The sequence below is a fragment of the Lissotriton vulgaris genome, chromosome 6 (genome assembly GCF_964263255.1).
Source record: "Lissotriton vulgaris chromosome 6, aLisVul1.2, whole genome shotgun sequence".
NCBI lineage: Eukaryota > Metazoa > Chordata > Amphibia > Caudata > Salamandridae > Lissotriton > Lissotriton vulgaris.
In genome coordinates, this window is record NC_141694.1 from 26692185 (window position 1) to 26764273 (window position 72089).

Here is a 72089-nt window from a genome sequence, read left to right on the forward strand (position 1 = left end):
TAATTTCTATACATCCAGCACAAAGATGTGGACGTATTGCGCGCTACCAGGTGCTCTCTCTACATTTTAAGGTAAAATTACTTTACCAGACCAAGTCACTATACCGACTTCGTCATTTTGCACTAGTATTAATGTACCACCTTGATATTTTTCACAGTCAACGCCCTCCACGTATTGACAACATCAAGCCCTAGGATAATTCTTGACCACTACAGTGGTGAGTACGGTGCCTACCTTCCGGAGTTAATATGAGTGTCATAATGAGTAAACCTGCTTCTTAATCTATCTCTTAATTTTCTCTACATATGACAACAGTACCCGGCTGGGCTACCTGTAAGTCATTTACAATTTTTATCACACTTGGTGAGAATACAAGTAACTATTCAGGTACCTCATTCATTGGCCCACATACATTAGATATATGTATAATCTATGTCACACATCATACTCACTCCCACTTCGCCTTCTTTAATTGTAGATGTCCCCCATTGTCTTGTCCTGATGAGACCCACATCCCTAAGGGTCGAAGCGCCGTCGACGCCATAAGGAATTGAACCAACAACTAGTGCCTACGATCATTTAGAGACACTAATATCCATTCACTATTAATATTTTGGTCATTTTCCTTCTTCCTTGTTATTGTATGAGAAACCGATTTGTATGTAATTTATATATGTTGTCTATTTAATGTTTTTGGTTTCACATGTACACTTGGGACACTGTGCACAATTTTTCTCTTTGTGTTCACATGATTACGTGACAAGCTGCATAGAATTGTACAATCCTGTGATCTGTGATTTGGTTTATAAACAGTTTTTGAGTACTCTCTCAAATTGATGGTGCGGCCTTTTTTGACATCCCTGCTAGCCCTTGTCCATTTGAATTGCTATTTAGCCATAGTTAAAGATATATTTGAAGTACTAGTCCACAGGAGCCGTTGTTTTTTGATATAAATTTATGCCCTGGTTCCTATGTGAGTAGGGTTCTCCTTGTTCTCTTCTGAGAATACTGAGGACACAGCTGAAAAACGGGGAGTGGGCACAGACAATGCTAGATAGTGCAGCAGAAATCACCATAGCTCGCAAGATCCTGATGAGTCATCTGGAGACAGTGGACACGAATTAATACATTCAAGTAGAAACTGCCGACACCAGAGTTAGCGAACCTCATAAGATATACAAAATAACACTACGTATAGAGGGAGATAAGACAAGGAAAATAAGGGGTCTGTTTTGGGATAACCTCTCAAAAGTCTATGACATCCTGTTAGCTGAAAAAGATTGGCCCCCGGAGTTTGTCAGGGAGTGCCCTCGTGGTGAAGAAATAATTATGCCTGCCTTCTCGAATCACATTCCGATTCACACTAAATATATATATGCAAGGAAATGGGCAGTAGCCCAGGTACCAGCATTATATAAGAATCATGTAGGATGGGATGAGGACTCTCCTCCTCACAAAATCCAGTTAAAAAGTCAACCGACTGCACAAAGGCAGTATCCAATTAAGCAAGAAGCTATAAAACAGGTCAAGGAAGGAGATTTTAGATCAACTTGAATACCAGGGGGTGATTGAAACACCTCTCAAATGAACAATACTTTGTTTCCTGTCTCCAAACCGGACGACTCATATCGTCTAGTTTTGGACTACAGACACCTTAACTCATGTTGCAAAACATGTGCAGTACAAAATTTGCATAGTGCTGCACTAATGAATAACATAGTTCGCAAAAATAAAAACAACATTAGACATATCTAATGGGTTCTTTTGTCAAAATATTGCACCAGAAAGCAGATACTTGACCGCTTTCTCAGAAATGGGGTCACAGAAAAATTTCTGTAGGCTGCCACAGGGATTCAAGAACAGCCCAGGACTATTCTCAGCCAGAGTAACGGAGTTACTACAAATATATGATGATGAGGCATTATCTTACGTCGATAACATCTATCTAACAGATTGCGACTCAGAGACTTACTTGAAAAGGGTGAACACCATAATACTTGGGTTCGCTGCAGAGGGTTACAAATTCAACTTTAAAAAGTCAAGAATTGCCCATCTGACAGTCTTATTTTTAGGATACGAACTATCAAATGAAGGAAAAAGCCTAGCGGACAACTTCTTAGAGAAGTGCGCAGTACTACAAGCACCAAAAACGCTGAAGAACTTACAATCGATTCTAGGCTTCCTGAATTTCGGAAGAACTTACATTCTAAATTATGCGGAGAGGGTTAAACCTCTCTACGAATTAATTAAACCTGATTTTAAACCAATCAATTGGACTCAAAAACACACAGAAATTTTGAGGTCACTGCAAACAGACATGTTAGCAAAAACAAAATTAGATACACGTGACAATACACGCTATCTTGTAATCTGAGTCATCTCTGGAAGATGCGGATTCACGTACCTGACCTCTAATGAGGGAGAAATGGTACCAATAGCTTACAAATCTCACTTGTACACACAAGCAGAAAAAACATTCAGTCTCACAGAAAACACTGTGAAAGCAGTGCAAACTGCAATAGCGAATGAACGAGAACTAGCACACGGCAAAAGGATCACTGTTCTCACAGCAGAATCCGCCTTCGAGGCACTATTCAGCCCAGTAAACCTGCCTACAGTGTCACTGGATCCGAAATGGATACAGTGGGAAAATTCTCTTGCTGCAGAAGACGTGAAATACTATTTCGCCCCGCACATGAAAAAACTGAATGATTTAACTTATGAAAAAGAATATCCTCTGCCAATCAAAATTCTTCCTCTCCAACAGTACTCCTGTAAAATCTACACAGACATATTTATACAGCATTACAATGTAGAAGATAAATCCTACGGTGCAGCCTGCGCTATTGTTAAAGGTCGCTGGCTCTGCGGTAAATTCAGACCGAAAATAACAAAAACTGATTCACTTAGAAAATGTTCGGCTCAGTGAGCTGAAATCAGATCTTTAAAGATGGCGCTTGAAAATGCAGAACATGAATTCCCGACACTAATCGTGTGCGATTCGCATTTTTGCGTCAACTCTTACAATAATGAGTTGCAGAGCTGGGTTCAAAATGATTACAAAGATGACACAGGTGCCACAATCAAGCATAAAATGCTTTGGAAACAGGTAGTTCTTTTACAGAAAGAACTACAAAAGACTCACGTGATACACACTCTGAGTCATCAACGTGATGGCATTCACGTTGCAGGGAATTCATTGGCTATTACAGCCACAGTGGAAGCAACTAAAGCGGTTTCCGTAGCCACAAAAAAGCGTTCAGAAAAATACATAGACGGGGAAACCATGCTGGCAGTAAAAACGTCCTTAAAAAGCGACTGTGCAGCACTACCCGTGAACTATCCACTCAATTATGCATATGCAATTGATGCAAACTCCGTTCCTTTTGCTCGAATCCCTGGAGTGGGGGATAGGGTAATTCCAAACACGAATCAGAGAAAGTTATTAATAGCAGGCGCACACATGGGTGAAGGTCCATGGCACAAAAAGATCAAAGAATCTCTGACTGAATTACAATCAGAGTACTGGTGGCCGGGGATGAGCGTGCAACATCAAACATTTGCAAAAAACTGTCAAGACTGCAGCAGAGATCGCAGTAATGAACCGGTCCAGTCTGTTGCCCAGTTACCGTTTGTGGACAGGGTAATGCTGTCTATATGCAATCCAGCGTCCTAATAATTGTTTAAGACTACATTCACTTAAAAAATGTGGCCCCAGCCTCGGCTGACGCCAAAACTGTTATAAAAGATCTGCAAGTCTTTATTGGCACATACGCAATTGCCATGTTCCATTCTGACCAGGGTCCTGCTTTCAGCTCTCGAGCTTATAAGGAGGCCATGGCCAGTATGGGCGTTGGGTTGCGATTCTCTTGTCCATTTCACCCTGAGGGGAACAGTGTAGTGGAAAGAAAAAACCGAGACATAAAGCAATCTATAACGGCGAAGGTATTAGGTTCGGGTGATGGGTGGGTCAAACATTTAATAAGTGTCCAACTTAGTCTAAATAATTTGCCAAGAAATTCTCTAAAAGGTTTCAGCCCGTACGAACTATTGTTCGGAACTAGAATGCATATTCAGGATCTTGATAGTCAGGCTTCAGTGGTAAAAGATAAGAATAAAGACTTTGACATCAAAGATCGTTTGGCTGTTTTACAGGACTTGAATGAAACAAGAAAATCCTTAAGTAAAATAAAAATAAAGCAACAGCCAACTACCACTGGAGACACACCACCAGCCCCAGCAAGACCTGTCTGGATTCCAAAGATTGGGGATCTGGTCAGAGAGAAAATAGCGGTGAAGAAGGAATTTGGGCCTTCTTACAGAAAAGCAGTGTGAGAAGTTGGCCCGATATGCATTGTTCACTATTCTAGCGATCACTATGCATCGATCCAAACGACCCTTATGGTGATTGGTTGTAAGTCAACCTTAGACCAGCTATCCTAGTAGCGTGGATACGAGCAGTCTTCGGGCTAAACTCTAGAGGGCGTGTTAAGCCAGCTGTTATACCATCACATACCCCTTGAACACCAAGTGAAAAGACACCACACAAGTGTTATGAAAATAAACAGTGTATTTATTAGAATCACAACAGCCCTGGACTCTTTATGAGGATAGGGTACTAAGCACAGAACAAAACTCTTAGGAAAATACTTCAAGTGCACAATCAATACAAGTGCCCGAGGGCACGGAAAGTTCTAGTGGTCTCGGGTGGACCCGATAAGGCAAGTCGGAAGCGAGGGACTCAGGACCCTTAAGTAAGGGGGCTATGCGGGCACCGGAATGCCGGAGTTACCTAGCCACAAGGACTGCGGCTGCACAAGTCTTACAGGCGTCGGGGGTCTTCGCTGACGGGCCAGGAGCCGGAAGGAAGGAGTTGCTGGCCGGCGACCAGTGAAGAATAGTTCGTAGAGATCCAAGCCTGGATCAGAGATCGATGATACCTGAAAGCAGAGGGGACCAAGTTCGTACTACTAGCCAGTAGTCAGAGGGTACCAGGAGGGCACCGGATGGCCGTCACCTCGACTAGGTGAGTGGGCGACGCTAGGCTCTGCAGTCTCACGGACCGGGAGGCGTTGTCGGCGACCAGGATGGAGGTGCGAGCTGTCCCACGAAGGATGATGCTGTCGGTGTCGCTGGGCCCAGGATTGGGGCAACAAGCCTTGGCAGATTTCAGGACCACGTAGTGGGCCTAGAATGGCGTCTTGAGTGGACCAGGAGGGTCCGGGGTGCTCCTCTCGTAAAAAGGAGCAAAAGGCTAGTCTGGAGCAACCAGACCAGCAACGTTGGTTGTCGTTCGTCGTCAAAGGGTCACAAGCCAGCGGCTAGTGATCGGACAACGGGCTGAACAGCGAAGCAGAAGGGCCCCACGCAGATCGTGGAGATGCTGGGAGGCTGCACTTCGGTGCTGGAGCTGCTCAGGGTCGGGGCTTCTCGGACCCCAGAGCACTCACCAGAGGATACCTTCGGTGGTCATGCTGATTAAGAAAGCGTGCAGGTTTTGATGATGGCCGGTCCCTCGAGGTCTCGTTGCACCCACAGATCTCAGCTGAGCTGACGATGTGGGTAGAGGTCAGAGGTGCCAGGGAAGCCGGTTCTCGTTGAGCTGGGTCGTCGGATTCCTGAGGAAGGACTTGCAGCAAACCGCAGAGTTCTTAGATGGTGCCTGCGGATGCAGGGTGACTACTCCTTAGCCACAAGGGAGAAATCTTAAGAAGAGTCGAGAGTTCCTTTCGTAGAAAGTATTCTTGATTCAAAGATGATCTAATTTGGAAGGGTCCCCGCTCCGGCCTTTATCCTAAAGAAAGGGGTGGGTACATGAATAGGTCCTGCCCTAGGGGTGGGACCAGGAAGGGGGGTAGTTACACCCCTCTCCCCTACCGGACTTTTCCCAGGTCAGGGGCTGCGCGCCCCTGGAACTGGTTCTGACCGGCAGATGCGTAGTGAGCACCGGGGTGCCACTCCGCAGTCACCTTCCTGCAAAGCCCTACCTACCCAGGATACACAAAACCCTGTCTGGGGTGGTGCGAACACCGCCCCGGACAGGAAACCCTTTGTCCGAGCTCTCCTCGCTGGAAGGACTCCCAGCAGCAGGAGGTCAGACTCGTGTCTGTGGTGGCAGCGTCCATTTTGTGGAGCTGAGGCTTCAGTTAACTTTTAACTGGGGTTCACAGTTACGTACATGTCGTGTCCCTCTAGAAGGGCGGAATGCTAACCTCGTCGCCAGCATTGGTGAGGGGGCCGCATCCCGATTCGTATGACACCTTACTCGACATGTCTTGATAACGCGATACCGAAGTTACCAATATGGTACGCGTTATCATGGAACAGCCATTGGGTTTTGGTTCCGCAAGCTGCAACCGGGCTCGGCTCGTGCCAGAGCCCAATTCACACGATTCCACGCACTCTGCCTTCAGGATTGTCAAGGCCTGCCATAGGAGTGACTGATAGGAACTCGGGTGTCCATTTTAGGGTTAGATATAGGAATACTATACCTATAGCAACGGGCGAGTACGCCACGTTGCCCCAGCTGTCGTGCAGCCAGTTGTGTCAGATTTAGATGGCCATCCAGGGGTGGCATAATACATGCTCCCGCCCCTGGTAGGCCCTGGGTACACCGATGCCCTGAGTTACAGGGTCTGATAAGGTGGCCCAGTCCCAATTGGAAATGTACCTAAGGTACATGGAATCCATTTTAGAGAGAGAGCAGTAGGCCTGGGGTCCTGATTGGCAGGGCCCCAGGTCAACTAAGTCGGAAAACCAGCAAAACACCAGGCAAAAAGTCGGGGGTAACCATAGTCAGGTATCTACCTTCCTACACAACCCCCCCCCCCAAACGAAAGGAGATAAGGCTATCCTTGTCCAGGTAAGCCTATATTGCCTGAGTGGCCATATGAGGTGGTACATGCACTGGCATGGTTACCCCCTGTATCATGGTCCACTAAGCAACCCCTCACCCTAAGGGTATCTGAGGGTCTCCACCATAGGGAATCACTACCTGTGGCGTGCTTTGGCAAAGTAAAAAGGCTGGTGTGGGAATGGAGTACTGAAGTGAGACTCAACTACTGTTGGGCTCAACTTCCTCCAATCACTATCCACCATATGGGCCTTTCTTTCCAGTACTGAGTTGTTATGAGCTCTCAGGGTCAACCTCTGGCTACCTAAAGCTGGAGGCTGAGATCCTCTGTTTGGCTTACTGGAGGGACGAGTCAGGTTTGGGGTTTTTAGGCCCCAGGTTTGGCTGTGCCCAGCAGTGTCCAGCTGTGGGAGTTCCCTAACTAAGTTTAAGGGGGATCCCTCAGGAGTTTGTTTTATTTTCACTTGGCTAGGGGTACTAGCTTCAGTGATCCTAATCTGCTGATTGGGAATTTCTTTTGGACAGGGGGCCCTTTGGGGTCCACCACTGGCCTCCCTGACCTCGACAGCCCTGGGCTGATGGAGGCAGGGTAGAGAGGGGCAGGTTACCTGCTCCAGACTGGGTCCCGCCTGGGAAGGTTCCACTGTCATCAGGGGCTCTGCCAGGCTAGGCCTGACTACCTCTGGGGCAGTTCCTTCACCAGGGGTAGAGTCAGTTCCCTGAGGAGGCTGGCTCTCACCTAGTGTCTGGGAGGGGGAAGACTTTTCTTCCTCCTCAACGCTCTCTGTCTGAGTGGAGTGATCCATAGTTTCAGGCTTCACAACACTGTTATCGGTCTGAATTTGAGCTGTGGCCATCACAACTCCACCAACCTTTTCAGGAAGGGACTCAGTTTGGGTTTGGGCTGTGACAATCACAGCCTTGCCAACCTGTTCAGGAAAGGCATCTTTCTGGGATAGGGCTGTGCCTGGCACAGCCCTCCTGACCTGTTCAGGGAGGACTTCTGGGACTGGGGCTGTGGCTATCACTGCCCCACTACCCTTACCATGGAGGTTTACCATTCTAAAATGGGTTTCTTGTTCTACCTCAGCCCAGGCTGAGGTCTCTAAATCATTCCCCAGTAGGCAATCTACAGGCAAGTTTGGGGACACTGCCACTCTCTTGTGGCCAGTGACACCTCCCCAGCTGAGATTTACCACTGCTATGGGATGATCTCTCTGCACTCCATCAATGTTCACTACCTGGTATGTGGCACCAGGCATAAGTTGCCTTGAGGGGACTAGGCTCTCAGCCACCATGGTGATGCTAGCCCCTGTGTCTCGGTAGGCCTCAACTTTTGAACCATTGATGAGGGGCTCCTGTCTGTACCTGCCCAAAGTGTTGGGACAGGCTGTGAAGTTGGCAAACCCCATGCCAGTCTCACAGACAAGAGTATCTAAGTCCGGGGACCTGGTTAGGCCAGAGTCCCCAGGCACTCCCAAAGAAAATGCACCCAGATTCTTGGGGGCACTCCCCCCACCTGGGGGATTACTACTAGTAGTAACAGGAGGCTGGGAAGCTTTATTTGGGGGTATGTTCTCCTTATTGTTGTTGGCCTTGGGACAACTGCTGTCAGTTTTGTAATGGCCCACCTGTTTGCAGGTGTGACAATAAGGTTTCTTTTGGGTTTTGGGAGAAGTTGGGGACCCACCCTTTTCAGAGGAATTTTGGGGCCCTGTGGTTTGATCAGAAGATTTATTCCCACCCTTCTCTTGAGGCTTGGTCGATTCCTTCTTTTGGTCACCACCCTGGTTCTTAGGCCTGACCCTGGTTCTGACCCATTTGTCCGCCCTCTTACCCAATTCTTGTGGAGAGGTCAGATCAGAGTGTGGTAAATATTTTACTGTATCATTTTTCCATATAATTACAAGTTCAAGAATAGCTCAATAAAATGAAAGGCAGAGTCCGGGCTGTCTGAGTCTTAAAGGGCTTTAATTCAGGAATGACTCGAGTCAATGGAGATCTATTCCATCAATACAAGGGTTCGGGCATGCAAGGGAAGATGTCAGGAAAGATGTCAACGATTTATTCACAGTACATGACATATATAGTAAAATGACACAATAGCATCGCATTACAGTAGGCGTGACTAGTGAAATGTATATGATAAGAACATATGTGCGTAGCAAAAGGGCGTGAACATGGGTGTGCACAGAGGCGTGAACTAGAAACGTCACGGAATAGTGTCATAAGTGGGTGGATGCTTAGTGAATTCTTGCAGAGTCAGCTGAAACCTATGGCCAGGATGCGCACGCAGCTAATATGACGTGTGATTGACATGCGTCTGGAGGAAGCTAAGAGTCTGACTTTTAACACTAGTAGAAGAGACATAAGTCTGGCATGTCAGATCGACTTGTTCCTAAAACATATCTGATATCTTGTGTTTGGAGGATGTTTATACTGGAGGAAAAGGTCTTTCGGGCAGAGGCTATGCTACACTGAATGTATGCATGTCTAGGTGCAGATGTGCGGAGCCAGGGCCTACCATGGTAACGGGAGCAATGAATAACATGAGGAGGACAGGAAGGCTTTACCCTTTACTCTGCAGCCGGGGTGCTGTTTACTTATTTTACTAGACAGGAATGTGTTTTCGAGGAGGCTGAGCTGGCTACGCTGATAACTTGAAGGCAAAATACTGTTTTTGGCAGGCAGAGCAGGCCGAGCCGGGCACCGCTCGCTTGGCAGGAAGTAAGGCAGAGGTCAGGGATGCATGTCATCTCCACGTTGCAGCTTTCGGAGACAGAGACGGGAAAAGTGGTTCAATGGCAGGAATCAGGGCCTAACTCGGCAGTGCCAGGAAAACGTGAAAGTGCACCATGTAAAGACGGTGGCACGGCATACGTAGGAACTGAATTATCAATCCATTCATGGTGGATCTGATAGAAGACATGTTAACGTTGGACGCAAATGTATTTGCGTCATCAAATTCGGTTGCGGAGGGAAGTTACATGCACTTTAACTCGTACATGGAGACGATGGGGTACTCGTTAGGGGACATAACTGACCATAAAAATTCCAATTACCTCATTCCCTCCTTGTCCCCTACGGACCCATTAGGATATATCTATTTTCATGAGACCATCTATTTGTTCGTATAACATCATTTGTTCTTCTTTCTTTAATCTGGCATGGGAACGTGAACTCGAGCGGGGAACACAAGCTGTGGCGCACAAGCCGCAAATCGCTGGCCCACATTGAAGACATAAACAGCAACTGAATACAATGGCCAATATAATCCCTAGGAATGACAATAGCTTCCATCCCCAGGCTGTTACTACACTCCAGAGCCAACCTGACCAAGTCCAGGAGCCTGGGTTCTGGTGTATCTGATGGGCAATTTCGTGAAGTCTGGTAATGGCCTTATAGACCGAAGGCGCGTTATTAGGAATAAACACGCAACAACTGGATCCGATGACTCTACAAGCCCCGCCCCTATCGGCCAGGATGACGTCAAGGACAAGGCGGTTCTGAAGAACAACAAGTCTTATAGCAGACTGCTCTTCTGTTAAGTTGCCCAAAGCTGAAGTAGTCTCATTCACTACTGCTTCGAGAATCCTGGTTAATTTGCGTATCAATTTACTGTTGGACACCGTGCCTAAATAGGGAAAGAATCCTTTATTGAAATCTGTATATTGTTCCTATGCGGTTTCAGTATAATCAACTAATGGAAGGTCTCTATTGTGCCTAACTAGATTGAGGCGGGAATTCCTGTGATAATCAGATGGGGCTAGAAAAACAGGTGGCAGTAGGAATGCAATATAACACGTACCATCCCAGTCTAGAGGTAGACGTACATAAGCTGTATGACCACAAATGAAATAGGAATGTCGGGAAGCTTTGAATGTAGACTTGCCTTTATCACTGAATTCGATCACAGTAGTACATTCACTATGACCTAGGTGTACTGAACCATTCTTTCTGACGCATAATACACCTTTAGTTGGTAAAACTGATATGGATGGCAAGTCTGGACTAGTTTCTGACTGAACATTTAAAATCATGAGGTCGAGTGTAAAATTGCCTAATCCATACACTCATTTTTTAGGTCGGTCCCTGTCCTTTGGGGAAGACCCTCCTTGTCTGGGAAACATGCCTTATTCATAACTGTGTTCAGATTTCCCCATACCCAATTGCCCTGGAAAACTATGGAATGAGCATCTACAGAATTAATTAAACTAAACCATGCACCATAGGAACCATTGTGTGTAAACGGATAAGGAAAGAGGGGCAGAGCTCCCTTGTGGTTCTGATAGGGTGGGAGTCGGCCACATATCCAACAGTTAGTAGCATTGTTGATCTGGTGAGAATGGTGTAACATACGAATGAATGTATTGTTGCGCAGCGCAAGTCGAAGACAGTTCGTGTGGAGGTAGTTCACTAAACGTGTGTTCTGCAGTGTCATTAGAAAAAGAATGTGCAATCGGAAAATACATGTACAACATCAAGCTGATGCCAATTAACGTAAGACTCAGAAAAAACATAATAATCAGGGTGCAGATGCACCTACTAGGGAGATTCTTACAGTAACGATTTCTTTTCATGATCTCCTGTCTAACTCTCTCTCTATTTGGATCTAGCTTGTACATTGTCAGAAACTGCCTAACCGCTTCACCCAGGAGGGGACTTAAACAATTAAACTGTCTGACTTACTAGACCTCAGTTTTTGTCTGTACTCCTCTTGGGGAGTTTTCTCTCGAAAAGGGAGTTTAGTGTCTGTCTTTGGTACGTGAGAGTTCTGGGAGTCAGGGTTTGGCGGAAGTCAATGAAATTTCTTCACGTGACTGGAATGCACCCAGCCCTTCCTCCCCTCTAGCTTTACTGCAGTCCTGGTTGTTAACAAAACAATCTTCGGCTCCTTCCAGCGGGGCTCCAAAGGACTCGTCCTATCGAAGTTCCGAACAACAACAGTATCCCCCGGGACCAGTGCATGTGGCTTCACCTCGGTGTTGTCTGGGAAGGCTGCAGCAACCTGTGAACGACAAGATTGTAGTGCAGACATCAAGGAAGCAAGGTAATCTGTCAGCATAGTACTTTCGACATCGGTGATCTTTCTCGGCAGAGGTGTCCCCCACATATTAGGAGGTCTACCGAAGACCACCTCATACGGAGATAGCCCTGTTCTAGAATGGGCTACCATCCTCATATAAAACAGTGCAACTGGTAATGCTACTATCCAATCTACGCCTTTCTCTTTACACACTTTAGCAAGGCGAGTTTTCAGAGTCTGATTGTGGCGCTCCACGAGACCTGCTGCCTCTGGATGCCGGACACAGTGAAACTTCCACTGGTACCCCAATAGAAGCGAGACCTGCTTCATCAGTTCAGACGAGAATGGCTGACCGTTGTCTGAATGCACAACACGGGGCAAACCGTATCGAGGGAAAAATTCACGAACCAGCTGCCTGGCAGTGGTCGGGGCAGTGTAATCTGGAACAGGATATGCTTCTGTCCATCGGGATAGGGCACATACAACTACGAGGACATACTTGGATCCTCGGCATCTGTCCATCTGGATGTAATCCATCTGGAGGACTTCAAAAGGATAGTCAGGAGGATGAAATCCACCTTGCTCTACGGGAATCCCTTTTCCTGGATTGAACTGACAACAGATCATGCAGGTACGCACTTTCTGTTTTGCTGCTGCTCGTAAATGCTTGTTGAACCAGAGATTATGTAAACTGTCTAACATGGCTTTTTCACCTAAATGTGCTGGGCTATGTGCAGTGTTGATGATAACTTGAACCATAGAGTCGGGGAGGAACCATGTGGTTTTTCCCCTCGTCATCCAACCTTGATCTGTCTGGACCCCTCCTTGTTCAGCCCATTTCTTGATTTCGTCTGGAGTAGCATGTGTCTGTATGTCAATGACATCTAGTGTGGGGTCCCTTACTGTCATGCAGTGTGTCAGTGGTACATCAGTCTTTGTCATATCAGTCGTCTGTGTATGAGTCTGTGCTGTATATTTCGCTGTCTGATCTGCAAAGTCGTTACCCTGGGAAATCTTGTCTGTTACTTTCGTATGTGCCTTGCACTTCATGATGGCCATGGTTGTAGGCAAATGTATTGCTTCTAACAGTGCTTGAATGAGGGGACCGTGCTGGATTTTGGCTCCGTGAGAGGTCAGAAAACCTCTCTCTTGCCAGAGAACACCGAAGTCGTGTACGACTCCGAATGCATAACGCGAATCTGTGTATATGTTTACTTTCTTGTTCTTGGCTAGTATACAGGCTTGGGTCAGAGCAATGAGCTCTGCTGCTTGGGCTGACAGGGTGTCAATGCGATGTGTTTCCATGACTTCAGTTTCAGTGGTCACTGCATATGCGGCCACTAGCTCTCCTGTACTTGTTCTCATGCATGAACCATCCACATAAAGTGTCAGGTCTGGATCGGGTAATGCGACATCTGTCAAGTCTTGTCTGGGTTTTGTAACTGTGTCAACTACATCTACGCAGTCATGTGGAGTAGGATCTGTTGTGCTTGACGGTAAAAGTGTAGCAGGATTCAGTGTATTACAACGTCGGATCTCTATATGGGGTTGGAATAATGTCAGTTCATAACCTGTCAGTCGTGCTATAGTCAAGTGTTGGGTCTGTGTTCTGTTTAGAAGAACTTCCACAGAATGTGGAACCTGTACTGTCATTTGGTGTCCCAATACAATGGAATCACTTTGTCTGATTGCTAGAGCTGTTGCTGCAACTGATTTCAAGCACGCAGGCAAGGCCTGGGCTACTGGGTCTAATGTGCTCGAAAAATAAGCACACGGTCTGTGTTTGTCTGCTTGAAGCTGAGTGAGAACCGACAATGCTGTGCCATTGCGTTCTGTGACAAAAAGTGTAAAAGGTTTATTGTAACATGGTGTCGCTAGAACAGGTGCTTGACATAGGGCTTTCTTCAATTCATCAAAAGCTTGTGATGTTCCTGAGTCCATGGGAGGACAGCCGAAGACGCTGCCTCCTGTGTTGTTAACTGTATGAGTGGTTTGGCTAGAAATGCATATTGTGGAATCCATTGTCTGCAATAAGAAGTGAGTCCAATAAAGGCTCGTACTTCTTTCTGTGTCTTGGGTTGTGGAAGATGTGCAATTAACTGTATACGATCTGGTGTCAGCTGTCTCCCCTCTTTGGACAGCAAGTGCCCAAGGTACACAACTTGCTGGGCACAGAATTGCAGCTTCGAAGGAGACACCTTGTGTCCCTTGTCCGCCAGGAAAAACAATACTGTCAGTGAGGCTTGTTCACATTCTGGTTCACTTCGGGCGGTGATCAAGAGATCATCAACGTACTGTAATAGGGCAGTAGTGGGAGGCATGTGAATATCGTCGAGTTGTCGTTTCAGTGCTTGGCTGTAGATGCTGGGGCTTTCTGTGAATCCTTGAGGTGCGCGTGCAAATTTGAAGCTTCGGCCATTTAAACAGAATCCGAAAAGATACTGGCTTTCCGGATCAATAGGAACACTAAAGAAGGCGTTCTTCAGATCGATTACAGTAAAGAACGTTGCCTCTGAATCAATAGCTGTCAATAAGGAAGAGATATCCGGGACCACGGGATACTGGGGTACCACGCATTTATTCAATTCGCGTAAATCAATAATCAGTCGATAAACTGGAGGTGCATTTGGATCAGTACGTTTAAGATTCGGAATGATAGGAGAATTACAAACATTTGAGTCGGTTTCTACAACCACTCCTTGTGCAATGAGCTTGTCAATGATTTTCAGTAAAGCCACTACAGCATCTGGTGGTAACTTGTATTGTCGGATACGTGGTAGTATAACTCCTGGCTTGAGTGTAACACGGTACGGTGTAATGTGCATACAACCTACATCAGTGGGGCCTTTCGCCCATAAATGTGCAGGAACGTTCTGTAACCTGGGATCAAAATCTCTCAACACATAATGGCCCTTGAAGTCACGAAGGAACAGCCTGACTCCTTCCGGAGAACAACAAATTACAGCTCCTAGAGCTTTCAGAGTTTTTATACCAAGCAAGTTTTCTGGACATGATTTCGTGAGCAATAAATCTGTGGTTCGGGACAATGGACCAACTGCAAGGGGTACTGGTTTCGATACTTCATTAACAATAGGCTTTCCGGAAAATCCAAGGGAAACATTCTGCGAGCCTGAGAGGGGTGCCCCTGGAACCTCTTCATGACTGATGGTTGTCCTGCTTGCCCCTGTGTCAATCAAAAACTTTCTATCCTTCCCTAATACCTGACTATGTACATAAGGACCCTCTTGATCTACAGGAACCTCTATAAGGGGCAAGCCAACCTCCCTCTCTAGGCTGTTTCATGTGTATTGCTGATAATCGGGGTAATCAGATTGGGCATACTGGTACATCTGCTGTGTGACATGCTGAGTCGCGGCAATGGGTTGGGGCTGTGGTACCGCTACGGCCTGCTGTGGAACATGCATAGGTTGTACATTTTGTGGAACATGTTGTTGGACCTGATCCTGTCTGGGCGGACGTGGTCTCTCTTTGGTTTTGCCTGTGGCGATATTGTGTTTCAAAACTGCGCAATCGTTTACATAGTGACCTGGCTGTTTACAATAGTTGCATGTCCCTTTAACGGGAGCCGCTGAATTATTAGAATGTGTCGCGCCTTTCTTCTGACCATCTGCTGGAACTGACTGAGCAACTAACATTTTCATTTTTGTGTCTTTTATACGTCTCTGTTCGTGATCATGTTCCTCTCTAATTCTGTTCTGGTGATATTGTAACATTTGTAACATTTGGGAAGGCGAATTGGCTTGCCATGTGCTCTCAACTTTCAGTACACGGTTCTTAACCTGGGGCTGAGAATTCTCGACTAATTTTGACACAAAAAGATGTGGGTATGGCTCACTACTTGTTTTCAGGCCACTGTTAATAGTAAAACATTTCTCGAATCTGGAATAAAAATCACTAGTGTCTTCATCGGGTTTCTGTTTGCAGGCTGAGATTGCATCCCAATCCTCTTTTTTAGTTGCTAACAATCTTGGCAAAACCTGTACTAACAATCCTGGTAATGCTTTAGTTTTATCCCCAAGACCTACACCTGGGGTTCGACCAGTTTCTTCGTTTTCTAATGCAGCCCAATCAATCTTTTTGTCTCCCACCTCCCATTCCTTTTCTTTGAGTTTCTCGTAGATACCGGCAGGCAGTAACACTTTCAATATTTTCATAATGTCGGGATAGGTGTAGTCACCCATGAGTAACATGTCTTTTATTTCACGGTGGAAACCTGCAGGGTCTTTATCGTGACTGGGCACTATTTTCTTCATTTCCAATAATTCCATTTTAGTTATGGGCGTGTAAACGAACACACGTTCAAGGGTATTATCGTCTTTCCTGACTGGATGTACTTCACGTAAAGGATTCTGTTTGTCTAAGTGATATGGCTGCCTGACTGGGGGTGGAACGGAAACAAGATGTGGAGTCAAGAAAGTTCTATATTTGTGACGTTGATCTAAAATCGTTTCAATTAAATCGGTACCTAGACCTCTCCATCTCCTCAGGAGTAAGTCTTGCAATAAACTGTATAACGGACCTGGATCAGAAGCTTGGTTTTCATACTGTACAATAAGGTGTTGTGTCATGTATATACCAGCTAGTCGCTGTTCTTCTGGAGTAAGACTTAAAAATGTTTGCACTACTGAATCGTCTTTATATATACTGTCATCACCGGCCCAATGTACTGCGGACCGGGCTAGCTCCTGATCACGTAGGGTATTGAGTTCTTGATAACCTATCCTTTCTTTTAGTATTTTGTCAGTCATCTGGAATACATGTTCAAGGGTACATCGCTCTGGTATCGGGCAAAGGTAACGTTTCTTGTTTTCGAACGTTTCTTGTTTACGAATGGGTCTATCGAAGGGCCTATCAAAAGGATACGGTCTAGGGAGTTTCTCTCTACCTACATATGCCATCATTTTTCTACCTGCCTGTTGCGAGGTTTCTGCTGGATTCTCTGGTTCATCATCCTGCGAGGAGTCCTGATCGTCTGATTCAAGTGGCTCTTCAGATTCTCGACGGGCATGTATTGCTATTATTTCTTTACGGATCTTTCTAACCATAGCATGTACACATTTCTCTTTATCATGTTTACCCTCAGCAATATTCTGGCTCCATTTGATCAATCTATCCATCTCATCTTGTGGAAAACCTACCTGATCTTGTTCCCTTATTAAACAATTAACCAAAAAGCGCATGATTAAACCTTTGTTCTCAACTTTCTGACGTGACATGGCTTCACCAACACACTCCGGTCTATCTCCTGTTCTAATAAAATGATACAATTTGTCTAGATGATCTGGCATTTCTGGCAGTAAAACTAAATAATCGGTAACACGTCTTAAACGTAGGGATGCTAATAACATGGGTCCTGTTCGTCCTGGCACTGTATCATATCTGCAATCAGTAAGCTGTTCTTGAAGTTTTTCGGCTGGAGCTCCTTTAGGTGTTCGTGACATTGCGAAATCTCTCATTGTCATACGTTGTAACTGTGGCGGGGTACGAAAACCTCCTCTAACACCTCCTGAGGCGGAGGCTTGAGCATAACCTGACTGTAGGGTCGGTATTTGTAACGGGACTGGACCCTGGACAAAAGGATTAAGTGGATGAATACCACCAGGGAGAACTATAGGGGAAGTGACAACAGGTGCGGGAAGTGGTGCGGGGACAGGTGCAGGATGTGGAGCAGGATGTGGTGCGGGTGGAGTTTGCTGTTGCGGACCTGGGGGTAGATGATCGTGGGGTAGGTTAACGTCAGCAGGCGGTACGGGTACATGAGCAGGTGCATTAGTATATGCGGGAGCTATATCGTCTAAATAGGAAGAAAGGAAAATGTCCGCTGCGGTCTTATGATGTGATTTAGTCGGAACCAATGGAGGGGGCAGATCTTTCGGTATTTCCGGGGTCGCCTTGGGCAGGCCCTCGGCCAGAACTGGATACAGTCCTGTCACAATGGCATTACTCTGTCTGTCGTGTTGTTCCATTCTAACTCGTTCTCCTTCTTCTATTAGTTCTTTTTCTTTGGCTTTTTCGGAATCTTCTCTACTTTTCTCTGCTTTTCTGAACGCTTTCTCTGTCCGTCTATGTGATTCTTTACGCCACAATTCAATGGCATCTTTCTGTGATTGTCTAGCTTTCTTTTTCCATAACGCTTCTTCTACTCTCATGATGCAATCGGCATCCCATGTCCCTGTAACAGGCCATCTCTGATTCTCTGACAAGTCCTTCGTGTAATCCACCCATAAATCTAGATATAATATGGCATCTAAGCCATGCTTGTGGTACATAAAATGACCAGGAGTGTCCCTGGGTGGGATGGGAACTGCTTCTTCAAGAATCCCTTTCCTAGTCCCTATCTGTCGTAACTTCGAGAACAGAGGCATGGCTGCCTCTAAAATGGACACGAAAACAATGAACACAATATAATATGCAAACAGTCACTCATACCAAGACATTAAACACATTGAAACATTTCGAACATAAATTGACAACCCACTAATTCTATAATGAGAACAAAATCTAACCGTTAAATACAGGAATTACTTGATATACTGCTAAACAGTACAGATACACTGCTAAAACAGTGCAGACCGGGTCTGTGTACCCAAACCCGTCTTGACCGGATACAAATCAATGCACCCGTCTTGATGCGTCCCCAGCAACGGTACTCACCGGGAAGCACGGAACGGAAGGCCTCGGAAACTCGACTGGACTGGACTGACGTCACCGCTTCTGCTGCGTACTACGCATGCACCTCGACACTACAGGTGGGCCTCTCGACACCTCGGACGCTGCTCTCTCGGCTGGGCTCTGGTCGGGATCCTCCGCACTCCTCACCGCCTCGTCTGGATGTCGATCGCAGTCTCCGTCACCTCCGTGGGCCTGAGGGAGATACAGGAAATCCTGCAGATGCGCATGGGGTCCGTCACGGCCGTGGCAGGGGGCTAGGCCTGCGACGCATCTCCGGCGCGTGGGGTGGGGGAGGGGTCCCTGTTCGGGCGCCATATTATGTGGTAAATATTTTACCGTATCATTTTTCCATATAATTACAAGTTCAAGAATAGCTAAATAAAATGAAAGGGAGAGTCCGGGGTGTCTGAGTCTTAAAGGGCTTTAATTCAGGAATGACTCGAGTCAATGGAGATCTATTCCATCAATACAAGGGTTCGGGCATGCAAGGGAAGATGTCAGGAAAGATGTCAACGATTTATTCACAGTACATGACATATATAGTAAAATGACACAATAGCATCGCATTAAGGAAGGCGTGACTAGTGAAATGTATATGATAAGAACATATGTGCGTAGCAAAAGGGCGTGAACATGGGTGTGCACAGAGGCGTGAACTAGAAACGTCACGGAATAGTGTCATAAGTGGGTGGATGCTTAGTGAATTCTTGCAGAGTCAGCTGAAACCTATGGCCAGGATGCGCACGCAGCTAATATGACGTGTGATTGACGTGCGTCTGGAGGAAGCTAGGAGTCTGACTTTTAACACTAGTAGAAGAGACATAAGTCTGGCATGTCAGATCGACCTGTTCCTAAAACATATCTGATATCTTGTGTTTGGAGGATGTTTATACTGGAGGAAAAGGTCTTTCGGGCAGAGGCTATGCTACACTGAATGTATGCATGTCTAGGTGCAGATGCGCGGAGCCAGGGCCTACCATGGTAAAGGGAGTAATGAATAACATGAGGAGGACAGGAAGGCTTTACCCTTTACTCTGCAGCCGGGGTGCTGTTTACTTATTTTACTAGGCAGGAATGTGTTTTCGAGGAGGCTGAGCTGGCTACGCTGATAACTTGAAGGCAAAATACTGTTTTTGGCAGGCAGAGCAGGCCGAGCCGGGCACCGCTCGCTTGGCAGGAAGTAAGGCAGCGGTCAGGGATGCATGTCATCTCCACGTTGCAGCTTTCGGAGACAGAGACGGGAAAAGTGGTTCAATGGCAGGAATCAGGGCCTAACTCGGCAGTGCCAGGAAAACGTGAAAGTGCACCATGTAAAGACGGTGGCACGGCATACGTAGGAACTGAATTATCAATCCATTCATGGTGGATCTGATAGAAGACATGTTAACGTTGGACGCAAATGTATTTGCGTCATCAAATTCGGTTGCGGAGGGAAGTTACATGCACTTTAACTCGTACATGGAGACGATGGGGTACTCGTTAGGGGACATAACTGACCATAAAAATTCCAATTACCTCAAGAGTCTACCAGGTGCTGGTGTAATAACTGGTTCTGACAATTACTTAAGATTTGCTCTCTCATAATTAGATTGTACAATCCTTTAAAATCAGTAACCTTACTTCCCAGTAGCCAGCCTTCAAAAGCCTTAGTGGCACAATCGACAAAGTCAGACCAGTCCTGAGACTGAGTTTTCTGGGTATCCCTGAACAGCAACCTCTACTGCTCAGTGGTTAAGCCGAACCCATCAATCAGTGTGTTCTTCAGGACCTGGTAATTGTTAGCATCCTCAGCTCTAGTAGTGAGGAGCTTATCTCTCCCTTTACCTTCAAAGGAGAGCCACAAGATAGCTGCCCACTGACTCTGGGGGACGCACTGTACAGTGCAGGCCCACTCCAAAGCAGCAATCCATTTGTGGATGTCGTCCCCTTGCTTAAAGGGGGGCACTATCTTACTCAGGTGCCTAGTGTCTAAACTCCTGTTTTCCCGTGGGGGAATGCTGCCACCAGTGGGAATTGTCCCACTCAATTCTTGCTCTCGAGCAAAGGCGAGTCTTTCTTTGGCTAGGGCAAGTTCTTCCCTTTCGATCCGCAGATTGACTTCCCGCTCCTTTGCTTCGTACACTCTCCTCTGAGGGGATGTCATCCCTCCTTCGAGCAGAGCCTCGAGAGCCATTGGTTCGAATGGATCTGTTAGAGCCTCTCGACAGAGACCTAACTCGTCCACTCCCAATGTTAAGCTGGCCTGAGAGGGGCCCAGGGGTCTCCTAGTACCATTCTCGTGCCGGCTTAAGTTGGCCTTAGTTAGCTGACTAACTACTTCTGGACCTTTGTCTGCCTCGTCCCCAGATGTTCCTAGATCCTCATCCTCCTCTTCACCTTCTGCGGAGAGGTGGATAAGGTCAGGGTCACCTGCGGTTCCCTCGAGGGGGGGGATACTCTCTTCTGGATGAGAAGAGTCGGTGTTACCCGCCCTCCTAGCATCATAAGTCTCCAAGAGACCAATCAGAAATGGAGTTGCAGGGTTTGAACCCTGTTTTAACTTCGGAGATGTACAGAGCTGTCGCATCTCCTGGAAGCTAAGTGCAGCATACCTGGACGTGACCTGTGGAAGGTCGACTGACACAAGGGGAGACTCGGAGTTTCCTCCTTTGTCGGACATGCTGCTTCTAGTGTGGTGTAAGTGATGCACCTACCTACACTATATGTTTACCTACTGATCCCTTGCTAAGAGTTGTAGCCAAGGTGTGCTAAGCCTTGAGGAGCTACAACAGCTGGTTCAGTAGAACTCAGAGTATTCTAAGCTAAGTTATATGTACCTGGAGTACTTATGCGATCTTTCACAAGATATTCTTCGGATATGCGTGGTAAAACAACAGCAAGCTCAAATCCCAACCGCTGCCACAAATGTGAGAAGTTTGCCCGATATGCAGTGTTCACTATTCTAGCGACCACTATGCATCGGTCCAAACGACCCTTATGGTGATTGGTTGTAAGTCAACCTTAGACCAGTTATCCTAGTAGCGTGGATACGAACAGTCTTCGGGCTAAACTCTAGAGGGCGTGTTAAGCCAGCTGTTATACCATCACATTCCCCTTGAACACCAAGTGAAAGGACACCACACAAGTGTTATGAAAATAAACAGTGTATTTATTAGAATCACAACAGCCCTGGACTCTTTATGAGGACAGGGTACTAAGCACAGAACAAAACTCTTAGGAAAATACTTCAAGTGCACAATCAATACAAGTGCCCGAGGGCACGGAAAGTTCTAGTGGTCTCGGGCGGACCCGATAAGGCAAGTCGGAAGCGAGGGACTCGGGACCCTTAAGTAAGGGGGCTATGCGGGCACCGGAATGCCGGAGTTACCTAGCCACAAGGACTGCGGCTGCACAAGTCTTACAGGTGTCGGGGGTCTTCGCTGACGAGCCAGGAGCCGGAAGGAAGGAATTGCTGGCCGGCGACCAGTGAAGAATAGTTCGTAGAGATCCAAGCCTGGATCAGAGATCGATGATACCTGAAAGCAGAGGGGACCAAGTTCGTACTACTAGCCAGTAGTCAGAGGGTACCAGGAGGGCACCGGATGGCCGTCACCTCGACTAGGTGAGTGGGCGACGCTAGGCTCTGCAGTCTCACGGACTGGGAGGCGTTGTCGGCGACCAGGATGGAGGTGCGAGCTGTCCCACGAAGGTTGATGCTGTCGGCGTCGCTGGGCCCAGGATTGGGGCAACAAGCCTTGGCAGATTTCAGGACCACGTGGTGGGCCTAGAATGGCATCTTGAGTGGACCAGGAGGGTCCGGGGTGCTCCTCTCGTAAAAAGGAGCAAAAGGCTAGTCTGGAGCAACCAGACCAGCAACGTTGGTTGTCGTTCGTCGTCAAAGGGTCACAAGCTAGCGGCTAGTGATCGGACAACGGGCTGAACAGCGAAGCAGAAGGGCCCCACGCAGATTGTGGAGATGCTGGGAGGCTGCACTTCGGTGCTGGAGCTGCTCAGGGTCGGGGCTTCTCGGACCCCAGAGCACTCACCAGAGGATACCTTCGGTGGTCGTGCTGATTAAGAAAGCGTGCAGGTTTTGATGATGGCCGGTCCCTCGAGGTCTCGTTGCACCCACAGATCTCAGCTGAGCTGACGATGTGGGTAGAGGTCAGAGGTGCCAGGGAAGCCGGTTCTCGTCGAGCTGGGTCGTCGGATTCCTGAGGAAGGACTTGCAGCAAACCGCAGAGTTCTTAGATGGTGCCTGCGGATGCAGGGTGACTACTCCTTAGCCACAAGGGAGAAATCTTGAGAAGAGTCGAGAGTTCCTTTCGTAGAAAGTATTCTTGATTCAAAGATGATCTAATTTGGAAGGGTCCCCGCTCCGGCCTTTATCCTAAAGAAAGGGGTGGGTACATGACTAGGTCCTGCCCTAGGGGTGGGACCAGGAAGGGGGGTAGTTACACCCCTCTCCCCTGCTGGACTTTCCCCAGGTCAGGGGCTGCGCGCCCTTGGAACTGGTTCTAGCCGGCAGATGCGTAGTGAGCACCGGGGTGCCACTCCGCAGTCACCTTCTTGTAAAGCCCTGCCTACCCAGGATACACAAAACCCTGTCTGGGGTGGTGCGAACACCGCCCCGGACAGGAAACCCTTTGTCCGAGCTCTCCTTGCTGGAAGGACTCCCAGCAGCAGGAGGTCAGACTCGTGTCTGTGGTGGCAGCGTCCATTTTGTGGAGCTGAGGCTTTAGTTAACTTTTAACCGGGGTTCACAGTTACGTACATGTCGTGTCCCTCAAGAAGGGCGGAATGTTAACCTCGTCGCCAGCATTGGTGAGGGGGCCGCATCCCGATTCGTATGACACCTTACTCGACATGTCTTGATAACGCGATACCGAAGTTACCAATATGGTACGCGTTATCATGGAACAGCCATTGGGTCTTGGTTCCGCAAGCTGCAACCGGGCTCGGCTCGTGCCAGAGCCCAATTCACACGATTCCACGCACTCTGCCTTCAGGATTCAGACACTCTGTTCATCACCACCCCCTTTTCTGAATCGTTTTTGGCCACCATAGGTGTGGCAGGGTATACTCAGACATGAGTCCCTTTCTCACTGCTCCATCAGGATTCAAGCAAGCCGGGCCGAAGACGGCTGAAATGCCAGAAACCGGTCCCCGGTAGCTGTCTCCTTTCTGGTGAAGAATTGGTTTGGTAGTTTAGTCTGCCCTGTTCCCATGATGCACTGGGCCAGGGACAGACTGATTTGCATATAGCCAGGTTCTGAGCTGGGATGGGGCAGTGAGATAAATAACGGTGATGGATCAAGCCCTGATCTTTGGACTGGGTAAGAGTGGTCTGCTCAATTCAGACACTCTGTTCATCACCACCCCCTTTTCTGAATCGTTTTTGGCCACCATAGGTGTGGCAGGGTATACTCAGACATGAGTCCCTTTCTCACTGCTCCATCAGGATTCAAGCAAGCCGGGCCGAAGACGGCTGAAATGCCAGAAACCGGTCCCCGGTAGCTTGTCTCCTTTTTGGTGAAGAATTGGCTTGGTAGTTTAGTCTGCCCTGTTCCCATGATGCACTGGGCCAGGGACAGACTGATTTGCATATAGCCAGGTTCTGAGCTGGGATGGGGCAGTGAGATAAATAACGGTGATGGATCAAGCCCTGATCTTTGGACTGGGTAAGAGTGGTCTGCTCAATTCAGACACTCTGTTCATCACCACCCCCTTTTCTGAATCGTTTTTGGCCACCATAGGTGTGGCAGGGTATACTCAGACATGAGTCCCTTTCTCACTGCTCCATCAGGATTCAAGCAAGCCGGGCCGAAGACGGCTGAAATGCCAGAAACCGGTCCCCGGTAGCTTGTCTCCTTTCTGGTGAAGAATTGGCTTGGTAGTTTAGTCTGCCCTGTTCCCATGATGCACTGGGCCAGGGACAGACTGATTTGCATATAGCCAGGTTCTGAGCTGGGATGGGGCAGTGAGATAAATAACGGTGATGGATCAAGCCCTGATCTTTGGACTGGGTAAGAGTGGTCTGCTCAATTCAGACACTCTGTTCATCACCACCCCCTTTTCTGAATCATTTTTGGCCACCATAGGTGTGGCAGGGTATACTCAGACATGAGTCCCTTTCTCACTGCTCCATCAGGATTCAAGCAAGCCGGGCCGAAGACGGCTGAAATGCCAGAAACCGGTCCCCGGTAGCTTGTCTCCTTTCTGGTGAAGAATTGGCTTGGTAGTTTAGTCTGCCCTGTTCCCATGATGCACTGGGCCAGGGACAGACTGATTTGCATATAGCCAGGTTCTGAGCTGGGATGGGGCAGTGAGATAAATAATGGTGATGGATCAAGCCCTGATCTTTGGACTGGGTAAGAGTGGTCTGCTCAATTCAGACACTCTGTTCATCACCACCCCCTTTTCTGAATCGTTTTTGGCCACCATAGGTGTGGCAGGGTATACTCAGACATGAGTCCCTTTCTCACTGCTCCATCAGGATTCAAGCAAGCCGGGCCGAAGACGGCTGAAATGCCAGAAACCGGTCCCCGGTAGCTTGTCTCCTTTCTGGTGAAGAATTGGCTTGGTAGTTTAGTCTGCCCTGTTCCCATGATGCACTGGGCCAGGGACAGACTGATTTGCATATAGCCAGGTTCTGAGCTGGGATGGGGCAGTGAGATAAATAACGGTGATGGATCAAGCCCTGATCTTTGGACTGGGTAAGAGTGGTCTGCTCAATTCAGACACTCTGTTCATCACCACCCCCTTTTCTGAATCGTTTTTGGCCACCATAGGTGTGGCAGGGTATACTCAGACATGAGTCCCTTTCTCACTGCTCCATCAGGATTCAAGCAAGCCGGGCCGAAGACGGCTGAAATGCCAGAAACCGGTCCCCGGTAGCTTGTCTCCTTTCTGGTGAAGAATTGGCTTGGTAGTTTAGTCTGCCCTGTTCCCATGATGCACTGGGCCAGGGACAGACTGATTTGCATATAGCCAGGTTCTGAGCTGGGATGGGGCAGTGACATAAATAACGGTGATGGATAAAGCCCTGATCTTTGGACTGGGTAAGAGTGGTCTGCTCAATTCAGACACTCTGTTCATCACCACCCCCTTTTCTGAATCGTTTTTGGCCACCATAGGTGTGGCAGGGTATACTCAGACATGAGTCCCTTTCTCACTGCTCCATCAGGATTCAAGCAAGCCAGGCCGAAGACGGCTGAAATGCCAGAAACCGGTCCCTGGTAGCTTGTCTCCTTTCTGGTGAAGAATTGGCTTGGTAGTTTAGTCTGCCCTGTTCCCATGATGCACTGGGCCAGGGACAGACTGATTTGCATATAGCCAGGTTCTGAGCTGGGATGGGGCAGTGAGATAAATAACGGTGATGGATCAAGCCCTGATCTTTGGACTGGGTAAGAGTGGTCTGCTCAATTCAGACACTCTGTTCATCACAACCCCCTTTTCTGAATCGTTTTTGGCCACCATAGGTGTGGCAGGGTATACTCAGACATGAGTCCCTTTCTCACTGCTCCATCAGGATTCAAGAAAGCCGGGCCAAAGACGGCTGAAATGCCAGAAACCGGTCCCCGGTAGCTTGTCTCCTTTCTGGTGAAGAATTGGCTTGGTAGTTTAGTCTGCCCTGTTCCCATGATGCACTGGGCCAGGGACAGACTGATTTGCATATAGCCAGGTTCTGAGCTGGGATGGGGCAGTGAGATAAATAACGGTGATGGATCAAGCCCTGATCTTTGGACTGGGTAAGAGTGGTCTGCTCAATTCAGACACTCTGTTCATCACCACCCCCTTTTCTGAATCGTTTTTGGCCACCATAGGTGTGGCAGGGTATACTCAGACATGAGTCCCTTTCTCACTGCTCCATCAGGATTCAATCAAGCCGGGCCGAAGACGGCTGAAATGCCAGAAACCGGTCCCCGGTAGCTTGTCTCCTTTCTGGTGAAGAATTGGCTTGGTAGTTTAGTCTGCCCTGTTCCCATGATGCACTGGGCCAGGGACAGACTGATTTGCATATAGCCAGGTTCTGAGCTGGGATGGGGCAGTGAGATAAATAACGGTGATGGATCAAGCCCTGATCTTTGGACTGGGTAAGAGTGGTCTGCTCAATTCAGACACTCTGTTCATCACCACCCCCTTTTCTGAATCGTTTTTGGCCACCATAGGTGTGGCAGGGTATACTCAGACATGAGTCCCTTTCTCACTGCTCCATCAGGATTCAAGCAAGCCGGGCCGAAGACGGCTGAAATGCCAGAAACCGGTCCCCGGTAGCTTGTCTCCTTTCTGGTGAAGAATTGGCTTGGTAGTTTAGTCTGCCCTGTTCCCATGATGCACTGGGCCAGGGACAGACTGATTTGCATATAGCCAGGTTCTGAGCTGGGATGGGGCAGTGAGATAAATAACGGTGATGGATCAAGCCCTGATCTTTGGACTGGGTAAGAGTGGTCTGCTCAATTCAGACACTCTGTTCATCACCACCCCCTTTTCTGAATCGTTTTTGGCCACCATAGGTGTGGCAGGGTATACTCAGACATGAGTCCCTTTCTCACTGCTCCATCAGGATTCAAGCAAGCCGGGCCGAAGACGGCTGAAATGCCAGAAACCGGTCCCCGGTAGCTTGTCTCCTTTCTGGTGAAGAATTGGCTTGGTAGTTTAGTCTGCCCTGTTCCCATGATGCACTGGGCCAGGGACAGACTGATTTGCATATAGCCAGGTTCTGAGCTGGGATGGGGCAGTGAGATAAATAACGGTGATGGATCAAGCCCTGATCTTTGGACTGGGTAAGAGTGGTCTGCTCAATTCAGACACTCTGTTCATTACCACCCCCTTTTCTGAATCAGGATTGTCAAGGCCTGCCATAGGAGTGACTGATAGGAACTCGGGTGTCCATTTTAGGGTTAGATATAGGAATACTATAGCTATAGCAACGGGCGAGTACGCCACGTTGCCCCAGCTGTCGTGCAGCCAGTTGTGTCAGATTTAGATGGCCATCCAGGGGTGGTATAATACATGCTTCCGCCCCTGGTAGGCCCTGGGTACACCGATGCCCTGAGTTACAGGGTCTGATAAGGTGGCCCAGTCCCAATTGGAAATATACCTAAGGTACATGGAATCCATTTTAGAGAGAGAGCAGTAGGCCTGGGGTCCTGATTGGCAGGGCCCCAGGTCAACTAAGTCGGAAAACCAGCAAAACACCAGGCAAAAAGTCAGGGGTAACCATAGTCAGGTATCTACCTTCCTACAAGCAGTACATGTCTTGGCAATCAACGTAACAAGATCAGTAGTACTACTGCCCCTTGCTGGTAAAAAGGCGAACCGAGTTGTATCAATCGACCTGGTAAAACCACAATCATGTGGCCTATAAACAACAGTAGGCCAAGTGGACTCTCAAGGAATAACAGAATACCCAAATTTGCAACAATCGAAGAGGTTCAAACTGAAAGACTAATCACATTTGATAAACCTGCAGTGCACAGAGAGGGACTATGCAATAATGCCATGGAACTCGTGCCTCTTGAAACACAGATTGAAACAGTTCGTCATGAAACACCAGTCTACAATGATGTGGCATCAGAATGTGCTAATGAAAGACAAATTGAGAAAACAATACCAACAATTGACAGAACTGCCTCTGGCTACTTCATCAACTTTGATACCTTTTCTGAAGATCAAAACGACCCTGAAGTGACGCCAGAAACAAAGACTCTTAAAGAAAAGGCAACCGAACTCTTTCATCAACTCAAGGAAACGTATCTTATTTCTCCATGGTTAGAGTTCTGGTTTGGTCTAGGTGTATTTTTCCTCCTGCTTTGGCTCATCATGATACTTTGTTTGGGAAAATTCATTGAGGGAAAATACAGTTCAATGGACACAGCAAGTCAGAACATCAACTTAGTCCTGAAACCACACAAATCATCTCACGTCAAGAAAAGAGGACTATCATCAGTAAATGTCACAGCCATTCTAATACCCGGCGGGGTAGTATGGGACAAGACTGACTATGAAGTATATGGCCCGGTCGAAATCTTGAAATATCCTCACCAGTTCAAGGTTTCATTAAGTGACTTTGTAAAACCAAGTACATTCTCTGATGATTGGGATTTTGAAAGTATAAACAATATGATGTCGGATTTAGTGTTGTCAGCAAGATTTACAGAACATGATTATTTACAAGGTTCGTCTAATTATGAACAGATGTACTGCTTTTCACATTACGCAGACCACTACTTACATAAATCTGCACAACCTAGAAATGTTTTTAAATATAACCAATGGGAACATTGTGCTACTCCACCTAAAAGTAGTTCGAAAACATTCTCTGAGAAATTCCAGTACTTCTCAGGGTTTAACACAAGTGATGCAGAAACGTTTTATTGTAAACTGTTGGATAAAACAGGGTTGAAAACAATGCTGACAAATACTAAATTGATATATTCAGAAGCATTTTATGAAAAAATGATGACATTTGGTTTTGATTTCTGGAAAAACAACATTGAAACAAAAACCATCTGGGGTACAAAAGATTGGCAGGTACAAGGTGTAGAAGCATTATTTCGAGCCTGCGTGATCCCAGAACAAATAATGTTCTTAAATGACACAATTCACCAAACAATCTGTCTTGGCCTAGCTAAGATTAAAGACCTTAACAAACTGTATATTCCAAAGCCAATACCTGATAATGCAACCACAGAGGTTGAAATAGACATATCAAAAATTTTACATCTAAACAGAACACATCCTGATTGGAAAAAGTGGTTAATCTGGCCTACTGACACGAATAACTGTCAAGATAGATTCCTGAACAAAACACAGGGGTTAAAAATGACCAGACCAGACCCTAGATACTCCCAGAGACAACATCCAGGGATAGTAACAACATACAGTGTAGGGAAACTGTGCCTTGAATGGCTAGTATCATCCACACTGGCAGAAATTAAGCAACACTTAACTTTACTTAAAGAAGGTGCTGCCTTGCGTGATTTCATTATGGGATCACGCAAACAGCGTCAAAAACGTTTCATAGAGGCCAGCATATATGCGGCATACAACGAGGCTCGGAAAGAAACTCAAATTGAAACAGCCGAGAAAATACGAGAAATTGATCGTATTAATTTGGAAAAATCACTTTCTGTTGTGGACAATGGGTTAATGACTCTGTCCTCCAGAATATATTCACTGGACAGTTTTGTATCATCTGCCATAGATATAATAGATAAAGACTTGCTAATGTTACAACATGGCCAGTCGCAATTAGGTTCTATTGTACAGCTAGGCTGGACGCTGCAAAATCTTCGTTCAGGCTACGTGCCATGGCGTTTAATCAACACAACGTCATTGTTTTCCGTCTTTAACCTTACTGATAAACAAATCAGCTTGGCACAGAAAGGAGCAGACTATACAATCCTGAGCATCGAAAAACTTGAGAGATTACCATTGACAATGTCAGAAAGACCTGTCATTGAATGGATAATACACGGGATTATCACAATTCCGATAACAACTTTCCAATTTAAAAATTACCTTGAGCATATACCGACTGGCCAGTATGAACGATTGAGTAAAGGGTACATTAAGTCAGCATGGAAATTACCATAAACACACACATGCTATAGTGACAACAACAAAAATGTATTTCTTAGTGGTGAAAATTGCAAACATTCACTAAGCGGTATACTTTTGTGTCAGGGTTTTAATTTACACGGGGCCTGTGAAGGAACTTCAAACAACCTTTCATGCCACCAACATGTCACACCTGCAACGCAGATAGAGCCCTTCTTTAGGCAGCTTTCTAACGGGGGTTACATTCTAATAACGGATCACAGCTGTTGTGGCTTGGTGCCAGGGAAAGCATATCTCGTAAGCGTAACTTCCATGGTCACTTGCTGTATGCAAGCATTGTTTCCAAACGGCCCTGGAGATTCCGAGACGCCGATTTGGCCTCCTTTGAATGTCTCTTCTATACGAATTTAAACTTTAAGCAGAATGAAGTCTGTGCTTTTACAGACAACAGTGCCCATCACGTCATCGAAAGAGACGTATGATCTCCAAGTTGCAAGGGCAACATCAGAGATACATGACCTTTTATCAACAAATTGACCCGTGCATTTCACAGAAATGCTTAGCCAAATTCTAAATATGTCGGATGCCGTAGGTATCTCAAACGTATTTAAGACCATTTTTTCAGGACTGTTAACACCATTCAAAGCAATCCTGGGAATTATTCCTAATTTTGTCCATTCAGTCTTTGGCGGCATACCCCTGACTTTGGGACTTGTAGCAGGCATTTTATTTTTGACCATCCTGCTCCGATATGGCAAGCCAAAACAGACATGACTCCGACAAGGATGGAAGAAACGATCCTAGCAGTACTCTACCCGGACCGCATAACTAGAGTCCTTGGATTGGCCCGGCTGAGAGATCTGAACATGACCTGGTTTCTTTCATTCAGACCTATATGGCAGACCTGCATCTTACCTGTGCTTCGATGTATGCTATGCGGAGAAGAATGCGTGCTAGACACCTGTCTTGCACTACCATCAGCAGTACCAATGGATATCGATACTTTGCTAAGTCCTGTAACGGCTCATGCATCGTGTTGTCCCCAGCAGCTACCAATCCTGATGACGGCATTCGTTGACACTCCTGCGCTACGACTAGGTGGCGACAGTGAAGCGGTACATAAAAGCAACATCACCCAGGTACGGCCTTCTGTGAGCATTGCTGATCCAGAAATCAATGATCGCAATCATTCTCACACCTGCCAAGTTACAGCATTATCGAACTTGGTCGAACTGTCACCTGAATATGTAGACCTATTCTTTGAGAGCCTGTCTGATATGATGTTCTCCCCTGAACAGAAACAATGATTTTTTGGAAAGCATTTGGGCGCACAGCGTTCCCATGAACTCTGAATTCGGCCTTCAGTTTTGATCAACAAAAACTACTGAAAAGCGTCTATTCCCCCGTTCACCATGAAAGATTTTTTTTTTTAATTGAACATTTTTCAAAATATTTACCTTTTTTACCTGGCACGAATACCTTTGCTTAAAGTAAAACTATTCATAAAGAACAGAACTTTTTTTTAGTAGATCTAGACACAAAATGACTTTACCTGAAATAGTCTTGCCCTTCTTTTCTGTATTAAGAGACATTTCATGTGTCATTTTTTCTCAAAATCGTTCAACTGATTACATATGCTATAATTTTTTAATGATTTCTTTGCTTAAAGACGTACAGTACCTATATTTTCATATATTTCAAATACGCCATTTCAAATGCAATATGTATTTTGGGGTGGGAAGTATTTCACGCACATCTTATTGCTTTAGTTTTTAGTAATTTGATGGACATAAATTAGTGGAGTGGGTGTCGTTTTCTATCTAGGACCCCGATCAATATTGTGACCTTATGCCCCTATACGGCTATAATCAATCCATACCCCTATAATGGCATAAACGATCAGAGCCATATTTCAGAAACTCGTCTCTGCAGCTCATTACAGTATATGACACAGCAGATGCCACTATCTTAGATTCCTAGATTACACACAAGTTCTTTCAACAGATAAAACCCCCAGCAACCTGGGAAAGCCCCGCTTGCTTTGTTTTCATTAGTAATAGAACTCTAATGAGCACTGTAAGAACGACCAGTTCTTAGTGACATCTTTATTGACGTCTTACGTCCAAAAACTTATGTCAAACAAGGCACCTTCCAGGTATAAATAATACCAACTTTGCCTTAAGCAAATGCGATGGTGATGGTGAATACAGGAGCAGAACAGCTGTCCCTTGCAGAGCCCAGCAGATGCGAGAAGCCCACGGACGCTGCCCCTCCTCCTCCTTGACGTGCTGAGAAAGACGCTGTCTTTTCTCCTGCCGAGAAAATCCAGCTCCGGCGTTTCCAGCCTACCCTTGCGGGTAACTGGAATATCGAGTCCTGAGGGGAGATACCAGACCTCCAACATTCTATTCCAGAGGTACGGTGTTGACTAAACCCTTAGAGAGAATTCTTGAAGCAAACCCTTGGCAAAACCAACTTAACTTAAACTGCTACTTACTCCTTCCCATGTATTAGGCTTAGGTCAGGTACACCGGGGTAGGCGTAGTTAGAAGCACCAGTTGAGGACCTTAGCCAAATGTATATATGAATGTATATATTTTACTCATTTTAACTATCGTCTGGCTAAGAAATCATATCAATGCTTTTACAGTATTATTTCGCAATACTCCTTTTACTGTATGCACTTTTTTATAATAACAAGTCTTGCAATTGTGGCAATTCATTTCTCTTGCATGAGAAGAAAGACTGTTCAATAAATAATACGTTTTATTGAAAATGCCCGTCTCTCTAGTCTCTGCATACTGGTGAAAGTAATCTGCACAACTGACTGAGTGAAATAGCTGTCCATTGTTTCACACGGCTCTAGAGATTGACTCTTATTCTAAGGAGCAAGTTGTCATGTTTATGCGGTTGTTGGAAAACTGAATCCCTTCTTGTCTGAGCCAGGGAAGCTGATCACTTCCTATTCAGTGAAGAAAGTTTCCAGTGACCTCTGAGCTAGTTGGTACAAACCCAATTAAGTCTAACATAGTCAGTAGAGACCTGGAAGACCGTACATCTAGGTCTACACTGCTGTTTATGTTATTCCAATGCGCAGGGCCTATAGGGAAAATAGGAACTACACTACATAACCTTTAAAGTGCGGGAGTCCACGTTTTTTTTTTCAGCAGCGAAATGAGCAGATCCTATGCGCATCCTGCGATTTTTAAAAAGTAAAATTCAAAAATGTTTTGGCCTTATGGTCCTTCTGGGACCCCTTGAGTAGGCCTAGGGGGTCACGGTGTGTCTACCCTGCACCCTTTTCGTGTTTTACACATATATTTCACAGACTTCTTCAGCCTCGCTTCTACCCAGTCATAAAATGTCTGCCAACAGTTTCGAGTTTTAAATATTGACAGCCAATTAGCATTCAGCGCGTGATGGGGCGGGTGCGCTTATGGTGCACTCACTGTGCATGCAGGGTGCACGGATCCACCGCGCCCATAGATATGTAAATGGTTTTAACTGTAATTTTATCAGGAACTACTGAACGCAAAAGCTATGGGTCTGAACCAAGGACTACCTCATTGCCAAATTTGGTGGAATTCCATTCAGCAGTTTGGGCTGTAGCTGCGGCTAAAGATCCTATGGGAAATTGCATGGGGGAAACACGTTTTGGGACCCCTCTTTTTTCCCGGCCCCCGCTTGACGATTCATCCCGAGACTGGTGGCCGTTCTTTCAAAGCTCGGGCACCTGCACTCTGGAATTCCATCCCCCTGACTGTGCACAGTACCAGCGACCATTGAATATTTAGGAAGCTGATTAAAAGCTGGCTCTTCACATCCATCTAGCTACACTCCTTTCTACTGTTTGCTCCGTTAGCGCTGGGAACCTCTATTGCTGGGGCAGCCATGCGCTGTATAAGTTCCCTTAACATAACATAAGTTCCCTTAACATAACTTTCAGGATAGGAGCGGACCGGAGCTGGCCAAAAGTTTGGAAAATTTCACAAAGATTCGTCAACCAGCGCCAAAGTTATTCCAAATAGAATGTTGCGAATTTCCTATGGCTAATAGGTTCTAACTATAGCTACCTACTGGCGACCACCAGTAGGTAATAATGATGACGCCCGTCCTAGCCCAGCGTCAGAACCACTGGACTCCGCCAGAGCCAGCCAACCCGACTGAGCTACGACGTCGCCACCCTCCACGCACTCAACACCGACCGACATCCAGCCTGTTACCAAGCCACCCCGAAACGCACCCACAGAGCCTTCACCTGCCACGCCTGCTACTTCACCTGCACTCGTTCCTGCACCGCGCCAGCCAAAACAGCCGCCAACAACAACCACCTCAAGTACATCCTGCTCAACACCCGCTTCAGCCACAGGCATGCCGTCAAACTATGGGACCTCCTGGACAAAACGGCACGAGACGTCGCCTTCTTCACGGAAACCTGGATGAACGCCTCCTCAGCCCCCGACATCACCATTGCCATCCCGAACGGCTACAAGATCATCCGGCGGGACCGCGTCAACCAGACCGGAGGAGTCATCGCCATCGCCCACAGAAACACTATCCGCATCACGACCAACACCGACGACACCCTCGCCAGCGCAGAGCACCTGCACTTACAGATTCACACCGACCCCAAGACCACCCTCAGAGGAACCCTCATCTACAGACCCCGGGACCACGCTCACACTTCAGCGAGGCCATCGCAGACTTCATCAGCCCACTCGCCTTTGCCTCCCACGACTATATCCTCCTAGGAGACCTCAATTTCCACCTGGAGAACTACCAGGACAACAACACCACCGCCCTACTAGACAACCTCGCCAACCTCGGATTCAAGCAACTGGTCAACACCCCCACCCATTACGCCGGCCACACACTCGACCCTGTCTTCTCCTCCAGCAACCACATCTCCTTCAGCCACACCACCGAGCTCCACTGGACCGACCACAGCTGCGTACACTTCACCTTCAGGAAAACAACGACCCACCACCGCCCTCAACAAACCCCCCGAAGATGCTGGAGCAAGATCACCACCATCCAACTCACCACCTCCTTGCGCCTTAACCCTCCCACCAACACCATGGACCCCAACGAAGAAGCCCGCAATCTCACACAGTGGATCATCGACTGCGCTAACACCCTTGCTCCACTGAAAAACCCTAGCAGCAACCTCAACAGCAAGAAAGCCGCGTGGTTCACCAACAATCTCAAAGACGTCAAGAAATCCTGCCGTGACCTTGAGAAAGCCTGGCGCCACAACCAGTCAACGGACAACATGACTGTAATGATGTGTGCATTCTAGTAGGTGGGCGTGGGTGGAGCTTAGGGGTTGGAGGAAGAGGAGGAGTAAGGACAGGAAAGGGGCAGTTAGAGTAGGGACAGGTTCGAGTAAGGAAGCACCAAATAAAGCTCCATAACACACAAGTAAGTGTCTGTCATTATTGTGCAAGACACTACAGCTGGCGACGAGGGTGGGATGCTGCAACCTGCCATCCCTGAATTAATGAAGAGAAACGTCCTGTCCCGGGCAGCACAAGAGAAATAGTCGCCGTTGCGACACGTGTGCCCTACTGAAGCCGCCGCCTAAAGCTAAAGGCGATTCATCGATCGCGTGGAGTCCTGCCTGAGTAGCGTGGTCGAGCGCTGAAGATAACCGAAGTCGAGCGCTGCTTCGCGCCAAAATCGGGAGCTCACCCCGGATGCGTGTGACATGGCACACGGTCGCTGAAATGGCCGACGATTAAAGAAATGATGTTGGGAGCCCACCGATCCTAGCAGGATGTTCCAGTAGCTCAGGAGTGTGTGAGGCGTTGATGAAGTACTGCTGCCTGCAGGACGGGCTGCCAGTGAGTCCTGGTGAATGAATCAGCCTGAAAGGAATGAATGAAGCTAAAACCTCGTGGGAACCGAGATTTTCTTAATGGCGGCCATCTTGGAATCAGGCAGCCAATGAGACATTCCCTATGTGCAGATTGCAAGCGGCCATTTTGAGGTCAGGCAGTGTAAGGGATCAACAGGCATTGGCAAAGACCATAAACAAGCACTGGAAAAGCAAGCAAACAAGCATTGGCAAAGACAAGAGGCAAGCAGACAAGCATTGGCAAATACAAAACAAGCATTAACAAAAGCAAGAAGCCAGCCAACAAGCATTGGCAAAGAACAAACAAGCACGAGCCAGTGCAAGAGTAGAATAACACGATTCAAGAAAAAGAATGAACAAGCCCAAGCAAGTGTAAAAGTGTCACCAGTACACAAGTGCAGAAAATGTCGAATTCACCACACCGGAATAATGACGGTGCAGCAGCGACCGCACCAACTGCGACTGGAGTTTCACATCTGCGCCCCCCCGGAACCACTGACTCTGGTAGCTGGAGGGAGTATGGGCCCCAGATGGCAGGAATGGTTTGAGGACTTTGAGGACTATATTTAAGGATCAAAAGTCACGGACAGAGATAAACTAATTGCACTGCGCAATCTTGTTGGGAAAGAGAGTCAGCAAATTGATCAAAGAATTGCCGACAGAAGATACATGGTCATATGACAAAGTGCTAGATGCATTAAACAAAAAGTTTTTACACAAAAGAAATGTGGATTATGAAAGATACATCTTTCACCAAGCCCGTCAAGAAAAGGAGGAAATGATGAGCACATTCATAACAAGACTACACCGACTGTCTCGGTATTGCAACTTTGACGCATTTTCAACGGAGGATGCCATCCAACTACGAATCATCGATGGTTGTCACTCAGAGACACTCCGGAGGCGGTTGCTAAGGAAAAGTCATAATCTCAATGAGATTGAAGAGATGACCCGGGTGCATGATCAAGCGGAGGAACATGCCAAAAGAATGGAGACAGGGCGAAGTGAAAGAAGAGAACAAGCATATCGGATGCAAGCCAACAGCACTCGCAGATGCTCGAAAGAACGACAGAGAAGGTCCCGGCCAACATCCCGTCACCAATATACAGGACGCAGACTCTATGAGTCTGGCCGGAGAGACAAGAAACAGGATCACTCAAGAAAATGTTATCGGTGTGGATATGACTTCCCACACCTAGATGCGTTTCCAGCAATGGGTCAACCATGTCGAAAGTGTGGACGGAAAAATCACTTTGAGGTGATGTGTGGAGACTAACCCTGGGCGGAGTTGGCGGAGTGGGGCTTCGCGGAGCTACGCGAAGTGGGCGAGAAACTACGCCCACCTCCGCACTCCGCGTAGCCCCACTCCGCAAACACCACCCGGCCGCCAGCCCCGCCACCCGCCTCCCGCCTCCCTCCCGCCCTCCCTAAATACTTTAAATGAAAGGAATAAATTAATTTAAAACGCACTTACCTTGCCGGCCGCTTCCCGCCGCGTCCCCGGGGCTCGCTATCTTCCGTCTTCTTTCGTAATGCGCATGCGCGGGCGGCCGCGCATGCGCATTTCTCACGAGAAAATGCGCATGCGCGGCCGCCCGCGCATGCGCATTACGAAAGAAGACGAAGACGGAAGATAGCGAGCCCCGGGGACGCGGCGGGCAGCGGCCGGCAAGGTAAGTGCGTTTTAAATTAATTTATTCCTTTACTTTAAAGTATTTAGGGAGGGCGGGAGGGAGGCGGGTGGCGGCCAGCTACGCTCCGTTTGCGGAGTGTGCGTAGTGCCGCCTGGCTCCGCCGGCTCCGCAAAATGCGGAGTAGGCGGCACTACGCACACTCCGCAAACGGAGCGTAGCTGGCCGCCCACCCCTAGTGGAGACTATCGCAAAGAAAGAATGAATGAAGCAACAAGGTCATCTCGCCCTGATGCAAGGCGACATCAAGCGAAAGCAGTACAGGATCGAGCAAAGTCATCCTCCGGCTCTTCCCACTCCAGCCGAGAGTCTCGCAAGTCGCAATGGATGAGAAGGTCACCGTCGAGAGATTCTAGATCAGCATCTCTGGAATCAGAGTACATGGATGAGTACATCAGCATGGTAGCTGATCCGGATCAATTAAAGAAATATCCCGGGCTAGATATCAGCGTGGGAAAGCATGCGACCAAGTTCGTATTAGACAGCGGGGCGTCACTGAATTATATCCCTGTGACTGAATACAACAAAATGAAGCCACCGCCCCCCTTGAGCCCGGCACATGTTAGAGTGTTCACCTGGATGTCAAAGAAGCCCCGTCCATGTCTCTGCAAATTTGCAACGACACTCAAACACAAATCCACCTCTGTGCCGGCATACATTCATGTTATTGAAGGCCCGAAGGCTGATTGTCTCCTCAGTTTACCTACTGCGGAGCGTCTCCGGTTGGTCGAGATCTTCTACAGAGTCAGTGATGAACCGGACATTATACACAAGTTCCCCAAATTGTTCACTGGGCTTGGAAAAATGAACAGTTGCCTTATCCGACTACATATTAATGAGCAAATGCGTCCTGTGGCACACCATCCCAGGTGAGTACCTTTTCATCTTCAGCAAGCGGTGGAGGATGAAATTCAGGAGTTGTCACCTGGAGTCATCGTGCCAAAGAAAGGCACACCCAAAAAGGTACGCCTATATTGGACATGAAGCTTCCCAACACAGGAATAGTAAGAGAGCGTCACCCAGGACCTCACTTGAGTGACATGATATCATCATTGAATGGAACAAGAGTCTTCTCCAACCTCGATTTAAATAAGGGGTACCATCAGCTGGAACTACATGAGAAGTCGCGATATATCACAACCTTCGCTACTCATTTGGCTTTGTTTCAATATAAACGGCTGAGTTTTGGCATCTCCTCTGCTGCGGAAATATTTCAAGAAGTCATCCGTCAGACCATCCGGCACATGCCCAACACGCTGAACTATAGTGACGACATTTTAGTGTATGGGTCAAATACCCAGGAACATGATAAAGCCTTGGATCGAGTATGCCATGCTGTCCTGGAGACTAACCTTACCCTCAACAAGGACAAGTGTGAGTTCCATCAATCCACCCTTAAAAGTTTTGGACATGTGTTCTCTGGAGCCGGGATGAAGCCCGACCCCGAGAAAGTGACAGCACTCAATGACACCAAGAGCCCACAAGATGTGAGTGACATTCGATCTTTTCTGGGCATGGCGAGTTATTGTGCCAGATACATAAAAGATTATGCCACCATCAGTCACCCGCTACGAGCCCTTACCAAGCAAGGGCAACCATTCGTTTGGACCCCCCAGTGTGAGCAGGCATTTCAAGAAATCAAACAAGCTGTTGATTCAGTGGACAATTTAGCCTACTTCAGTCCCAAGAGAAAGACAGAGATAACGGTGGATGCCAACCCGGTGGGACTGGGTGCAATCCTGGCTCAGTATGATAATGACACAGATCAACGACACATTGTGGGGTACGCCAGTCGCAGCCTATCGGACACTGACAAGGCTTATTCCCAACCCGAAAAAGAGAGCCTCGCGGTTGTATGGGCCTGCGAACATTTTCATGTGTTCATCTATGGCAAACATTTTACCATGGTGACTGATCACCAGGCGCTCGTCACCATCTTTGGAAACCCCAGAGCCAAGATGCCACCTCGAATTGAACGTTGGGGTTTGCGTCTGGGATACACCTACACAATAATACACAAACCGGGCAAATCAGCGAATCCTGCGGGTTATATGTCAAGACACCCTCAAGCATTCCAGGTCTCACATCCATCGATAGCTGAAGAATACATACACTTTGTAGTGGGCCTAGCCCGGCCACCGGCAGTTCCCTTGGAAGCAATACAGGAAGCCACTGCGCAAGATGACATCCGTCAGAAAGTGGTGCGCTGACTGCGGACACATCGCTGGAGACATGACAGTGAAGAAGAAAGGAGTGATCCTCAAGTCCGTCAAGAGATGCAGGCTTTCAGGCATATCAGTGAAGAATTATCTGCCACCTCAGAGGGTCTCCTACTGAGAGATCATCGGATTGTCATCCCGAGGCAGCTACGCCAAGGTGTCATCAACCTTGCCAACGAGGGCCACCGCGGAGTGGTTGCGACAAAAAGAGCTCTCCGAGAGCGAGTATGATTTCCACTGCTTGATCAAATGGTGGAGCTCACCCTGAAGGACTGTCTCCAGCGCCAACTGGTCAATCACGGAGATCCTCCAGCTCCTCTACAAATGACCAAGCTACCAAGTGGGGTATGGCAGGAACTTGCCATGGACTTTTATGGACCCCTTCACTCAGGCAAATATGTCCTAGCAATAATGGATGAATATTTAAGGTTTCCAATAGCCCAGTTTGTATCATCCACAAATGCCTCCAGCACTATTGCCGTGCTAGATGAAGTATTCGCTGCCTGGGGCGTCCCCAAGGAACTCAAGACAGATAATGGTCCTCCTTTTAACGGACACGAATTCGGTGAGTTTGCGAAGCATCTCAACTTCAGGCATCGTAAAGTAACGCCTCTGTGGCCGCAGGCCAACATTTCCATTGAAAGATTCATGGCAACTTTAAAAAAGACATTTCAACAAGCTACAATGGATAAAAAGGATTTTCAAGTGGCTCTCAACGAGGTTCTGAGAGCGTATCGAACGACACCCCATGCCACCACAGGCAAGTGTCCTGCCACGCTTATGTTGGGGCGACCCATCAGAATGCGGATACCTACATGGGAAGGAGCGTTGCGACCAGTGTCTCTCGCACGTGTTTATCAAGAGCTAGTAGTGGCTGATCGAGCCGGCAAGAGCAAAATGAAGTCCTATGCAGACACTCGGAGGAGAGCCAAATCTCCATCCTTTCACGAAGGAGACTGTGTAGTGGTCAAACAAGATCAGCTGAAGAAAACGGACTGTAAATTCAAAGGCGAACCTTTGGTAATCACTCAGCAGAAGGGTACAATGATCACTGCAGAGTCAGAAAATAGACGGATTACCCGAAATGTTTCACACTTCCAAAAGTGTACTCCTGCCATGAAAGAGGCTCTCGACAGAACAATGGACTAACGAAATGCAGGAGGCCTGATCAAGTGGTTGTAGTACAGAGACCTGAAACTCAGGCGGAAGCTGAGTCAGAAGATGTAGGTGTGAGTCTCCGCCCTCGACGGAACATTCAAAAGTCCAGGCGGCTAATTGAAGAACTCTGATCAAGTCAATTATTTCATTTGTTAACAAAGGGGGAGATGTAATGATGTGAGCATTCTAGTAGCTGGGCATGGGTGGAGCATAGGGGTTGGAGGAAGAGGAGGAGTAAGGACAGGAAAGGGGCAGTTACAGTACAGCTACAATGACAGCCCTCAAGAACGCCACCCGCAAACACCACCAGCTGATCCGCACCACCAAAAGGTCATCCTTCAGAGAACGACTGGACAACAACACCCAACAGCAAGGAACTCTTCAACGTCGTGAAAGAGCTCTCCAACCCCAACGCCAGCAACAACAACATCACGCCTTCTCAAGACCTCTGCAACTCTCTGGCCACCTTTTTTCACAGTAAGATCGTCGACATACACGACAGCTTCGGGGCTCAGAACACGTACCCCACCACCGAACCTACACCCCCCCACCACCACCATGTGCGCCTGGACTCAGGTCAGCACAAAAGATACAACCCACACGATGAACACCATCCACTCGGGCTCCCCAGCCGATCCCTGCCAACACCACATCTTCAACAAAGCCGACTCCATCATCGCACCCAAACTTCGGGACATCATCAACAACTCCTTCATATCCACCACCTTCCCGGAGAGCTGGAAGCACGCAGAGATCAGTGCCTTCCTGAAGAAACCCACTGCAGACCCCTCAGACCTCAAGAACGTCCGCCCCATCTCGCTCCTCCCCTTCCCTGCAAAAGTCATCGAGAAAACCGTCAACAAACAGCTGACAGCCTTCCTGGAGACGAACGGCTCCCTCGACCCATCGCAGTCCGGATTCCGAGCGAACCACAGCACCGAGACCGCCCTCATCGCGGCCACCGACGACATCCGGACCCTGCTGGACAACGGAGAAACCGCCGCCCTCATCCTGCTCGACCTTTCGGCTGCGTTCGACACGGTCTGCCACCGCACCCTGACACCGTGCCTCCGCCACGCCGAGATCCAAGGAAAGGCCCTGGAATGGATCACCTTCTTCCTCTCCGACAGAACCCAAAGAGTCCGTCTCCCGCCCTTCCTCGCAGAAGCCACCAAGATCATCTGTGGCGTACCTCAAGGCTCCTCGCTCAGCCCCACCCTCTTCAATGTTTACATGAGCCCCCTCGCAGCCATTGCACGCAAGCACAACCTCAACATCATCTCTTATGCCGACGATACCCAACTGATCCTCTCCCTCACCAACGACCCCCCCTCCACCAGAGCCAGCCTCCAGGATGGAATGAAAGACATTGCAGACTGGATGAAGCTCAGCTGCCTGAAACTGAACTCAGACAAGACGGAAGTCTTCATCCTCGGCCCATCCATCTCCACCTGGGATGACTCCTGGTGGCCCCCTGCTCTAGGCCCCCCACCCAAGCCCATGGACCACGCATGCAACCTGGGCTTCATCCTTGACTCCTCCCTCACGATGGCCAAGCAAGTTAACGCTGTTACCTCCTCCTGTTTCAACACTCTCCGCATGCTCCGTAAGATCTTCCGCTGGATCCCCACTGGAACCAGGAAAATGGTCACCCAGGCCCTCGTCACCAGCCGTCTGGACTACGGGAACGCCCTCTACGCTGGGACCACCGCCAAACTACAGAAAAGACTCCAGCGCATCCAGAATGCCTCAGCACGACTCGTCTTGGACATCCCCCGACACAGCCACATCTCCGCCCCTCTGAGGGACCTGCACTGGCTCCCCGTCAGCAAAAGGATCACGTTCAGACTCCTCACCCACGCACACAAGGCTCTCCACGACTTGGGCCCCGAATACCTCAACAACCGCCTCACGTTCTACACGCCAACCCGCCAGCTCCGCTCCGCCAGCCTCGCCCTCGCCACCATCCCACGGATCCGCAGAACCACCACCGGAGGAAGATCCTTCACCTACCTGGCGCCGAAGACCTGGAACACCCTCCCCACCCACCTACGACTCACCCAGGACCATCTCTCCTTCAGAAGCAACTCAAGATCTGGCTTTTCGAGCAGTAGCAGCCCCCCCACAACTAGCGCCTTGAGACCCTAGCGGGCGAGTAGCACGATTTACAAATACTCTTGATTGATTGATGATAAATATCTATAATGATATATATATACAGATTCACACCGACCCCAAGACCACCCTCAGAGGAACCCTCATCTACAGACCCCGGGACCACGCTCACACTTCAGCGAGGCCATCGCAGACTTCATCAGCCCACTCGCCTTTGCCTCCCACGACTATATCCTCCTAGGAGACCTCAATTTCCACCTGGAGAACTACCAGGACAACAACACCACCGCCCTACTAGACAACCTCGCCAACCTCGGATTCAAGCAACTGGTCAACACCCCCACCCATTACGCCGGCCACACACTCGACCCTGTCTTCTCCTCCAGCAACCACATCTCCTTCAGCCACACCACCGAGCTCCACTGGACCGACCACAGCTGCGTACACTTCACCTTCAGGAAAACAACGACCCACCACCGCCCTCAACAAACCCCCCGAAGATGCTGGAGCAAGATCACCACCATCCAACTCACCACCTCCTTGCGCCTTAACCCTCCCACCAACACCATGGACCCCAACGAAGAAGCCCGCAATCTCACACAGTGGATCATCGACTGCGCTAACACCCTTGCTCCACTGAAAAACCCTAGCAGCAACCTCAACAGCAAGAAAGCCGCGTGGTTCACCAACAATCTCAAAGACGTCAAGAAATCCTGCCGTGACCTTGAGAAAGCCTGGCGCCACAACCAGTCAACGGACAACATGACTGTAATGATGTGTGCATTCTAGTAGGTGGGCGTGGGTGGAGCTTAGGGGTTGGAGGAAGAGGAGGAGTAAGGACAGGAAAGGGGCAGTTAGAGTAGGGACAGGTTCGAGTAAGGAAGCACCAAATAAAGCTCCATAACACACAAGTAAGTGTCTGTCATTATTGTGCAAGACACTACAGCTGGCGACGAGGGTGGGATGCTGCAACCTGCCATCCCTGAATTAATGAAGAGAAACGTCCTGTCCCGGGCAGCACAAGAGAAATAGTCGCCGTTGCGACACGTGTGCCCTACTGAAGCCGCCGCCTAAAGCTAAAGGCGATTCATCGATCGCGTGGAGTCCTGCCTGAGTAGCGTGGTCGAGCGCTGAAGATAACCGAAGTCGAGCGCTGCTTCGCGCCAAAATCGGGAGCTCACCCCGGATGCGTGTGACATGGCACACGGTCGCTGAAATGGCCGACGATTAAAGAAATGATGTTGGGAGCCCACCGATCCTAGCAGGATGTTCCAGTAGCTCAGGAGTGTGTGAGGCGTTGATGAAGTACTGCTGCCTGCAGGACGGGCTGCCAGTGAGTCCTGGTGAATGAATCAGCCTGAAAGGAATGAATGAAGCTAAAACCTCGTGGGAACCGAGATTTTCTTAATGGCGGCCATCTTGGAATCAGGCAGCCAATGAGACATTCCCTATGTGCAGATTGCAAGCGGCCATTTTGAGGTCAGGCAGTGTAAGGGATCAACAGGCATTGGCAAAGACCATAAACAAGCACTGGAAAAGCAAGCAAACAAGCATTGGCAAAGACAAGAGGCAAGCAGACAAGCATTGGCAAATACAAAACAAGCATTAACAAAAGCAAGAAGCCAGCCAACAAGCATTGGCAAAGAACAAACAAGCACGAGCCAGTGCAAGAGTAGAATAACACGATTCAAGAAAAAGAATGAACAAGCCCAAGCAAGTGTAAAAGTGTCACCAGTACACAAGTGCAGAAAATGTCGAATTCACCACACCGGAATAATGACGGTGCAGCAGCGACCGCACCAACTGCGACTGGAGTTTCACATCTGCGCCCCCCCGGAACCACTGACTCTGGTAGCTGGAGGGAGTATGGGCCCCAGATGGCAGGAATGGTTTGAGGACTTTGAGGACTATATTTAAGGATCAAAAGTCACGGACAGAGATAAACTAATTGCACTGCGCAATCTTGTTGGGAAAGAGAGTCAGCAAATTGATCAAAGAATTGCCGACAGAAGATACATGGTCATATGACAAAGTGCTAGATGCATTAAACAAAAAGTTTTTACACAAAAGAAATGTGGATTATGAAAGATACATCTTTCACCAAGCCCGTCAAGAAAAGGAGGAAATGATGAGCACATTCATAACAAGACTACACCGACTGTCTCGGTATTGCAACTTTGACGCATTTTCAACGGAGGATGCCATCCAACTACGAATCATCGATGGTTGTCACTCAGAGACACTCCGGAGGCGGTTGCTAAGGAAAAGTCATAATCTCAATGAGATTGAAGAGATGACCCGGGTGCATGATCAAGCGGAGGAACATGCCAAAAGAATGGAGACAGGGCGAAGTGAAAGAAGAGAACAAGCATATCGGATGCAAGCCAACAGCACTCGCAGATGCTCGAAAGAACGACAGAGAAGGTCCCGGCCAACATCCCGTCACCAATATACAGGACGCAGACTCTATGAGTCTGGCCGGAGAGACAAGAAACAGGATCACTCAAGAAAATGTTATCGGTGTGGATATGACTTCCCACACCTAGATGCGTTTCCAGCAATGGGTCAACCATGTCGAAAGTGTGGACGGAAAAATCACTTTGAGGTGATGTGTGGAGACTAACCCTGGGCGGAGTTGGCGGAGTGGGGCTTCGCGGAGCTACGCGAAGTGGGCGAGAAACTACGCCCACCTCCGCACTCCGCGTAGCCCCACTCCGCAAACACCACCCGGCCGCCAGCCCCGCCACCCGCCTCCCGCCTCCCTCCCGCCCTCCCTAAATACTTTAAATGAAAGGAATAAATTAATTTAAAACGCACTTACCTTGCCGGCCGCTTCCCGCCGCGTCCCCGGGGCTCGCTATCTTCCGTCTTCTTTCGTAATGCGCATGCGCGGGCGGCCGCGCATGCGCATTTCTCACGAGAAAATGCGCATGCGCGGCCGCCCGCGCATGCGCATTACGAAAGAAGACGAAGACGGAAGATAGCGAGCCCCGGGGACGCGGCGGGCAGCGGCCGGCAAGGTAAGTGCGTTTTAAATTAATTTATTCCTTTACTTTAAAGTATTTAGGGAGGGCGGGAGGGAGGCGGGTGGCGGCCAGCTACGCTCCGTTTGCGGAGTGTGCGTAGTGCCGCCTGGCTCCGCCGGCTCCGCAAAATGCGGAGTAGGCGGCACTACGCACACTCCGCAAACGGAGCGTAGCTGGCCGCCCACCCCTAGTGGAGACTATCGCAAAGAAAGAATGAATGAAGCAACAAGGTCATCTCGCCCTGATGCAAGGCGACATCAAGCGAAAGCAGTACAGGATCGAGCAAAGTCATCCTCCGGCTCTTCCCACTCCAGCCGAGAGTCTCGCAAGTCGCAATGGATGAGAAGGTCACCGTCGAGAGATTCTAGATCAGCATCTCTGGAATCAGAGTACATGGATGAGTACATCAGCATGGTAGCTGATCCGGATCAATTAAAGAAATATCCCGGGCTAGATATCAGCGTGGGAAAGCATGCGACCAAGTTCGTATTAGACAGCGGGGCGTCACTGAATTATATCCCTGTGACTGAATACAACAAAATGAAGCCACCGCCCCCCTTGAGCCCGGCACATGTTAGAGTGTTCACCTGGATGTCAAAGAAGCCCCGTCCATGTCTCTGCAAATTTGCAACGACACTCAAACACAAATCCACCTCTGTGCCGGCATACATTCATGTTATTGAAGGCCCGAAGGCTGATTGTCTCCTCAGTTTACCTACTGCGGAGCGTCTCCGGTTGGTCGAGATCTTCTACAGAGTCAGTGATGAACCGGACATTATACACAAGTTCCCCAAATTGTTCACTGGGCTTGGAAAAATGAACAGTTGCCTTATCCGACTACATATTAATGAGCAAATGCGTCCTGTGGCACACCATCCCAGGTGAGTACCTTTTCATCTTCAGCAAGCGGTGGAGGATGAAATTCAGGAGTTGTCACCTGGAGTCATCGTGCCAAAGAAAGGCACACCCAAAAAGGTACGCCTATGTTGGACATGAAGCTTCCCAACACAGGAATAGTAAGAGAGCGTCACCCAGGACCTCACTTGAGTGACATGATATCATCATTGAATGGAACAAGAGTCTTCTCCAACCTCGATTTAAATAAGGGGTACCATCAGCTGGAACTACATGAGAAGTCGCGATATATCACAACCTTCGCTACTCATTTGGCTTTGTTTCAATATAAACGGCTGAGTTTTGGCATCTCCTCTGCTGCGGAAATATTTCAAGAAGTCATCCGTCAGACCATCCGGCACATGCCCAACACGCTGAACTATAGTGACGACATTTTAGTGTATGGGTCAAATACCCAGGAACATGATAAAGCCTTGGATCGAGTATGCCATGCTGTCCTGGAGACTAACCTTACCCTCAACAAGGACAAGTGTGAGTTCCATCAATCCACCCTTAAAAGTTTTGGACATGTGTTCTCTGGAGCCGGGATGAAGCCCGACCCCGAGAAAGTGACAGCACTCAATGACACCAAGAGCCCACAAGATGTGAGTGACATTCGATCTTTTCTGGGCATGGCGAGTTATTGTGCCAGATACATAAAAGATTATGCCACCATCAGTCACCCGCTACGAGCCCTTACCAAGCAAGGGCAACCATTCGTTTGGACCCCCCAGTGTGAGCAGGCATTTCAAGAAATCAAACAAGCTGTTGATTCAGTGGACAATTTAGCCTACTTCAGTCCCAAGAGAAAGACAGAGATAACGGTGGATGCCAACCCGGTGGGACTGGGTGCAATCCTGGCTCAGTATGATAATGACACAGATCAACGACACATTGTGGGGTACGCCAGTCGCAGCCTATCGGACACTGACAAGGCTTATTCCCAACCCGAAAAAGAGAGCCTCGCGGTTGTATGGGCCTGCGAACATTTTCATGTGTTCATCTATGGCAAACATTTTACCATGGTGACTGATCACCAGGCGCTCGTCACCATCTTTGGAAACCCCAGAGCCAAGATGCCACCTCGAATTGAACGTTGGGGTTTGCGTCTGGGATACACCTACACAATAATACACAAACCGGGCAAATCAGCGAATCCTGCGGGTTATATGTCAAGACACCCTCAAGCATTCCAGGTCTCACATCCATCGATAGCTGAAGAATACATACACTTTGTAGTGGGCCTAGCCCGGCCACCGGCAGTTCCCTTGGAAGCAATACAGGAAGCCACTGCGCAAGATGACATCCGTCAGAAAGTGGTGCGCTGACTGCGGACACATCGCTGGAGACATGACAGTGAAGAAGAAAGGAGTGATCCTCAAGTCCGTCAAGAGATGCAGGCTTTCAGGCATATCAGTGAAGAATTATCTGCCACCTCAGAGGGTCTCCTACTGAGAGATCATCGGATTGTCATCCCGAGGCAGCTACGCCAAGGTGTCATCAACCTTGCCAACGAGGGCCACCGCGGAGTGGTTGCGACAAAAAGAGCTCTCCGAGAGCGAGTATGATTTCCACTGCTTGATCAAATGGTGGAGCTCACCCTGAAGGACTGTCTCCAGCGCCAACTGGTCAATCACGGAGATCCTCCAGCTCCTCTACAAATGACCAAGCTACCAAGTGGGGTATGGCAGGAACTTGCCATGGACTTTTATGGACCCCTTCACTCAGGCAAATATGTCCTAGCAATAATGGATGAATATTTAAGGTTTCCAATAGCCCAGTTTGTATCATCCACAAATGCCTCCAGCACTATTGCCGTGCTAGATGAAGTATTCGCTGCCTGGGGCGTCCCCAAGGAACTCAAGACAGATAATGGTCCTCCTTTTAACGGACACGAATTCGGTGAGTTTGCGAAGCATCTCAACTTCAGGCATCGTAAAGTAACGCCTCTGTGGCCGCAGGCCAACATTTCCATTGAAAGATTCATGGCAACTTTAAAAAAGACATTTCAACAAGCTACAATGGATAAAAAGGATTTTCAAGTGGCTCTCAACGAGGTTCTGAGAGCGTATCGAACGACACCCCATGCCACCACAGGCAAGTGTCCTGCCACGCTTATGTTGGGGCGACCCATCAGAATGCGGATACCTACATGGGAAGGAGCGTTGCGACCAGTGTCTCTCGCACGTGTTTATCAAGAGCTAGTAGTGGCTGATCGAGCCGGCAAGAGCAAAATGAAGTCCTATGCAGACACTCGGAGGAGAGCCAAATCTCCATCCTTTCACGAAGGAGACTGTGTAGTGGTCAAACAAGATCAGCTGAAGAAAACGGACTGTAAATTCAAAGGCGAACCTTTGGTAATCACTCAGCAGAAGGGTACAATGATCACTGCAGAGTCAGAAAATAGACGGATTACCCGAAATGTTTCACACTTCCAAAAGTGTACTCCTGCCATGAAAGAGGCTCTCGACAGAACAATGGACTAACGAAATGCAGGAGGCCTGATCAAGTGGTTGTAGTACAGAGACCTGAAACTCAGGCGGAAGCTGAGTCAGAAGATGTAGGTGTGAGTCTCCGCCCTCGACGGAACATTCAAAAGTCCAGGCGGCTAATTGAAGAACTCTGATCAAGTCAATTATTTCATTTGTTAACAAAGGGGGAGATGTAATGATGTGAGCATTCTAGTAGCTGGGCATGGGTGGAGCATAGGGGTTGGAGGAAGAGGAGGAGTAAGGACAGGAAAGGGGCAGTTACAGTAGGGACAGGGACGAGTAAGGAAGCACCAAATAAAGCTCCATAACACACAAGTAAGTGTCTGTCATTATTGTGCAAGACACTACAATGACAGCCCTCAAGAACGCCACCCGCAAACACCACCAGCTGATCCGCACCACCAAAAGGTCATCCTTCAGAGAACGACTGGACAACAACACCCAACAGCAAGGAACTCTTCAACGTCGTGAAAGAGCTCTCCAACCCCAACGCCAGCAACAACAACATCACGCCTTCTCAAGACCTCTGCAACTCTCTGGCCACCTTTTTTCACAGTAAGATCGTCGACATACACGACAGCTTCGGGGCTCAGAACACGTACCCCACCACCGAACCTACACCCCCCCACCACCACCATGTGCGCCTGGACTCAGGTCAGCACAAAAGATACAACCCACACGATGAACACCATCCACTCGGGCTCCCCAGCCGATCCCTGCCAACACCACATCTTCAACAAAGCCGACTCCATCATCGCACCCAAACTTCGGGACATCATCAACAACTCCTTCATATCCACCACCTTCCCGGAGAGCTGGAAGCACGCAGAGATCAGTGCCTTCCTGAAGAAACCCACTGCAGACCCCTCAGACCTCAAGAACGTCCGCCCCATCTCGCTCCTCCCCTTCCCTGCAAAAGTCATCGAGAAAACCGTCAACAAACAGCTGACAGCCTTCCTGGAGACGAACGGCTCCCTCGACCCATCGCAGTCCGGATTCCGAGCGAACCACAGCACCGAGACCGCCCTCATCGCGGCCACCGACGACATCCGGACCCTGCTGGACAACGGAGAAACCGCCGCCCTCATCCTGCTCGACCTTTCGGCTGCGTTCGACACGGTCTGCCACCGCACCCTGACACCGTGCCTCCGCCACGCCGAGATCCAAGGAAAGGCCCTGGAATGGATCACCTTCTTCCTCTCCGACAGAACCCAAAGAGTCCGTCTCCCGCCCTTCCTCGCAGAAGCCACCAAGATCATCTGTGGCGTACCTCAAGGCTCCTCGCTCAGCCCCACCCTCTTCAATGTTTACATGAGCCCCCTCGCAGCCATTGCACGCAAGCACAACCTCAACATCATCTCTTATGCCGACGATACCCAACTGATCCTCTCCCTCACCAACGACCCCCCCTCCACCAGAGCCAGCCTCCAGGATGGAATGAAAGACATTGCAGACTGGATGAAGCTCAGCTGCCTGAAACTGAACTCAGACAAGACGGAAGTCTTCATCCTCGGCCCATCCATCTCCACCTGGGATGACTCCTGGTGGCCCCCTGCTCTAGGCCCCCCACCCAAGCCCATGGACCACGCATGCAACCTGGGCTTCATCCTTGACTCCTCCCTCACGATGGCCAAGCAAGTTAACGCTGTTACCTCCTCCTGTTTCAACACTCTCCGCATGCTCCGTAAGATCTTCCGCTGGATCCCCACTGGAACCAGGAAAATGGTCACCCAGGCCCTCGTCACCAGCCGTCTGGACTACGGGAACGCCCTCTACGCTGGGACCACCGCCAAACTACAGAAAAGACTCCAGCGCATCCAGAATGCCTCAGCACGACTCGTCTTGGACATCCCCCGACACAGCCACATCTCCGCCCCTCTGAGGGACCTGCACTGGCTCCCCGTCAGCAAAAGGATCACGTTCAGACTCCTCACCCACGCACACAAGGCTCTCCACTACTTGGGCCCCGAATACCTCAACAACCGCCTCACGTTCTACACGCCAACCCGCCAGCTCCGCTCCGCCAGCCTCGCCCTCGCCACCATCCCACGGATCCGCAGAACCACCACCGGAGGAAGATCCTTCACCTACCTGGCGCCGAAGACCTGGAACACCCTCCCCACCCACCTACGACTCACCCAGGACCATCTCTCCTTCAGGAAGCAACTCAAGATCTGGCTTTTCGAGCAGTAGCAGCCCCCCCACAACTAGCGCCTTGAGACCCTAGCGGGCGAGTAGCACGATTTACAAATACTCTTGATTGATTGATGATAAATATCTATAATGATATATATATATATATATATATATATAATATATATATGTTATATATATATATATATATCACCCAAAAGTTTGCCCAGAAACTTAGAGCCGCACTCCCAGGTAGGTTTAGGAAACATCCTTTATTTGAGAAAATACAGGCAGCTTCGCATCACGTAAGGAAGTCCTTTGGCCAACGCGTTTCGGAGATTCCTTTCTCCTTCTTCATGGGCCAATGCGAGCATTCGATTAATTTTTTACAGCAACCCAAGACTTGTGTGCTATTTGATTGTTTTTCATTGGCCTCTGGTGTGCCTTTCTTTTTTGCGTTAGGTCTTTACGTTAGTCCCTTTGCATGCTAGTCCTTGCAGTTCGCCTATTATAATTTTAACCCTCCAGTGGGCTCCAACGCTCACATACCATCAAAGACACATTCATGCCCCTCCATTGAGCCCACGGGTGGGACTCTGCCTGGCTGATTAAATAACCTGTCTCACCGTCTCCGGAATTCATTTTCGCCAAGCAGGTCCCCTGTTGATTTAGGAGTGATGCGTAATTCCCTATCTGGTACAAGTGTATTGGTGGCCCTCTTCCAGATGGCTGATCTTCAGCACCTTGATGCCCTCGGGTGATTTCACGGTTCTATACATTTTTAAATCAAATATATATATATATATATTCTGAAAAAAACAAAGGTTAAAGTAAGGTTATAATTTGGTTTGAAAAACAGATTTTTTTTGTTAAAAAAAACCTAGAAATTCACTGAAAAAACTAAATGTAAAAGCAGTGTTATATTTAAGTGAATATGACAGTGATAACATTACTAAACAATGAACAAAAAAAACACACAGAAATTCACCACTTACAGTTATCAGTCCTAACTATTACTTGCGCACCTGCCACACACTGCTTATGACTCCATATATCACATCACTCATGACATGTTCTATGGCATCATTTATGACATCACAGAATTACATCTCTCATTACATCATCCAAGTGTACTCATTTATTTTATAGTTTACAGAGTGGCGGGTAACCATGTTACTTCTCTACCTAATTTTGTACAGCAGGCATCCAGTTAATGGTTGTGTTTACAAAACATATAATCCTAATACATTATAGGTGTGTAGTGGTCTTGAACACTTTATAGTTCTTTGCATCGAAGAGTAAGTCTCTGTGCTGGTGCCTGTTGACAACTTGTGTTCAGCATGTTCCAGGCAAGGTTTTTGGTTCTGCAGAAAATGTTTCCAACAGGCAAACATTCGAGGTAGATATTAAGTATTGTAAGCAGTCCTCAATTATTAGACGGAATTGTCTCAGCTTGACAATTTCGACATAACAGACTAACCTATGTACATGTGCTTGTTTTGCTTCAGAAGATGGGCTATTTGTAATGTTTTCACCACTGTATGAAGACTGCATGTAGTTTAATCTTTAGAACCTGCAGACTTTTGATATTTTAAACAGTTTTCTTTTTTACAAGTGTTGCATAGAGTGTACACTGTTACTTATTAATACTCAGTAGCATTTTTCACATCATAGTTTCACTGTCTGAAAACAGTGTGGTACACAATAAACTCTCTCCATAGGGTAAACACTGTTTACAGTACCCACTTATATACTCATATCAAACGAATTTCTCGTTGGAGGTTTGGTGACTGTATAGTGGGGCATACATTTTGAAACATACGTTGAGTATCTTGAGGAACCTGGCTTTCTCTGAACAGTTGTATTCAGATGGAACGCTGTGTGCAATGAGGGATTCCCATAAATCTGTGTTTGATTGGTTGGTGCTTGAACCGATCCCTTTAGTGAACAACTCTCTTGACAATGTTACTTTGCTTACGATCGAAGAGACAGAAATGCACCTTAAAAATGCAAAATCCGGGTCTCCGCTTGACTTAATTCCGGCGAAAATAACATCTACTTTGGCTAAACAGCTGGCTAACCCCATCTGCAATATTCTTAATTGCTCCCTGACTGATGGAGTCTTTCCTCCAGCCTGGAAAGCTGCACAGATTCTGACTATTAAAAAGAACCTAAAAATTCCCTCAGAAGACATAACAAACTACCGCCCGATCTCTTTGCTTCCTCTTCACACCAAAATCCTGGAAAAACATATTAACACACATCTCTCTAATTACATTGAAACCACTAACAGTTAAGATCCCTTCCAATCTGGCTTTCGTCCTTGCTATATTACGGAGTCATCTCTAGTGGCAGTCACAGATACTATCTGAATGCTGCTGGATAGGGGTCAGGCGGTACTGTTGGTGCTGCTTGACCTTTCAGCAGCATTCAACACCATATCACATCAAATCTTGCACAGAAGACTGAGTGGTATTGGTGTTACTGGGCTTGCCCTGGAATGGCTTACCAACTTTCTCATGGACAGAACGCAGACCGTTAACTTAGGTCCTTACCATTTCAAAACTTCAATAGTCACCAAGGGAGTGCCCCAGGGCTCATGCCTGAGCCCTACTTTGTTCAACGTTCATGTGGCGCACCTAGCAAGACTATTGAGAACACTGGGATTCATCCCCATATCTTATGCGGATGATACCCAGCTACTCTTGCCACTAGACAAATTTGATCCTAACTACCAAACCATCTTTGGCAACAGTTAAAAATCTATAGCACAGTGGATGAAATACAACTATCTCCAGCTGAATGCCACCAAATCAGAGATAATGCTTGTTGGAGAGGCTACTTTGATTTGGTCACCCACTTGGTGGCCAGAGGAACTGGGCCCTACTCCCTCCCCTAAATCAGTGGTGAAAAATCTTGGAGTTCGCCTTGACCAAAAACGTACATGTTCTCAGGATGCTCAGAAGAGTATTCCCTTTTTAGGTTTTGCCTGGCGAAAGATGCGCTCTGCGCATCTTTTTTCGCGCAGGCGAAAAACCTAATGATTATGGTAGGGGAGACGGGAACGGCCCCTGTCTTCCATTGGCTAGCTCCATAAATGGAGGCTAGCCATTGGAAGACGGGCCTGTCCGTCAATGCCGGACCAGATTCGGGGGCGTTCCCGAGAATTTTGGGCTTTTGGCTACGTCACGCTACGTCAGCCGAAAGCCAATTCTCGGGTACGCCCCTGAATCTGGTCAGCACATCAGCGGGCTCTTCCCCCTCCTTCGACCCAAGCTGCTGGGCTTCCCGAGTTCGTGCCCCGCTGAAGGCCTTCATTTGTGTGCACCCCAAGGATTATCTGCCTTGAAGTGCTTGGAGCCGTGCCGTGGCCGCACTGACCCGTGTGCCGCCGCTGATCGCAGCCGCCGCCACACCGTGTCCTCAGGGGCCGCCCCGCACCCTGCCTCCACCCATCTCCGAGGAGAAGTGCACCGCCCGCCTTGCAGCCCCCCACGAGCTCCCGGGACCCGAGTGAGCAGATTGAAAGGTGCGTGCTCTTGAGCGTTTGCTCCGCACCACACCTTGCCCCTGAGGCTGCGCACCTCCAAGACTTTCCACATAAGACATCCTTTCGTATTACTCATGTAGGCAAGTGCTTCTGCGCACAACACAGAGGAAGCAAGCGCTATATATGCAAATGCTGCATTACAATACAATACGCTACAGGGTTTCATTTATTCTGCCACTGCCAGAGATCCTTCCCTTCGGAAGCCTGTGAGCCATGGCCTCACAGTGCCCTCTCTTCCTCCGGGTCGGCGTCACACCACAGGCCCCTTCCTCGGTGCCAGCAGGAGCAGGCACTTACATTTGGAGCTTGAACCTGTGCCAGCTGAGCGCTCCGGCCGCTCTGCGAGGCTGAGGAGGAAGGGGAGAGGCCGGGAATGAACAGACTCAAGAGTCAGAGAGCAGAGGCAGTTACCGGGCGTGCCTCACTTTTCAGGGCTGCTCGCTCCCATCACTACCGCATCCGGGCGCTGCTTATTGGCTGCGAGAATTGTTATTATTTAGATAAACTTACAAACCACACCAGAACACAGTAGGCCCAGAATCAGCATACCCTCATACACCTAATCCAAACACACGATTTGAGGTAACTTCACACCGAACGTTGTTACTTTGCAAGCACACCTTTGGAGACCAAACTACACCTATCCCTCCCTCACCCCCGTCGCGTCGCCGGGACTGGGCGGCTGGTCCACCGGAGGATCCGGGAACCGGCTGAGTGCAACGTGCAACCGGCACCGGGGATTGCTGATCGGACCGCACTGCAGCAGAAGGACTAGCAGCGGCACTGGGGAGCTGTGAGTGGCCCCCCTCCCCCCGACGGCTCAAAGGCAGAGGCGTGGGTTGTTGCGCCGGTTGCTACGATCGGCGGGGAGTGGCAGAGAGGAGCCGCCTGCACCACATCATTGAAATCGCGGCGCCTTCGGAGGACGAACACCGGACCCCTCCCCCCCTACTCCTAGTCAAAGCAGATGCTGTCTGCTACACCGGGACCGGGGGTAGAGGCAACAACAACGGACCCCCTCCCATCGGCGGCAGCAGAGGGCACAGGCTACAGCACCGGGACCAGCGCGGATAGTTGTGGACAAAGAAGTGCTGGAACTTTTCCACAACAAAATCGGCGCGAAAAAGGAACAAGCCGCCCCTGCCTTCTCCGGACACCGGGCTGCATCTGACCATTGGCGGAGTCAGAACGGACGCTTGACTGCCTGCCTGGAGCCTCTCACCACCCTGAGACTGTGTGCATCGCGGGAGAGGACCGAGTCGCCCCTGCCCATGCATGAGTGAACGCTGAGGCGGACGTGAGAACACAGGGGAATTGTAATTAAGGGGAACAGGCAATCGGGAACCACGCAAAAACGCCCATCGAGACGGTTAGAGGCTGCACCCCTGCTGCTCTGCCATGCACGATCATTATCCAGCAACCTGCTATGCACACTGAGGATGTTTACACTCTGGCTAGTCATGTGATAGATAACCTTACTATCAACATCGACGTGCTTGCTGAGTAGCACCCACAAATAAGGTATTTATTCTCCCCATTCGCTTGCACACATTTTTGAAAAACTTCCTTTGTTCAAAATGGCTGGAGCCATAAAACTGTAGTCATGAATCCCATCCTCTACCTTCTTTTGGTCACGAGGCTCCGCAATTTAACTCCCCCACACAAGACCTCCATAGCAGAGATAAGACTCCCTCCAGCAAGCTAGGGACTGGACTTGCTTGAATAGAAACTGAAACTGCACTTCCCTGCTCTCAAAGCAAAACAACAAAAAGAGGACCAACTATCTATCTTCACTATTTGGTGGCCATTTTAGATTGGTCTCTCTCCCCCTTGGGCGGCCATTTTGGACTAGTCATTCTCTCTATCCGACCATTCCCTAAGACCTGGCCTTGTTAGATAGCACACTTTACATAGCTTTGTATTTAAACCCTCATGTGACTAAGAGTCTACCTTTTATTGCAGTACTATACCTCTACTTGTATTTTGTACATTTTGTGTAACCTGCACAAACCTCACTCTTCTTACTAGTAATGTACAGTTCGCTACCTCAATTATTTCAGGCTGCTCGCTAATGTCATTTCTGCTTCATGCAGCTTTTGGTTGCACCGGTACCTTGTATCAGTATATTATTCTTTGATTTGTTTATTGTACATTTTGTAAGCTGCACCTATTTCACTTTTATGCCTGGAATGCAACGACTGATACCTCACATATACCATCATGCAGCTTCTTGGTTGCACTGGTATCCTGTTCTCAGCACATCATTAGTACCATTCTTGTAGTTGTCTAGTGTACATTTTTGTAAGCTGCACCTATCACACCTTTATCCTGGAATTTCTCACTTTTATCCCGGAATGCACCGATTGATACCTCATATATTTACGTAGATTTTTGTACATTGTGTTAACTGTATCGTGTGCTACCTCATATACACTTACACCTTGCACTTTGTAATTCACCGTATATACCATATGCTACTATTGTGTATCAAGTGCACTTGCACCTATTGACACTATGGTTTTAGGGCATGTGAGTCCCCATCCGAAATGGCCAGCTGGACTAGGAGTCTGCAAGACTTGTAGGGCGCCAGGCCAGTAGATATTTGTTGGTGTTGGAAATCGCTATGCATATAGTATATTCTCTGCACCCTGCCCTGAGCACCTCTACTGATACTCTTAAGATGTTGAGGCTGGTTTGCACACCTAGGCTTTGCTAGTCCCAAACGGCACATTAGCTCTGATATCCTCACCTTAACGTCCGGACTATGTGCCCCCTTTATGCCCTTCTATTTCTCTTCTCCACCGCTTTCCCAGTAACACCTTCCTCTTATCCCCCCCACACTCCTTCGCCACTTTTCACCATCATGGCCACCCCCCGAGTTAAGGCTGGAACTAATTGCTACAAAATCATTTATCCTCCTAGCCTGTCTAAAGCCGCAACTAAACGATGGAAACATAACACTATTGAACGTTTCCCAGATTCCCTTTTTGTGGATCAATTTTACAATAGTCGTTTTGGGAGGCTAAAAAATGATTTCATTTTCTTCACTCATGACATCCCCTCCTGGTCCAACAGTTTTTACTATTCCCTCAACGTCACCTCCTCCTCCTCTATCCCCCATGGGAAAAAACTAAAAATTTCCCCCTCTGCTTGCTTCAAAGGTAACCTCACTATCTCACTCTACAACAATGGTACTCTCCTGATCCAAGGCACAGACAACTGCCTCTCGCTCTTTGACTGCCTCTTCCCCTCCTTACTCCCCTCCTCTGCAACCGGATTCCGCCATCACTCTCCTTCCAGCTCCACCCATTACTCCCTTTCTCCTCCGCAGACCCCACCTCACTCCAATTGGCGGCTCCCTCGAGGAGCACAGGTCGGCCCCCTTCCCTCCCCCCCCCCTTGTGACCTCCCCTCCTATTCCTCCCCCCTCACAGTATATCCCTTCACACATCATTTCAATCTTACCACAAGCCAATACGCTCCTCGTCCCATCTGCACCATCCCGTTTCTCCAATCTCTTCTCCTCCCCCATCTTCCTTCCCATTACCCCCCTTTTTAGCCCACCTCTCCTCCGTCCCTCTCCCCAAGTGTACTTTCCTTATGCTCCCCTCACCCCTTCCATCCCTCCCCCTTACCCCCTCCTCCCCTCGTTATTCACCCCGTCCTCTCCTCAATCCCACCGCATCTCTCTCCTCCCCCCTACTCCGCCAGGAATGCTGCACTACTCCCCTTCCCCGCCCGGTAACCCCCTCCACTTCCCTCCCTCGGGCCCAGCAGAACCACTTCCTCTCTTCAACTCCCCTTTCTCCCAACACCCCTCACCTTTCCTGATGCCCGTTCCCTCACAGCCACCTCTCCTAGCTGACAGGTCCTCCACAACCACCTCACCTCTTTTCCTCCCAAACCTCCTACATTCTCATGACGCCACACAGGCCTCCCCTCTCATTCTACCCAACTGCCGAGTTCCACACACCTCTCCCCCTAAATTTGTCCTTAATTCCTCTCCCTCTTGCAACACCAACATTGACAACTCTCCCTTAACCTCCGTTTCACTAACTCCCGCTCTCACCCACTACCCTTCCCCACTTATGAACCCCACACCCAAAATTACCTCCTTTCCTGCCACCTCTCCCTGCCTGCCACCACCCACTCCACCCCCCCTTGTTTCAATAGAGCCACCCAACCTTCCCCAACCCAACCTTCCGTGCTCTGCCCCATTCTCACTGGAAAACACACTAGGCTCCCTTATCACCTCCATCTCCCAGCTTACAGCTGCCATTTCACTTTTATGCTCTAAGATTGTCACCCCTTCTTGCACCGCTACTCCTTCCCAACTTCCCACGAGATGCACCTCGCCCCCTCACCCCAGTACAGCCAAGCTTAACCTATCATCGGGAAACTCTGTTAACTCACTCAAGCCCTTGAGCGCCACCCCTCCTCAACTGACATACCCTAGCAACCCCACTATCTACGCCATTCCGATCATCACCTCTGTCAGAACAAAGCATCCACCTAAACCCCCCCGAGCACCCCCTCATAAGTACAATATCCCAATCACCCTTCAGAGCCCTAGTGCCCCCGTCACCAAAACAGTCTTGACAGAGCTGCGCTGCATGCTTCACAACTGCAGATCTGCAGTAAAACACAAACTTGAAATCTCCGATACCATCACCCTTCATAATATTGACATGCTCTTCCTCACAGAGACCTGGTTCAAAGATACATCTCACTCTATATTTGATCTCCTATTACCCACAGGCTACTCTTTACTTAGGAATGACAGAACTGACAACACGGGGGGAGGTGTTGCAGTCATCTTTAGAAACACCCTCCAACTCAAGGCCTCTCCTAACAGCTCCTCCAAAACCTTTGAATGCCTTTCTCTTGAGCTTCAATTGCAACACCGTTCACCCCTCAGATTCCATGTCATTTACCGCCCGCCTCGTAGTGGCCCTTCGTTTATGGATAAACTCACCGACTTCATCAGCGACCAATACTCGCGAAGTGACAATCAGACCTTCGTGGGTGACTTCAATCTCCACTGGGGAGTACCGCAAGACTCCTCTGCGAACTCACTGGCCACTTTCCTATCCACTAACGATCTTATCCAACACTGCACTGAATCAACCCATTCTAAGGGCGCAATCCTGGACCTTGTTATATCTAAAGCAGGCATGCTTTCTACCACTACCCCAATTCATGTAGATTGGTCTGACCACCTCCTCATCCCATTCTCTCTTCAACTTTCACACTCTATAACTCTTGGCCAACCCAAGAGGGCCATCTTATGGTTCCGGGATGCAAAAAATATTGATGTAGGTCCCCTCTGTGAATCAGCTTTGCTATCCCTTCCAAGGCTCGACCCGAACCTAGATGTTGACGAACTCACCTCTCAAAGCCTCACAGTTCTTGCAGCTGAAATTAATAAAGTCGCTCCACTCAAAAGCAAAAGGTTAAGGCCCACTCCCTCAGCACCTTGGTTCAACAAATCCCTTTATGAGGAAAGGAAGCAGCTAAGATCCCTGGAGAAACAATGGAGGCAAGTGCCCTCCTCCGACAATCTGGCCAAGCTTCGCTCAGCAAGATCCAAGTACCACAAGCACATCTTCCTTGGGAAAGCGACACACTTCAAAACCCTCCTTGATTCCGCCAAAAATAGACCCAAAAAACTATTTGATCTCATCAAAATGCCTAACTGCTCTCCCCCAACCTCCAAGGTGGATGATTCTACAAAGAGAGCAGCGGATTTTGCTATTTTCTTTGATGAAAAAGTGAAATCACTTGTGGATCAGGTCGCTCATCCTACCCCTCCAGAGGAGCGCAAATCCTTAGCCATTTGGCAGAGCTTTGACCCTATATCTGAAGATGCCCTTCTCAAGTGCATACGAGAAACGAAGCCATCCAACCATTCTCTTGACCCTATCCCCAGTGCCATTGCCATTGACTTCTATACCCATTCCCTCTCCTATTGGACCACTCTGATCAACCTCTCCCTCTGGCAAGGCTCCCTTCCTGCCTCCTTCAAAACTGGGCAGGTCACCCCTCTTCTGAAAAAACCCACTGCTGATGCGAATGACCTCAACAACTTCCGCCCCATCACTAACCTTCCCTTTCTGGCAAAGATCACAGAAAGATGTGTAGCAAAACAACTCTCCTGTCATATCAAGGACAATGACCTTCTAGACCACTGTCAGTCCGGCTTCATCCAAAACTGCAGCACTGAAACAGCCCTACTGCAAGTGGTTGATGACGCGTTGAGGATACTCGATTCAGGGGGGTCCTGTCTGCTAATTCTCCTTGACCTTTCCGCAGCCTTTGACACTGTCAATCACAATACCCTCCTCAATATTCTTCAACAGAGAATGGGCATGGAGGGCACTGTGCTTAAATGGTTTGCATCCTTCCTTTCTGGCAGATCCCAAATGATCAAAATAGCGAACAGTCTTTCACCTCCTGTGGCGGTAGGTCAAGGTGTTCCCCAAGGCTCGATACTTGCTCCCACACTGTTCAATCTCTATTTAGAACCACTGGGAAATCTCCTAAGTAAATCCGGGATTCCCTATCATCTTTATGCTGACGACACTCAACTCTACCTCAAGATTGCCTCTACTCACGATCTTTCCATCCTAAGCTCCACTCTCGACTCCATTCAAAACTGGATGTCAACTCATCAACTGAATCTGAATCCCTCCAAAACTGAATTCCTCCTCTTCTCCTCCTCACTCTCTCCTCCCCCGGTTCAATCATGGATGGATCAGATGAATCTACTAAACAATAAACCCATCATTGTCGACAGCGCCAAATCCCTTGGTGTCATACTAGACAAAAAACTTAATCTAATTCCCCACATCAATTCCATTGCGAAATCAGCTTGATACCAACTGCGCCTTCTTTGGGGAATCCGTCGCTTCTTCGCGGAGCGGGACCTTATAACCCTGGTGCAAGCACTGGTCCTCTCCAGACTCGACTACTGCAATTCTCTTCTTACTGGCCTCCCCAAATCCCACGTGTCCCCACTTAAGTCTGTTTTCCACTCAGCAACTCGTTTCATTTATGGGGCCAAAAGAAGCGATCACATCACACCGATGCTATCTACCCTCCGCTGGCTTCCCTTGGAGGCTAGAGCTATCTACAAGACCGCTTGTATCACCCACAAAGCCCTGCACTCCTCTTCTCCTCTCTACCTGGCGAACAAACTGAAACTCTCTGGAGGTTCTAGACCTTCACGCAATGCGGAGAATCTACTGCTTGAACCTCCCACTTTCAAGAAGGAAAGAACGATGGCCCAATCATTTTCAGGCAACGCAGTGAGAATCTGGAACTCATTGCCGCCTCAGCTCCGGACCACAGCCTCCTCCCAGGCCTTTAAAAGGGACCTCGAAGCTCTCCTCCTCCAGAGACACCTCCAAAAGTAACTCTCTTCTGTCTGTAGGAAGATCTCCCACTACTGATAATTTCTACTTCTCATGTCCATGGAAGTGCCTTCCCAGTGTGTTCTTGCGGTTAGAGTGTTTGCCTTTTATTGCAGTATTATCCATGTACTTGTGTTTGGTACCCTCTTGCAACTTGCACTCACCACTTTGCCCCTGTAACACACGGTTTGCTTCCTCTCACAGGTTTTTTACCTTTGATACTTGCACAAGTGCCACTTTTGCCTACGTAATCGTTTGTTCTTGTGCTTGAGTGTGTAACATATACTGCAGTATTATACCACAAATTATACTCTATTTTCTCTTGTAGCCTGCACACTTGTCACTTTCCCCTCCTGAGCACTTTTTACTACCTCATGTATTTTTGGTAGCCCACATTTTTACTACCTCATGTATTTTGTTTGCTCACAAGTGTCACAATTACTTTGTCTACCTCATGTATTTTTGGTTTCTCACAATTTTTACTACCTCATGTATTCTTGGTTGCTCACAATTATCACTTTACCGTATGTAACATAACGAATGCCTCTGCAATCTGTTGCTCGTGTAACGTTCTCAGTTTGTATCTTTTCTGTTCCTATTGTGAAGCGCTTTGACACCTTCGGGTAAAGTCCGCGCTATATAAAATTGCATAAATAAATAAATCACCACACACCTTCCTGCTCCATGCATAGCGCATCCCAAAAGCGCAATGCCTGTCCATCCTCTGACACCAAGCAATAAACACACTTACATTCACCTAACATTCAAAATCAATAACATCGGAACACAAAATGTAACCTAGCAATCGACACATAACTCTTTACAGCACACCCTCACACATCCGGTCCTAGCAGACTACTCAGCAGCCGGTACACACATACCTCACTCTACTCAAGGTAGCTTCTTCGCGCGCGCACCCCAAGACATGATGCACTCCGAGTCCCGTCACACTTTGCCAAACACATCACACAAACTATACCACGATGTGCCTGGCATGCCTCCACGCACACATCAGGATACCACTCCATGCACATCACACACACTCCCTGTTGTCGCCCTCTGCCAGCACGCACCGACTCCTAGAACTATATGTATGTGCGTGTGGGTATACGTAGAGTGTGAAACTATCTTAAAGGCAACGGAGCACTGAACAGTGGGGTGCTCCCAAGACAACAAATCACAACAAGGAGCAGAGTGCTTGATGATGGCGATCCTCGTGGTTTTCAAAAATACCAGGACACTGGCAAAAAGCAAACAAACAGGGAAGTTGAAGAGCATTCCAATTCTATACCACATTATCCCAGAGTGACGAGAAGCCTGTGGTATTTTAAATAAAACCACAAGACCACACTGAAAACAACAGCAGTGGATGCGTGCTGAACGGCTCGCCTTCTTGATCAAAGAATTAATTCCCACCCACTATGACAACACGCTGTATAAATTAAAAAAATAAATACCTGGATTTGTAGAGCGCGGCTAATCACCCGAGAGGGTAGCCACACGCTGTTCATTTTTGGTAGGCAAGGGGAGATTAAATGATTTGCCCAGAATCACAGGTTGTTGAGCCTAACAGCACTGCAGAATCAGGCTGCGCACCTCCAAGACTTTCCACATAAGACATCCTTTCGTATTACTCATGTAGGCAAGTGCTTCTGCGCACAACACAGAGGTAGTAAGCGCTATATATGCAAATGCTGCATTACAATACAATACGCTATAGGGTTTCATTTATTCTGCCACTGCCAGAGGTCCTTCCCTTCGGAAGCCTGTGAGCCATGGCCTCACAGTGCCCTCTCTTCCTCCGGGTCGGCGTCACACCATAGGCCCCTTCCTCGGTGCCAGCAGGAGCAGGCACTTACATGTGGAGCTTGAACCTGTGCCAGCTGAGCGCTCCGGCTGCTCTGCGAGGCTGAGGAGGAAGGGGAGAGGCCGGGAATAAACAGACTCAAGAGTCAGAGAGCAGAGAGCAGAGGCAGTTACCGGGCGTGCCTCACTTTTCAGGGCTGCTCGCTCCCATCACTACCGCACCCGGGCGCTGCTTATTGGCTGCGAGAATTGTTATTATTTAGATAAACTTACAAACCACACCAGAACACAGTAGGCCCAGAATCCGCATACTCTCATACACCTAATCCAAACACACAATTTGAGGTAACTTCACACCGAACGTTGTTACTTTGCAAGCACACCTTTGGAGACCAAACAACACCTATCCCTCCCTCACCACACACCTTCCTGCTCCATGCATAGCGTATCCCCAAAGCGCAATGCCCGTCCATCCTCTGACACCAACCAATGAACACACTTACATTCACCTAACATTCAAAATCAATAACATCGGAACACAAAATGTAACCTAGCAACCGACACATAACTCTTTACAGCACACCCTCACACATCCGGTCCTAGCAGACTACTCAGCAGCCGGTACACACATACCTCACTCTACTCAAGGTAGCTTCTTCGCGCACGCACCCCAAGACATGGTGCACTCCGAGTCCCGTCACACTTTGCCAAACACATCACACAAACTATACCACGATGTGCCTGGCATGCCTCCACGCACACATCAGGATACCACTCCATGCACATCACACACAATCCCTGTTGTCGCCCTCTGCCAGCACGCACTGACTCCTAGAACTATATGTTTGTGCGTGTGGGTATACGTAGAGTGTGAAACTGCTCGCAGTGTGTGGGGGGGCTCTGTGTGGGTGTGTGTTGGGGGGCTCTCTGTAGGTGTTTGTGGGTGTCATTTGCGAAAGATAAAGCTAGTGGCATTGCAAATGACAATGCCATTTGTTTATGTAAAAAAAAACATAAATAAAAATAATGTCAAGAGCATTGCCAATAGCTCAAACTTTAACAAAGGCAAAACCATTGCATTGTAAATGCTTGTTTACCCTGTCTGCTAGGAAAACCTTAATACAGGCACTAGTTCTTAGTCGCCTGGACTATTGCAACGCACTCCTTATATCAGCAAAAAAGACATCAATAGACTGCAGGTAGTCCAAAATACTGCTGCTCACCTCGTGGCTGATGTCCCACGCAGAACAGCCTCTCTGCCTCTGCTTAAGAAACTTCATTGGCTGCCTATACGTAAAAGGATCCATTTTAAAATCTGTTGTATGGCCTTTAAAGCGGTCTACAAACTAGGTCCTAGCTACTTGAATGAGAAATTCGTAAACTATGTTCTCAGTAGATCGCTCCGGTCTGGAGATAAGGCTCTGATTAAGGTTCCACGTATTAGCAAATCACTACAAGGAGGCAAAGCCTTTTTCATCTCGGCCCCCGGCTTTGGAACAGTCTACCTATCCACCTGCGACAGTGTCCTGACCTCCTGTCATTCAGGAGACAACTGAAAACTCTTCTCTTCTGATCTGTCTGATGGAGTGTCACTGAGTCCTAGCGCAGAGAGACCCTTATGGGGCGAGTCATGCGCTCTATAAATTCCTACATTCAAATTCAATATGAAGGAGGCTATCCATGAAGTGTATGGTATAGGGTCAATATTGCTCATAACACAGGCTTGCTTTACCTAAGGGGGGTAGTATCTGTGATAGCATTAATGATACTTCATAATATTCTGGGGTATTTAGTATTTACTTTCAGTCCTCTAATGCCATACTAGTTTATAGAGCAGTGTGTAGAAAAGAACCTTGGATGAAATCATCAGTGATGTCATAGAACATAATGAGTGATGTAATATGTGAGGTCATAAGCAGTGCCAAAACATCATGGTCTCCTCCTTCCTTGAGCATTGGAAAGGCCCTAGGGACCCCACCTCCCAACTACTGCTACTTAAAATAAATGGGAAGGGGGCAGCACACCCCCTCCCTGAGCTATGTAGGTCCTGGGTAGCCCACCCCCGGGGCCATATTCAATAAAGGGAGGGACCAAGCAGCCCTCATCCAAGAGCTAATATAGGTAACAGGGAGCCCACGCCAGGGGCTGAAATTGGGCAAAGGGGTGCCGCACAGTCTCCCTCCCAGAGGCTAGAAAAGACCCCCAGGACCTTATCTCTCTGCAAATAGGGAGGGGGGGTTCTCCTTCAGCCATTAATGGCCCCATTGACCCCCATCCCTTGATCTGTTGCACTGATGAGGGTAGATCAAATGTTTGCTACCGTTGGCCAGGAGCATTTTCAATGCTTCCATTCCTTGGAGCAGACTCAGTGTTTGCTCCCATTTGGTGGGAGATTTAAAAATGCTACCGCCAGGTGGAAGCAAACACAGGTTTCCCTGCCTTGGCCGGTGCAGGCAGAGAAAACAAGTGTCTCAGGTGTGGGCTATCCATGACACAGCAAGTGCGTCGGTCCTGGTGAATGATGGCCCTGGGGCCACTGATACGGAAGGGGGCTAGGCAGTATCCCTCCCTGAGCTTTTTGTAGAATTAGTAGCCATGGAAAAGAAATGACGATACAGGGACACCAGCGCTGACCGACGCAATGAATAATATGGCCCTCGTACAATTAGTGCACAAGGACACGCACAAAGCAGGACACACCCTAGATGGTATCTTTACATCTAACAAAGACATTAAAGTACTAGACTGTCTCCCCGTCCCATGGTCAGACCACAAAGTCATAATTTTCTCTAAAACCCTGGGTCATATAGAGTAAATAGTGCCTCCCCAGAATCATGATAAACTTACCTCTTATCTGGACGGGTCAAAATTAGATACTTCTAAATTACAAGAACACCTTGCGTCACATGCACCTACTTTGGACCTGGAGAGTAATAAAGCCACCGACCAAATATCAAAATGGATAACAGCAGCAGTAAATATAGCTGCACCATTGAAAAAAGCATTATTCAGGAAAAGACAACCTTCCCGACCCTGGTTTTCCGAGAATGACCCAGAAGCGAATTTGCAGAAAACTAGAGAGGATATGGAGAATAAGCTACCGACCCGGATAGTAAAATCCAATATAAAACCTCCCTGAACATCTATAAAAAAATGATCTTTACAGCAAAAAGTCAGTACTTCACCATAAAAATAGAAGAGGCAAAAAACTCTAGTCGAGAATTATTTTCCACGGTAAAAAAATTATCCAAAATAAAAGCAAACACCAATATGCCAGCCAGTACGGAGTTCTGCAATACTTTGGGTCAGTTTTTTATCGACAAAGTGACCCGGGTCTATGAATCCTTTAATGCAACCAACCCACAAATCCCTACCCCAGACAAAAGGGACCAAACTGAAAATGTGGTCCCCAGAAAAACATCAAAACCATCTTTTAAATTCTGCATCCCTGAGAGAGAACAGGTCCACCAAGTAATTATGACTACGAATTCGGGGGCATATTCAGACCCTTGCCCACCGAAAATCTTTCACCTCTTCCCAGAACTGCTCGGCGAGAAAATGGTCGAGCTCATGGGCCACATAGTGAACTCAGGTTCCTATCCCGATCTCTGGAAACTAACATTGGTATTAGCAATAATGATGGGACCCCCTGGAGACTTGTACAAGCCAGGGAAGGAGGGGAATGAAATGATCAGACAAGAAAGAACAATTTTCCCTTACCTACCACATAATTGAAAAATGCAGCTACTGCAAAATAGGTGACAAGAACAAGACCATAACTTGCAATATTACGACAAGGTATATATTATTTATTTCATTTTTATAAATATATGCTCCATAAATTTACTTCAAATAACATTGTTTCAAAAATTCATCAGATATGGTGAAATTTATAATTTTTATACAAACAAAATATTTTTATAAATACAGAAAAAGAGAACACAAGAATATAACAAATGCAAGTGAGTCAAACATTTATAACAAATCAAATGACTAAAGACTAACACATGTATGAAACAACCCCTGGAAAAAAGAAAAAAGATAACAACATCTGAACACATTCATAACAATCTCCACATTACCACTCAAACTTCACACATTCCCACAACATTTAAAACACGGAAGAAAAATCAAGAGTGAAGGTCTCCAAGGTCAATGAGAGACCCCGCACTTGGTCGACGCGTTTCGGCGGCTCAGGGCCACCTTCTTCAGGACCACTTCCGGTAAAGAAACCCAAATATCCAGGGGGTCTACAATATATAAATAATCACATTGTCACCAAAAAGAAGTATATATTTCACATAATTGAAAACAACAGTAAGACATCCCGATAAAAGTGACCAGCATGACATGAGGAAAGACAATCAGACAACACAAGATGCTTGATACATGTACAAACAACAGTAAAGGAAAATTAAAAACATGCATGGATTAACCTGTAGGATATGCAGAGGTCTCAGTAATGTAGTCTGATGTCTAAAAAGAGGGAAGACGACCCCCTCATACCCTGCACACTCACACCCTGCAAACTGGCTTTGATGTAAATACAGGGTCCAATTAATAAAAATCATAAGGGTATGGATACTCACAAAGAGGAGCGAGGGTTGACAATACTGTTGACGATCTAGTGGTACAATCCAATTATAAAATATCCTGAAGGTAGTATATCATCTATATTTCAGATAATGATCTGCAAAAAGAATATGCAAAAGGCCATACAATAAGCCAGACGTGTAATATGTCTCTCTGTACAAGAGATTAACACTGTCCCACAGGTCCCACACTTGACATGGTGGGACCTGAGGTTCGTATTTTTGAGCAAAGTGTATTGCGTGACACTGCCCGTATTGTGAACAATCCGTACAAACCCTCATTCAACCTATCTAAGTCAGAAAGCTTATCCTTGAAAAAAATGAAAGATGATTCTAGTCTCGTAATTAAATCTTGCGATAAAGGTGGAGGGATTGCCATCTTTGATAAGAATACATATGATCAAAAAATGACTGGTATGCTTGCGATTACCGATCATTATAGACCAGCTCAACGCAGGGAGCTTGACAGACTCAATGCCCAGATCCGAGACATGACTCTGGCAGCCCTCACCGAGGGATACATCTGTGATGACGAATATGTTTCTCTTAATAAAACCTGTCCAGTTGTTTCTGTTCTCTACGGTCTTCCCAAGACTCATAAATCAGAAACTGACCCCCCCATGAGACCAATTATCTCAACTATTGGCTCTAGTACCGAACCGATATCCAAATATGTTGACTCATTTCTGTGCCCCTTAACTCATCATTACACTTCTTACATACGTGATACTGGTGACATCATCAATAAAATAGAGGGCATCCCATTCAATCAAGTGACTGACATCCTGGTAACGCTCGACATTGAGGCTTTGTACACCAACATCCCTCAATGTCGAGCGTTACTTGCGGTATCGGCCTTACTTCAAAGATTCCCGGATAATCGGCCTGATAACTTTATTCTTCAGTGCCTGGAGACGGTATTGATGAATAATTTTTTTGAATACAATGGGTCCCTTTTTAAACAAATTAAGGGTACCTCAATGGGGGCTTCTTGTGCCCCGAGTGTGGCTAATACATTCATGGGAGAATGGGAAATACAGCACATTTATAATGAAATGGCGCCATTTTTTGAAAATGTATCTATTTGGAAACGCTTTATAGATGACATTTTTTTTTTTTGGAGTGGTTCTGTTGAGTTATTGCAATCATTTATTCTCTGGCTTAATGCCAGTGATCCAAACCTGAAGTTCACGGCGAATTACAGCCATGCTCAGGTGGATTTCCTGGACATTAAGATTGATGGCACTAGTGGACATCTGAAGGTTAGTCTATTTAGGAAGAGTACGGCCAAGAATACGATCCTAGATTTCAATAGTTACCATCCGAATTGTCAACGGGAATCCATACCGTTTGGCGAATTCTTGCGGATCCGCCGTAATTGTACGGACATGACTTCTTTTCATGTGCATGGAGATGCACTAAAAGAACGACTACTTAAAAGGGGCTATCCTCACAGGCTTGTGAGACACCCCTATAAGAGAGCCAAATATTATGACCGTCAGGCATTATTACAGGGGTCGAGACGCCCCAAACAAGACCGGATAACTTGCGTTATTAACCATTCTACGCTAAATTTCAACATGAGGAATGTCATCAATAAAAATTGGAAGATTTTAAACTATGATGACAATGCTCCCACGTTACCATTGCCCTTGGTGGCATATAGACGTAATAAGAACCTTAAAGATATGTTAGTTCATTCACGCCCTAGCAAGAAATTGCAATGCATGAACCAAACATCCATAACAGGCCTACCTATCATACTAGGCAACCATAGGTGTGGGTCTTGCCACGCTTGTGAGGCAGCCATTGTATCAGACGGCATCTCATACAATGGGAAGGAAATCAAGTTGCGGCATCTTTCCAACTGTCGCAGTAACAATGTTATATACATTCTGTTCTGCAGTTGTGGATTAGCCTACATAGGAGAAACTGGTCGCGAATTCCGCTTACGATTTAGTGAGCACAAGTCTGCAGTTAGAACTAGGAAATTGTCAGCACCATTAGTACAACATTGTGCAGACACGAACCATAGTGAAAAAGATCTTAAATGGTCAATCCTTGAAAAGGTTCAACCCCTACCAGGACAACCAGTGGAAGTCACTCGTAAAAAACGAGAAACGTTTTGGATTTTCCATCTTGATTGCGTTAAACGTGGCCTCAATGAAGATATTAACTGGTACGTCACTAGATAATTGCTCTTCTGTAATTTAGATTGTCAACACTATGGGGTCTTTTCTCTTGATACTTCATTACCCTTATGATTGTGTTTTATTTTGTGTTTAAAAGATTCTTTTTTTCTTTATTTAATACAGTGGATTATTTTTCTGCTGTATATGTCTATGTTTTATATCTATCTTATAGGGATCGTATTTACACATAGATCATTCCAATTAGAGCTTTTTTCTCTATTGCAAATAAATGTCCTTCTATCCTGTTTTCCTTACCGTTATTGCATTACTGAGGCTACTTATTTCATCTTTGTGGGAGTGCAGTTTATCATTCATGGCACTTATTGTCTTTCATCTTATACATGTACTGAACGCTCAAACCCGGCCTGATCCGGACGCCTCGGATCGGCGGGTGGAGAGCCTTGCCCTGGGGTCGGTCCACGACATTCTCACGAGGCTCGATAAATTCACGCTCGGCCAATATAGACAGAGACTACACCGTGAGGGGGATAAGTCTGGACGATTGTTGGCCTGGATACTTCGCCGGGAGTTCACGACCGAACGTATAGTGGCCCTGCGGACGCCCAGCGGCGATATGGTCCATTCGGAGGCCGAAGTGCTCGCAGTTCTGCGAGACCATCTGCGGGTTGTGTATGAGGCTGACCTGTCCATATCTGAGGAGGTCTATCATTTATACCTTGAAGACCTCGGCCTGCAGAGCCTGCCAGAGGCGGCGGCGAAGGACCTTGATGTCAAGCTGACGTTGGGTGAGATTACTGCGGCGATAGCCGCCCTCCCCCGGGCCAAGACCCCTGGCGGGGATGGATTCCCTGCAGAATTTTACCATGAGTTCGGGC